Source organism: Sorex fumeus, unplaced genomic scaffold (assembly GCF_029834395.1).
Source record: "Sorex fumeus unplaced genomic scaffold, SorFum_2.1 ptg000063l, whole genome shotgun sequence".
In the NCBI taxonomy this organism is placed as follows: domain Eukaryota; kingdom Metazoa; phylum Chordata; class Mammalia; order Eulipotyphla; family Soricidae; genus Sorex; species Sorex fumeus.
In genome coordinates this window covers 64,048,187-64,120,275 of record NW_026606120.1, presented here as the reverse complement: position 1 = coordinate 64,120,275, position 72,089 = coordinate 64,048,187, and the positions used below count along the sequence as shown (strand labels likewise).

At 40.7% G+C, this 72,089-nt stretch overlaps 1 pseudogene; it reads right to left on the bottom strand.

The window, feature by feature from the left end:
* Positions 1-34,022: 34,022 nt before the first annotated feature.
* Positions 34,023-38,361, bottom strand: LOC130035054 (probable ribosome biogenesis protein RLP24; annotated as a pseudogene).
* Positions 38,362-72,089: the final 33,728 nt, after the last annotated feature.

The window sequence follows — 72,089 nt, the reverse complement described above, 5'->3', positions numbered from 1 at the left end:
GGCGTTCGCCTTACAAGCGGCCAACATGGCCAACCCGAGTTCGATTCCTCAGCCCCTCTCGGAGAGCCCGGCAAGCTACCGAGAGTATTCGATATGCCAAACACAGTAACAACAAAGTCTCCAATGGAGACGTTACTGGGCCCGCTCGAGCAAATCGATGATCAACGGAGGGCCTTTACCTTTACCTTTACCTTTACCTTTACCTTTACCAAACTGACCATCTTAACCAAAGTACTATATAGATTCTGTGCAATCCCTATCCAAATTCAGACAACACTCTTCAAGGACTTAGAATGACTTAGAACAGTCAATTTTTAAGTTTGTATGGAACCGTAAAAGAGCCTACGTAGTCAAAACCATACTGAAAAACTAACACTCTCTGCTGGAGTTGAGTATCACCTTACAGTTCTTTGTTTTGAGGATGGGGCCAGATGAATCACCCTTGTAGGAATTTTCTAACTTCTTGTGTCTATCTTGACAGGGTTCAAATTGTTGACCAACTAACTTCTTGGGACTTCCCTTTACCTTCATTCTGGAAACTTTCCCAGAGGAGGGGCTCTGTCTGAGATTTTGTTTTCTGGATCATTTTTCTTGGGTACTTTCTCATATTGTTGAGCATATTTGCCAGTAATTTTTTAAGCAAAGGTGCTTGACAGATTTCTTGAGTAAGTATTTCATATGAAATTAAAATGGAAAAATCTTGATTCTATACTCTTATACGATCAGTAGTGTGAATATCAAATTCTAGGTGAAATTTAACTACTTTTTTTGTTGTTGCTGTTGTTGTTCTTTGGATAACACCTTGGGGTGTTCAAGGCTTACTCCTGTCTTTGTGCTATGGGATCACTCCTGGTGGGGCTCAGAAGAACTATATGTGGTGCCAGGGTGAGACACCTGCAAGTCGAGTGCCTTAACCTCTGTGTTATCTCTGTTGCACTCATCTGCATTCTAAAGCTACCTCACCTGCATTTTGAAGAAACTAGTCTTCATTTTTGTTTCTGGAAAAAAGTCTAACATTAACATAATACACTATGATTTACTTATATTCTATTATTTAAGACCTGTATTTGGGAAGGAAAAAGATGAGAAAGGGAAGTAATGAGGGAACAGGGGTCAGGACTTCAATTATATTGGTGATGCAGGAGAGACTACTATATATATTACTACTTCTACTAGCTATATGTGACAAACACAAAGTCAACAATACTGAAAACACTAGATCTAAGCTGGCAGGGGTGGAGGTGGATGGGAATGTGAACAATGGAGTATGGGAGTAGGAATTGATACTGGTGGTGGGATTGATGTTGAAATATTATGTCTAAAATTCAACTACCACTAACTTTGTAAATCACAGTTCTTTAATTAAATAAAATATTTTAAAAACAAAACCAATATTTGGATTTTGACAAAAATTTATGTTAGTGTGAAATATTTTTAAAAAACCAGTTCATGTGTTAAACATTCAATGGGATACTTCAATCTAGAAATTTATATCTTTCAGTATTAGGGCATGTTTCCCCCTTTAATTATTTCTCTCCTAAGCTTTTGTCTACAAGGTGATTGATCTAAGTAAAAGGGAGGAGGGCTTATTGGATTCATTTTAGGGAGAATGGGCATGTACCTGGACACTACTGAAACAATCCCCCTAAATCCTGAGCCTCCGTTTCTTTACAGAGGGATTCTCCAGTTCCTCAGGGCAGTATAGGGCCAACAAGTAATGTTGGAAAGTTTGATGTCATGGTTTGTTTCATTTTTCTTTTGTACTTGGATGGTTTTGGCCATATCTGGCAGTACTCAGGGGATATTCTAACTACTTGTGTCTATCTTGAAAAGATTCAGGGACTGTTTATTCCTGGTTCTGTGCTCAAAAGTCACTCCTGGTGGTATTCAGGAAGTGCTGGGATCAAACCTGAGTCAGCCATATGCAAGACAAGTAAATGCCTTATTCCTGTATTTCTCTATGGCTCTGAAATAGTGATAAAGAAATAATATATTTTAGGGTATAGCAGGTGTTTGCCTTGTACAAAGCCCACTGGAGTTTGATCCTAGGCATTGTATATGGTCCCCAGAGCACCGCCAGGAGTGATCCTTGAGCACAGAGCCAGGAGTAAGCTCTGAGTTGGTCCTCCCTCCACACTCCTTCACCCTGCCCCCCCAAAAGCATTTTGTCTTAAACCACTAACCACTATCCCTTCACATAGCTCCTAAAGCTTTTGGAATCACCTAAGCCAGGAGACTGTTAAAGGTGTCTTTTGTTATGTTAATGCTGTGATCTTTGCATACCTCAAAGGATGAATGCCAGTTGTTAGTGGAACCAGACTGTGATTGCAAATTTAAGTCTTAGCTTCAGACCTCTGGAGTGGAAGAAGGTTCAGTCACCAATAGCCAATGATCTAATCAATCATGTCTCTTTAACAAATTTATTTATTTATTTATTCATTTTTTAAATTAATTTACTGGTTTGGGGTTCACCTCCAGAGGTGTTCAGGGCTTACTGTTGAGTCTGTACTCAGGGATCACTCCTGGTGGTTGAGTCTATGTTCAGGGATCATTCAAGGGACCCTATGCAGTGCTAAGGATCAAATTGAAGTTGGCCAGGTGCAAGACAAGCGCCTTGCTTCCTGTACTATTCCTTCAGCCCTGTCGTTCTGTTTCTATAATAGTTTCTTTTGCTGTGCAGAACCTTTACGTTTCATATAATATAATTTGTTTATTTTGCTTTTGTTTCCCTTTTTGTTGGAATCAAAGCAATGTAATGGAGAGTTTGTCTATGTGTCTTAAAGGTATTTGTGGATTCAGGACTGACATCCCCGTTTTTTGAGCTAACTTTGTGCTGATACAATGATAGTGACTGAGTTTCATTCTTTGGGTGATTGTACAATTTTTCAAATCTCAATTATTAGAGACTGTTCTTTCTCCATTTTATGTGCTTGGCTACTTTGTCATAAATTAACTGTCTCTATGTGTGAAGATTTAATTCTGGACCCAATTCAAATTGTATTGATTCTCAACACAAATCATCAAGGTGTTTCTGTTTTTCGAGAGAAAAAAATAAATAAGGAAACATATCCAACACTGTCACTCCCAGTGCAAATGTTGGCAATTTGTGAAACCAATCACAGTTTGAAAAGTCCCGTCCAATGTTATATGAGACTGTGTGTAGGCAAGAACTCCTGGAAGCAATATTAGGAAAAGGAGAAGAAATAGTGTGACCAGTTTTTGATGAAAAAGTAATGAATAATTTATACACAGTCTTTGTCATCAGGGACTGGAACTGGCAGCTAACTATTCAGTAAGATGTTTCCCAAAGACCAGCACAAATTGCTTTAGTTTCAGCTATCCAGTTATGAAGGTTTCCAAGTATTTCATTAGTTTCTCTCTTCACTGATGACGCACCACTTCTGATTGCATAGGAAAAAAAGCCTTTGAACCTTGCTTTTTCTTCCCTTTCTTTTTTCTTTACCTCCTTCTCTTATTCCAGTTTTCCTTTCTTCCTAACTGACATATTCAACAATTAGCTCCTAAGTATTGGACCTGTTCTATATTTTACTATTACTGGGACTAAGTAATGGTGGTTTGAGCAGAGATTCATGCTCTCAAGCCAGTCCCATATTCATCTTTTCCACATTGTATTCATCTTTTCTTCATTGTATCCAATCATCTCTCATTAAGTTTCACATTGTCTGAGTACAACCTCATTCTCCTTTGAGGCTGTCCCTAATGTTCATGGAAAACAACTTCATCTGGTAAGAATTAATGAGGATGTATCCAGGGAAAATTGTTGAGACATTATTTTATCCAATTAAATAGAAATAAACAATCTTTATGTTTATATGCAATAATACTAATACACTCTCTTGAGTGCCTACTATGTGCCTAGCTTGTAATTATAGCGAGAGAAACAGAAATACACCTACGGACATGTATAATAATAGAAAATAACATAAATAGAGAATAGCAAGGATAAAAGAAAGAAGCATGATTCTGGAAGCATCTTTTAATTTGAAGGATAAGGCATATTATTCAGGCAAAGAGCAGAGGGACCTGTTCTCAAGACAAGGAAATAGCATAAGTAAAGCTCCTTCGATAGAAAAGAACTTTCTTTGAAAGGAACAGAGACACCAGTGTGTCTTGGCAACAACTCACTTTTGAAGGGCTCCCTGGAGGGTGGAGAAGTTTAGATTGGTCCATGGAAAAGGGTAAGATGTACTGAAACTAAGCTAAGAGGACACAGATAAAAAGGAAATATTCTAGGTGGCAGGCAGAATATATGTATGAAAGTAGAGAGATGATATTAGAAAAAAATCTAGTGACTACTTAAATAATATTTAATATAGGAAATGATTATATCTAAAACTTGGTATGCTGTCCATGGGACTTTTAAGTTCATTACCTCATAAAAACATATTGTTGATATGTGGCATTGAGTTTATTCCTCCATTCCATTTTACAGATAGATAAACTGAGGTTTAGAGAACTAATTTACCTACAGTTACATGGGGAATAGTAATGAAGTTGAGGCTCGATTTCAATTTTTTTTTTTGATAATAGAATAAAAAAAAAATTTTGATAATTGGGGCTGGAGCGATAGCACAGCGGTAGGGCGTTTGCCTTACACGCGGCCAACATGGCCGACCCGAGTTCGATTCCTCCGCCCCTCTCGGAGAGCCCGGCAAGCTACCGAGAGTATTCGATATGCCAGACACAGTAACAACAAAGTCTCCAATGGAGACGTTACTGGGCCCGCTCGAGCAAATCGACGATCAACGGGAGGGCCTTTACCTTTACCAATAGAATCCATTCCTCCGGCCCTCTCGGAGAGCCTGGCAAGCTGCTGAGAGTATCTCGCCTGCATGGCCAAGCCTGGCAAGCTACTGATATGCCAAACACAGTAACAACAAGTCTCACAATGTTACTGGGCCCACTCAAGCAAATTAATGAACAACGAGAGGACAGTAACAGTGACAGTAGAATCCATGTTCTTATTCGTGGAATTACATGGTCATCAACAAAAACTAACAATGATGCCAAATGGACTTTGCTTAGAGCCTAGTTTCAAACCACTGGTAAAATTTTCCCTTTGCCTCTGATTTCTATTGTTCTGACATACATTGTCATTTGCCTAAAAATGTTCAATAGGATATGGGAAAGAATTTGCCTAATATTATCCCAATAGAGAAAGAAGACAGAAATGGAAAGTGAATCAAGTTACTTTCTATTGAATTGTTGCCTCTTCTTCCCAGATTACACAATCAGAAGGTTACTGGTCTTACTGTAAGAGAATAGATTAATCTATCCTTAGTGTTACATAAGAAGTCAGACAGGAACAAATCATTTCTTGACGCTCTGGAAAATATATCACCCATGAAATCTTACAAGAAGAGATTACATGCTTGTCTTTTAAACAGGGTTACTGATTTAGGGTGATATACATTTATTTTTGGCCAAGAATAGTTCTTACTCTATGTTCGATAACCTGGAATAATTATTAATAGTGTTACCTTTGATTCTCAAGCTGTAAAAGTATTGAAAGAACTATATAATCGCTATAGTGAAGTTCAGGGTACCACAGAGGTTGAAATAAATACTATAGCCATCATTTTGGATAAGGTCTCCTCTTCCTTCCTTCCTTCCTTCCTTCCTTCCTTCCTTCCTTCCTTCCTTCCTTCCTTCCTCCTGACTCTGTTTTCAGGGCTCATTCCTGGTGGTGCAGGGAATCAAACTCAGATTGGCAACATGCAAGGCAAACATTCATCTGACTGTAGTATCTTTCTGGACCCTAGGTGAGGTTTCTTCTTTGTGAAGAGCTGTATCTGGGAATCCAGATCATTAGTTTTCTCCAATACTGCTCTTTCACTACCTAGAAGAATAAATAATAGCTATGGGATGTGTATTCCACCCATTAAAGTGAATAACAGCTGATGACTTTGACTACCTTTGAGACAGTGGGGTCAAACACCCTTGCCTATTGAGGAGATGAATTCAGGATGTAATAAGAGAAGGGGATGCACTTACCTATGAAGTCAGTAGTTTGGGGAGTGGGGGAAAATTGGATAAGAACTTCAGTCTCCAGAGAGTCCGCCGAAATTAGAGTGTGGTGAGTGACTTAAAAGTTGTGGTGAAATTGCGCCCTGGATCTGGAAAGCTTGAAGAGGAATTTACAAAGGAATTTTCAAAGAACTCCTTTTTCTGTGAAAGATACTTGTGTTGGAAGATTTATTCATAGGCATGTTAAGTACTAAATATTATGAAGTACATAAAGTTCCACCTATCTTTGTTATTTCTTTAATGTGCATATTTGATTACAGAAGAGGAAATTAGAATAGGATAGTGTTTTTGTTCATAAAGTTTGTTTTCATCATCTAGTACAATACTCCACCCAAATATATATATATATACATATATGTATATATATATTATTAGTGGATCACCGTGAGGTACAATTACAGAGTTATAAACTTTTGTGCTTGCGTTTCAATCACACAATGATCAAGTACCCATCCCTCCACTAGTTCCCATTCTCCACCACCAATAATCCCAGTATCCCTCTCACCATTCCCACCCTATCTTCTCCCCACCACCCATCCTGCCTTTGTGGCAGGGCATTCCCTTTTGTTCTCTCTCTTCTTTTGGGTGTGGTCTGCAATAGAGATATTGTCCACTCAAATGTTTTTTAAACATCACAAACAACACTGCAATGTTTGTGGAAATGTTCATATATAATAAATGGAATGCTTGGAATGATGAAATAATTCTTGGATATGGGTTAGTTGAAGGAGTGAGGGAAGAAAGGGATAGTCAGGGCTTTAGCTGTCTTTGAAACCTTTTATTTAAGAGAGAAAGACAGAAACAGAGAGAGAGAGAGAGAGAGACAGAGAGGAGATAGACATGAAACAAAAATGCCAAACTGTCAACATCTGAACCTTAAAATATTATTTATCATTGACATTTTCTGTAGTTTCTAAATGTTTGAAAATTTCATAAATATTTTAAAAAGTCCTAGACCTTCTTTCTCAGGAAGGTAGGTCTATCAAAATAGATGATTCTTTTTCAAATAATAAACCAATCTGACAAAGTGAATAGGGGAGGTGGAAGAAGGAAAAGCAGACAATAAAATGGGGTGAGCTGGGGTTTTGTGAGTCTATGGAAATCTCCCAGTCTGGCTTAGATATTTCACAAAAATGGATGCTCACAAGAAATTGCTGTTGTGTGTGTTGTTACAACATAAAACTTTCCGTCTACTTACACATATGCACCTAGTAAGAGCTAATATTTTAATAATTTAAATTGGGAAGATGCCTGGTTCTTATCTTGGTGAGTCTGACATAGAAATAGCAGAGCAGGGCAGCACCAGCAACCCACACAATTAGGGAGTTCAGTGGAAAAAGGAGTCAAGATTCGGAAATAGTGGATGTAACTCCTGAGTAATTCCCAGAAAATTTGAAATTCTGCAGGGAGGGGTGACCATTTCTAACTTTAAGGGAAGGCTGACCTCAAAGGACTTTGAGTCAGGTGGGGATTCAGTGAGGTGGGGATTAAGAAGCTTTTCAGTCAGTCCCCAAGAGTGAGACTCTTGAAAAAGATGGGGCGGGGGAAGGGGTTTGGAAAAATGAGAGGGGGGGCGCGTGAGAAGAATATGCAGGAAATAAAAAGAAGTAAAAGGATAAGAAAACAAATGTGATAAGGAACTTAGAAAGACTTGTGTGACTCCCAGAAATCTCACTGTGACATCAAGGAGAGAAGCATGCCACCCAATGGCTACGAACACCCTGAGGTCTTCCTGGAAGTTATAGAAGAATAGGAAAGACTCAGTGCTCCTAAACAGGCTGGAGTTCAGAGGGAGATGCATTTGCATGGTGGCAATTGTGCTCAAAGACTCTGGCTTGATTCTACTGATCAAATGCCCAGATAGCTACGAGCAAATCTACTGGGCACTCACCCAGATTGCTGATTTATGACCACAGAATGAAGAGGCCACCATCACTGTGATGGCATAGGGGAGAAGACTGTAGCTTGGGGGAAAGGCTAAGAAAGGGGAGTGTTATTTTTCATGGACCAAACTTTAATCTTTTTCTTTTCTCAGTCTGGTCTTAGGTCAAATCATGTATTAGCTTATTTCCCACATGAGGAGTAAGCTGTTGCAGCAGATGGAGATGGGTGAGGTAGTGAGGGGCTGGAAAGGTGGGAGTTGGGGGTGGAAAGGAGAAGGCAAGGGTCCGGAAGACTGCAAGGGAAGAGAAGCAAAACAGGTTTCTTGGCAATAAAACTGCTCCTAATAAACAACAGTCTGATGTGATAAGAGCAAGTAATGAAAAACAGACAGCTCACATTTCCCTGAGAGTAAAAAGCCAAATAGAAACTGGATCTTGCTGTTTCCAGATCAGTCTATCTGCCTAAGTCAATCCCAAAGCCCTGGGTGGGGAAGGGGCTGGGGAATTTTTCTCTGCTATTTTTTCACTGATGCTTTAGTTTTTTGACCTCCTCCAATCTCAATCTCCCAACCAATACTGTGACAATCAGGCCTAGAAAAACTGAGGTGGAAAGTTCTTTATGCTTAAAGCAGTCCATTCCTTCTCCTACAGCCCCCACTTACACCCGCTCTAGCTACTTCATTGAATAATCCAGCTCACAATGAACATCCACAGGCTTACCCCTGATTCTTTGCTGTGTGGGTTGGTTAATTCTAAGAGGCAGCAGGTAAGTGGAATTCCAGTTCCACATAGCTCGCTCAGGAAAGGTTTCATCTATTAGCCTCGGTCAAAAGAGCTCATGGTGGGATTTGACGGTGGATCTATTAGCATCTCCCTCCCATTCTTTCTTAAAACTACAGAGTTTTGGCTGGTCTCAGAAGCAGGATCCCAAGAGCTTCCTGAAACTTGCGCAAAAACACTGTCTGACTTCTTGCATCATCAAAAGACAGTCGTTTCTGAAAACTGCCAGGAGCAGTCTGTTTTTGGCTAGAAAAGGGAAGAGGCAGAGAAGAAAGTAGGACCTTGACTCCAAGGTGAAGGATCAGGTCATTGGACTCAGGAGAATAATCCCAGTGAGAACCCAAGAGCCTTCATTGGCTCTTGACAGTAGCAGCAGCAATTTCAAAGAGGAGAAAGCAATGCAAAGGCAGAGGGGAATGAACCCCTGACACCAGCTAAAGCTGTTGTGGGGGATAAAAAGGAAGAGGGCAGTTATGTAACTTCCCCATGTAGCTGCAGACCGAGCCTAGCAGCTGCTCTCTCTGTGGGCTTTCCTTCTCTTTATCCAAATGTGCTCTAGACTTCTTGATCCTGGTTGCAATTTGGTGGAAAACAATCTCTTTTTTTCTTTTAGTTGTCATGTTGCCTAGTACAACACAACCCCGAGTTCAGACTGTTCATGGGAGTGCTGAGAGGACTGAGATCTGTTGTGGCTGTTGGAAGAATTGAGGACATGATGGGCAATCTAACGGGCAAGGAGGGACACATGAAATCACTTACCACTGATTTAGTTGCACATTCTATGGATGACTGCAAGTGAATGGTAAAAACTTGGCAAAAAGTAGCCTCTTTAACATTTAGAGAAATGGCATATGGGATTTTTAGCCACTAGAATTTCAGCTCTGTTAGGTAAGGGGGTTTCATAACGTCTCATTTTCTGCTTTACCCCCAATGTCTAGGCTTACTGCACACAGTAGATACTCAAATAAAAGAGGTCAATGGCTAAAAGACGGTACAAAGGCTAAGGCGCAAGCCTTGCATGTAGTTGATCCCTGTTTGGTTATCACCTGACCATTGAGGGTGCTGACCTGGATGCCCCCAGCACCACTGTGCAATGTCTGAGCAGTACTGCATCTTCAGACCTTCACATTATACTGTTGGCTTAGTTGACTGAGAATTGCTGGAAGGTTCTCTGTCCCTGGCCTTCTGGGCATTACACAGGAGACCCCCTACCTCCACCAAAATAATCTGTGGAAGGGCCAGAGCAATAATACAGAAGGTAGGGTGCTTGACTTGTATGTTTTCAATCCAGGTTTGATTCCCAAATCCTATATGGTCCACCAAGCACTAACAGGAGTGATTCCTCAGTGCAGAGCCAGGAATAAGCTCTGAGCAGCACTGGGTGTGTCTGCCAAGCTCCCCCACCAACAGCCCCACCCCTTCCAAAACCTGTTGAATTAATTTATCTACCTAAGTACCAAACCTTTTTATTTTTTTCGTTTGTGGTTCTGGGAATTGAAACCAGGACCTCATTCAAATCTTATATAAGGTACTTGTTAGAAATCTTTCCAAATTTCTTTATGATCTTTAAAACAAGTATCCTAAAGATAAGAGGCTGTAGCACTGTAGCACTGTCCTCCCATTGTTCATCAATTTGCTTGAGCGGGCCCAGTAACGTCTCCATTGTAAGACTTTGTCATTACTGTGTTTGGCATATTGAATACGTCACAGGTAGTTTGCCAGGCTTTGCCGTGGGGGCGAGATACTCTCGGTAGCTTGCCGGGCTCTCCAAGAGGGCTGGAGAAATCGAACTCGGGTTGGCCAGGTCGGTTGCATGCAAAGCAAATACCCTACCCACTGTGCTATTGCTCCAGCCTGAAGATAAGAGGCTAAATATTTAGTAAAATATTTGGTAACTCAAAGCCTGATTTGAAGAGAATAGCTCTCATAAGATACGATTGAAGTATCTTTGGCCTTAGACTATTTTTGAGCTCTTTTGTGTATTAGTCTTGTTTTCCTTTGGATTAGTTTTGTATCTTTCTTCAAGTTGTGGATATAATTTTTTTATTTGTTTGTTTGTTAATTTATCCTTTGGACATCTATTATAATATGAGTTCTGATTTGCTAGTTTGAAACTGTAGTCTGAAACGACCTAGTTTAGCAGACAAAAGCATAGTTCTTCCTGCCCTGGGTTTGATTTCACCTTGTAACTTTACATATTTATAAATTGGACAAATTGATTAATCCCTTTGAGATTTAGTGTCCTCATCTTTAAAATAGTAACTTAAAAGGGGATGAAGAGATGGTACAGGGGTTAAGGCTCTTGTGTTCCACGTGGCTGACCAAGTTAGAATCTACATAACCACATATGGTTCCAGGAATACCACCAGGAATGACTCCTGAGCACAGAGCCAGAAGCATCGCTGAGTGTCACCTGTCAAATAAATAAAATAAGAGCAAGGGGTTAAAGGATGCTTCAGTGGCTAAAATACTTGCTTTGCAAGTGTGAGTCCATGACTTTGCTCTCTAGGACCCACACATGCATGTGCCAAGCATGATTTTATCAGCTTTGCAGTCTGTGACCCCAGCATTGCAAGCAATTTCCCAATGAACCATAGGCAGGTGTGTGTGAGCTCTGAAATAAAGAGGTTTGACACCCCTTTCCCACCCACACACAGTAGGTCAAACTTGCATGAGCATCATTGCCAAGGAGCTCCACACCAACTATGTGTGAGACCCACCGTCATCACAATAATAACAATGACAGAGAGATGGGAAAATGGAGTTTAAAAATTAAATAGGAATAAAGATATATCACTAGTTTCTGTGGTAGAACAAGAAAATAACATATTTAAGTGAGATGTCAAGGAAGTCACAAGTCCATGAATAAAATGCAACTGGAATTTCTCCCATGTCCCCCGCCCCCCCAAACTCAGCAGATCTTAACTAACTTACTCGTTCTGTCCTTGAGTCCCCAGTGTAGTCACATGTGATACACCTTCTGCTCCCACCTTCTCTTGAGTGTGTGCATGTTGCTCTAAACATGTGATCCCGATGTTTCTGCGGCCCCTTAGGGAGACGCTAGTGTCTATATCAAGCTGCTGTTCCCAGCTGGTTCTGCCTTCCTTGGGGGCTGGCAAACAGTTCTATTCTGGGCAGAAGGAGGAAGGAAGGCCAACAAGGCAGCTTGCTGAAGAACTGGGGTGCAAAGCAGGCCTACTGGGGTTGAGAGTTTCACAGCTGCTTCCCAGACCCATATGGCAAATTCTGCTCATTATTCTGGTCTCAAATCTCACTGATTGTGATAAAAAATAAATAAATAAAGCTCTCTCCATTTCTGGCCATTTCTCCTTCAAACTGTGGGAACAGGCACCATTCTCCCTACTCTGCACATATCTATTCACCCCTAGTCTCCATATGCCCAAAATCAAACTACTTTTTTTGTTGTTGTTAATCTGAGATTGAAAAATATTCAAATTAGGAGACAGTTGAGTTAAACAGTACCAGGAATGAGACAAAAAAATCTCCACCTTTTTTTTTTGGCTTTTTGGGTCACACCTGGCAATGCTCAGGGGTTATTCCTGGCTCGGCACTCAGGAATTACTCCTGGCAGTGCTCAGGGACCATAAGGGGTTCTGGGGATCGAACCTGGGTCATCCATGTGCAAGGCAAACACCTTACCCTCTGTACCATTGCTCTGTCCCCCCAAGAATCTCCACTTTTGATGCAAATAGTATTTGAACTGAAAATAATTCCAGAAGAATAATAAAGGATATCCGAAGAAACTGCACACAGGGTAACTCATCAGACAGGAGCCCAGGTACTCAAGTGTCAGAATTCTAAGCCATGATTCCAACACCTAATTTGTAAGGCCAGACCTCACTGTCTTCAGGTTTATCACAACAAAGGAATTGCTAGTATTTTTTGGCCAATACATCTTGAATTCAAGACCAGTTATATAACATTCATTAAACTCTATTCAAAGTATGAACTGAGCTTTCAGTAAGAGCCTTCCCAGGTACTTTTCTCTTCTAGAAGGATATTAATATTATCATGCCTTCTTCTTGAATGGATATTTTATTTTGGTGGAGGTGAGAGGCTTTAGCTTATTAAACAGGTGTATGATGCCAAATTATGATAATATAAAGATGGTGGTGGTTGTGATAAAATTTATTGAACATATAATATCATAGTCTTAAAAAGTGCAATAAAGGAGGTATTATCATTCCCATTTTATAGATGATAAAGCTGAGATTCAGGGAATTTATATCATTTGCCAGTTTTCACAGCTGCTAAGAGGAAAATTTAGGATGCAACTAGGCAGTACAACACAGCCTACATTTTCAATTTTACTATGGTTATTGCTGTGAAAGGAAATTTTAAGCTGTGCCGCCTGACATTGCACCCTAAGGAAATGAAAAGGAAAGGGAGTAAGAGCAGAACTTCCTGAATAAAATATATTCAAGCTTTTGTGCAGAGGGTAAGAAATGACTTAAGTAAATGGGGTGGGAATTGGAAGAGCTTTGCAGCAAAGAAAACAAGTTGTGGGGTGGGTCAGCTTTGGAAATCAGGCTGATGCACTTGAAGAAGTGAAAGCCCGTTATTCTGGGCTGTTCATTTTAGGGTCACAAGATTGAAACATGATGCTTATATGTGTCATGGGAAGCAGAGTGTTGGATTGAGAAATGAATGGGTTGGGTCAGTGATTTTTTTTTTCTTTCTGATTTTTGGGTCACACCCTGCTGTGCTCAGGGCTTACTTCTGGCTCTGTACTCAGGGATCGCTTCTGGCAGGCTCAGAGAAACTAGACAGGGTGTCAAGGATCAAACCCAGGTCTGCTGCATGTAAAGCAAGTACTTACTTTCTGTACTATCTCTCTAGATCATGGATCAGGGAATATATTTTTTATTTCCTTTTTGGGTCACACCAGGCGATGCACAGGGGTTACTCCTGGCTTTGCACTCAGGAATTACTCCCGGCGATGCTTAGGGGACCATATGGAACGCTAGGAATCAAACCCTGGTCCACCGCGTGCAATGCAAATACCCTACCTGCTGTACTATTACTCCAGCCTCATGGATCAGGGGATTTCTGCTCTGATTATCTGAGTACCAGCCCATCACTTTAGAACTACTACTACTACTACTACTACTACTACTACTACTACTACTGCTACTACTACTGCTACTGCTACTACTACTACAACTATTTTCTATCATGTTTATTTCCGTTTGAAATCAAGATCCTTGGAATAGTACCTTATTTTATCCTCTGGCTTGAAAATCTTTTGCTATCTTCTCCTGACTGTTTGAGTGAAGACTGAACTCCTGGAACCTCCTCCTGTGAACTAGATGGAATGCAATTTGACTGCTCCTTGCTCCTCAGTTACCCTTTCATGCTGCTCCCTTCCCTTCACTGGACTCCAAATCTCTACCCAACCCCACATTTTTCTACCCAACCCCCCATTTTCCCCCTAACCTTCATGCTCCTTTCATTTTCTTCTGCTTAAATAATTATCAATTTCTTCTTGTTTTGTTCATGCATCGTATGTGCTCTTCACTATGTGTCAAGAACTCTTCAAGCATTAAAGTTACAAAAAAATCATGATGTGTGTAGCAGTTAGGGGTGGAAAGGGAAAGAAGAAAGAGATAATGAAAGAAAGGAAGAAAGAAAGAAAAGAAAGAAAGAAGAAAGAAAAAGAAAGAAAGAAAGAGAAAGAGAGAAAGAAAGAAAGAGAGAAAGAAAATAAGGAAGGAAGGGAGAAAGAGAGAAAGAAAATAAGGAAGGAAGGGATAAAGAGAAAGGAAGGAGGGAGAGAGAGAAAGAAGGAGAGAGGGAAGGAAAGAAGGAAGGAAGGAAGGAAGGAAGGAGAGAGGGAGGGAGGGAGGGAGGGAGGGAGGGAGGGAAGAAGGAGAAAGGGAAGGAAGGAAGGAAGAAAGGAAGGAGGGAAGGAAGGAAGGAAGGAGGGAAGGAAGGAAGGAAGGAAGGAAGGAAGGAAGGAAGGAGGGAGGGAAGGAGGGAGGGAAGGAGGGAGGGAGGGAAGAAGGAGAAAGGGAAAGAAGGAAGGAAGAAAGGAAGGAGGGAAGGAAGGAAGGAAGGAGGGAAGGAAGGAGGGAAGGAAGGAAGGAAGGAAGGAAGGAAGGAAGGAAGGAAGGAAGGAAGGAAGGAAATGTCTGTTTAAGGTAACAGTTATGCAGAGAATTAGAGTCCAGGGTTCTAAAGCAGAGACATCATTGATCAGGTGGTTAGGGAAGATCTTTCTAAATCATGGTACCAAAAAGTGAGAAGGCCATAAATTGGGAAAAGTCAAGGAATGTTGGAATGACTGGAAGGATTGTGTGGCTGGTATAAAGTCAGGGATGGGGTTAATGGTGGGCGTGGATATATTTGAGTTCAGAAAATACCTGCAATACCAGAATCAGGTTTGATGGACTGTTTAAGCCAGAGAGATTATTTGCCAGCCACCAATAGTTAGAACCCCTTTACAACAAGTAATAAGTATGGAACTAGAAAACTGATAGAATGCCAATGATTTCATTCAGATGAGAGGATTATTACCACATAGGTTATGTATTTTATTATACTGAAGGAATTAACTGGCTTTGTATCTAACTCAGTGGTCTTATAGCATTTTTTTCTTAGCTTTTTCCCTTCCTTCCTTCCTTCCTTCCTTCCTTCCTTCCTTCCTTCCTTCCTTCCTTCCTTCCTTCCTGCCTCCATCCCTTCCTCTTTTCCTCCCTCCCTTCCTCCCTCCCTTCATTTTGTTTTTTTTCATTCTTTCTTGCTTTCTCCAGGCAAGTCATGTACTACAAATCAGCGCCACACCCCAGAGTTGAATGGCATTTTATCTCCGCGTGGTGTCTTTTCTATCATCATGGCAATCCAATTCAATATATATGTCTATATCCACATCTATACTCAAATTTAAGGCAAGAAAATGGTAATTACTACTCTTTCAAGCATTGCTAATCTTCGCGGGCCAGAGAGATAGCTTAAGTGATAGAGCACATATCTAACACTCACAAGGTTCTGAGTTCACACTGCTCAGATGAAATCTGCATTGTCAGCCCCACTTTACGGGCTTCCTCTTGCATTCCAGCACTACTGAGATGTAGACCATATAAAGCAAACAAAAAATACTTTTGTCTTATTATTTTATTCCCCAATGATGAGAAATCATGTTAATAAAAGTATACTGAGCAACTCTAATCCACAATGGATACTTTCCTCAGATTCCCAAGTCTAACATTCTATCAGAATATATGACTGCTAAAACACTAATTAGAACTTTGATCTTTTCTTAATTCACCTCTTCATTTTCTTCAATGTGAGAGGAGCAAATAATGGCTGATCCTCTGATGAGGTAAATATTCTCAGATTCTTGGTTTCTCCTTTGGTTTCATGAAACCCTTCCAAGGATAATTAGAATACCCCTCCACCCCCATGTAATAAGATCCATTGCATGATTATCTTTACATTTCATTCTCAGCATGGAACCTTGGGCCTTGCATTTGACAAGCACTCAGTAAATAAGAGCAGAGTGAACATGCATTAAATTTCACTTATGTCTTCAGACATTATTTGCTTTGCTTTACTCCACCAATCACATGGTATTCTTGCGTTTCACAAAATCTGAATGGGCTCGAATTGCCTCCATGAGAATGAAATCTAAATAAACCCCTTCCTATGGCATTTAAGGACATTCACAATCTGTTCCATCTACATGATGATGTAGAAAGCCACACACAGATAAGATGTCAGCCAGGAAGCTTGGCAAGAGAGGAAAACCAGAAAGTATTAGTCCCATTTCCTGCCATACTGCCCCTGTATGACAGCCACATTCAACTACTTATTACTGTTTCGCTGCTCCACCCATAAATTTTGGAAGTTCTACTTGCAAATTTACGACATGTTTTTAAAAATTTGGCATCTCCAATAAATATGGAGAGCTGAATTTTTTCCCATGTATTTTAAGTAAGTGATCTCCTCTCCTTTTATTATGAATACAATATTATTTTCCCTTTTCTCCCACTTTAATTATATGGGTCTTGTGTTTGATTTCCAATATATTATCACCATCAATTCTAGTGAGAATTCTTTCTCAAAATCTTTTACTTCATTTTGCTTTGTTTGTTCTCTTAACCATGTTTCAGATTTTCTTAGTCTTAGATATTTTAGTTTGTTGAATATAAATATTTCCAGGAGTATACAAAAAAATTTATCTTCTCTAAACAACTCCCGAATAAACACTTTGGTAATGTCTGTTCTGTGTAAATTGTTAGTCCTTTCCTCAAAATGTCTGTAACTTCCCTGAGCAGTTTACTAAATTTATATCTTATGGTATTTCTATGCAATTAATAAAATAATTGAAATCATTAAAAATTATAAAATGTGGCATTTCTAATTTCCTTGTTCAGTTTTTTACTTGATCTATTGTTAAACTTAATTCCTTCAGCTCAGGAGAAATCACTGGAAATCACTAGAAATCTTAGGATTTTATTTCCACTTGAAATTTCTGTTGATATTTTCTTTTTTAAAATCTAGTTTTTAAAAGAAATCTAGTTTTTTTGAAATAAAAATATCGAATTGCTGATTTTTTAAATATAAATTTATTTACTGAGTCACCGTGAGAACAGTTAGAAAGCTTTAGGGTTTAAGTCTTGGTCATACAGTGATCCAACACCCATCCCTTCACCAGTGCACATTTTCCACCACTAAAAACCCCAGTGTGCCCCCCTCCCACCCTCCCTTACCTGTGTGGTAGATGATTTCCACATTTCTCTCTCTCTACTTTGATTACATTCAATATTTTGAAACCAGACCCACTGTTATATTTTGGAATTTTTAGACCTGCCGAAAAGGCAACACTAGACAATTTTTTTCCATTCATGATTATGAATAGCATATGATGCCATGTGGTCACTATTGTGGCTGTGTGATTTTGCAATTCTGAAATTTTAATAATTAAGTCTGGAGAGGGGGCTGGAGCGATAGCACAGCGGTAGGGCGTTTGCCTTGCACGCAGCCAATATGGCCGACCCAAGTTCGAATCCTCTGCCCCTCTTGGAGAGCCCGGCAAGCTACTAAGAGTATCTAGCCCGCACAGCAAAACCTGGCAAGCTACCCGTGACATATTCAATATGCCAAACACAGTAACAACAAGTTACTGGACCCGCTCGAGCAAATCGATGAACAATGGGAGGACCGTGACCGTGACCGTAAGTCTGGAGAGATTTCTGCCAAAAGCCGCTAGGTTCCAAGATTCATTTGTGTGTCTCGTCTCTGGGATCATGACCGTTGAGAAGCTTAATAACTAGCCAGAAGGGCCATTCTTGGGTGATGTCTCAGGGTCTCGTGGGGGCGGGGGAGGATAAGGACCAGCTCCGCCCCATCCCGTGAGGCCCTTCATGTTTTGTCACTGCTGGCCTGTACCTGAATGTCCATTGGGCTCTGGAAGATGGCAGCCACTGAGCTGCCAGGAGGAATAGGCAGAGGGAGAACACCTTTTTCTATCTGGGGTGGCCTAATGCAAAGTCCGGACAAATTTCTGCCTGAACCCGCTGGGTTCCGAGATTTGTTTGTGTGTCTCTCTAGTTGCTGATTTTTTTTAATGCCCTGAAATGACATTCAAGTCTTTAAAATTTTAAAGAGCTATAGCACAGGGGTAGGGCGTTTGCCTTACAAGCGGCCAACATGGCCGACCCAGGTTCAATTCCTCCGCCCCTCTCGGAGAGCCCAGCAAGCTACCGAGAGTATTCAATATGCCAAACACAGTTCTAGGCAAGTAAAGTTTTTACTTCACCTCTTGTGAAAGTAATTGCTAAATTTCTATTTAACTTGACAATTCTAGTAATACTTTCAATTTAATCTATGTAAGTTTAAAAGTACTTTCTCTGTACCTGCCTAGATCTTAGGGAAATGAGGTGTCCCATTCCCTCACCCCAACACACACACACACAAACACACTCACACTCACACACACACTTACACCCCAGGAACTTTCTGTTTAGGTGGGGATGTGAGTAAGAGACAGATACACATTAGTCAGTGTTCTTCAGCAAAACAGAACTAGCAGGATGTGTATATATTCTCCGGTTGAGGGTGGGGTGGATATTCTTTCCTGGGAACAAGTCTGAGAGCAAAGGTAGCCAAACAGAAGGAACAGAAGGCCATCTGCCCTCTATTAGGTATGTTCTAAGGAACCTTCCTCAGCTCTGATCCCTTAGCAATCAATAGACTGACTTAGATGAAAACCATTCTTTAGATTATTACTGGATTTTTTTCTTTTTTAAGGGAGAACCAATAGAAACTCATGCAAATACCACTTTGAAGGTCACTATACTTCTCTGAAATGTATTCATGTTGTTTCAGTTCCATATTCAACACCTTAATCCCAATGGGGAAATGATATATGTTTTTGTTTTGTTTCTGGAGTCACATTCCATCTTCATATACACACATTTAACCTTCAAGCCATAGGTTATATTTGGATCCTCTTAGCTCTGGGATTTCATTGCCTTCTAGTGTTGTTTCTGGCATTGCTTTTTTCAACATGGTTTCATTTTTCAAGAATCAGTGAAGCTTGAGATAACATTCAACTGGGAGCCAAATGGTTGACTTTACTTCACTTGGTCCATTAGTAGTGCCACTATCATCTAGTATAAGCCATAGGATCTCTCTGTCTCAGTTATTCATCTGTAATGGGAAAATTAAGTTATTTGCCCAGAACTTGTTGTGAGGGTAAATTAGATGACGCATGAAAAATTATTTTAAAAAATTTCTTTGGGGGGGGGTCACACCTGGCGATGTACAGGGGTTACTCCTGGCTCATTTGCTCAGGAATTAATCCTGGCAGTGCTTGGGGGACCATATGGGATGCTGAGAATTGAACCCCAGTCGGTTCTATGCAAGGCAAATACCCTACCTGCTGTGCTATCACTCCAGCCCCCTTAAAATTTTTTTTTAAAAAATCTAAATTTATTTTAGAAGTTGTTCACAATAATTTATTACATTCAATATTTCAAATCAATCCCACCACCTTTACACCTCCCCACCACCATTATTTTAAATTTTCCCAATCACTACCCAAGCCTGCCCAAATAGCAGACCCTAAATAATTTATTTTGCACTGATTGTTCTGAAAAATCTGCCAAAAATGATCAAAAAAAGTTTCCTTAGAAGAAAGCATGTGAAGATTTCTGTATCTCACCGTGGAGCCATTAAGCCCTTGTATAAGAGATTACTAACATGTTGTTACAGGTTGAGCCTTGTATCCTAATCAAAATCGGTTGCCTTTTACTTTACATCGATCCAATGTGGTGTCCTACTACTAGTACATCTGGTGTGCTATTACTAGTAGTCCTAGTGGTGTAGAGTATGAAAAGTTGTGTGGCTATATGCTCCAGGAAATCAAAAATTTAAATAGGGGGACAAAGCTGGAGTTAAATTTTTAACTGATGGTGACTTTGGGTGCCGGAGGCATCTCTGCAGTTTGTTGAGCTCTTCTGAGAATTTTTTGTGAGTCTCTGGATCATGGCCATTAATGAGCTTATATGATGCCAGAGGCAGTTCGTGGGTGTGACTGCCAAGCTTCGGGAAGAACTGGGAGATGGGGGAAGGTCACCCCTTCCTGACTCCAAGCAAGTCTGGAGATTTCAGTCACAAGTCCTGCATACCTGAGTTTTTCAGAATATTTGCTCTTGTATAAAGCTCGTCCAAGCCTGTGGAGATCATCTGTGAGCATGGCAGTGATTGAGTTCTGGAAGTTTTTGGCTGCTGAGGCTCTATTTGGGTGGGTGGTAGGCTCACCCATCCCACTCCAGGGTTCCTGGATGAGACAATGCATGACAAATTCTTAGGCAATGCTTTAAGAAATTAGTAGTACCCAATAAGCAAAAACTGTTTTTTTATGTGATCTCAATTTATATTTCCCTTTTCTAGGTGGGGGCCACATCTAGCATAGGGCTTACTTCTGGCTTTGTGCTTAGGGGTCACTCCTGGCAGTGCTAAGGGAACATATGCAGTGCAAAGGATAGAACTGGAGTTAGCCATGTGCAAGGCAAGTACCTTAACCCTTGTCCTGTCTCTCCAGCTTTACATTTTTATCTCTGTAGGTCTGATTATTGGAGCCTGTCTTTACCCATTAACATATTTTACCTCTTTGCAACAAGAGGCAACAAAAAAGAGCGTGGCGGTTGAATAACTTAATGTACGATTTTATACAACAAATGAAACTCAGTACCCCAAAGTTTCATTTTTCTTACTTCAAATGAGATCAAAATAAAGCTTGCTCTGAGATGAAAACCAGGTTCCTCTTTGCTCTGATACCACCTAGCTGAGTGCTCTGCCTATAGCAGATGGTCAGTGAACTAGAGTAAGCACAACACTCTGACTCTGTATCTGAATTTATTTAAGTTTTATTTCACAGTGCAGGCCACTCATTGCCTTGATTGAACATTTTTCCTTTCACATATTCCTCAGCAGAAAAGCTTATTCAAGGATCAGTTAAAAGGGTATTTATATCTGATTTTCCCACATGTATACTAGACAACTTTAGGCAAAAGTTAAAGTTTCTTACATTCTATTTTTTTAAAATCAAGATGACAAATACTGAAAAAGGTATTTGTGAGGATCCAGTTAACTACACTTTTTAGGAGCGCCTGCAAAGTGCCAGTCATGGTTCCAGAGACTGAGTATTCAGTAGTGAACAGAAAATGGTACATTTGTAAGATACTTAGCAGTGCCTGGTATTCCGGAAGCTTCAACATGTACTGTCTATTGTCGTGAATATCATCATCCATCTCATCTTTTAGTTATCATCACCATCATAGCTATGTTATGGTACTATGCACAAAATAATTTTACAACAATATTTTAAAATAATTAAAAATATATTTTGAAATTCTTTAGTCTCAATAAAAATTAATAGATCCCAAATCTCCTTGGAAATTTCTGGCAGATATGTTTTCCCACAAAGGTGTCTATGATTCTCAAGAGAATCAGGGAATAAGGCAAAAGGCAAAAAAAAGAGATTCAAACAATTGCAATTCTGGTATAGCTGTCTACTGACCTGTTGTTAGCACTTGAAAGAATGGCTATAATACTCTGGACATCATAAAAATCAACTTATATGAAAAATAATCGAGTGATAATTTGGCATAAATGGATACACTGTGGCATATTTTTATAATGAAATATGACAACATTGAAAAAGAATCAATGCATCTAATTCAATAATTACTAAAAAAACTCACAAAAATTATGTTGAACAAAAGAACTAAAGATACTGTATATTTGGATTTACTGTGATAAAGGCAGACAAAAGTAGTTAATGGTGATAGAAGTCAGAGTAATGGAGGCCCAGATACAGTACAGTGTTAGGGCACAACCATGCATCTTACCTTGGTTTGATTCTCTTCACCACATGATCCCTCCAGCATTGTAGGGTGCAGCTCTAGGGGTACCCAAGCATTGCAGTGTATGGTTAAGAACGTCCCCACACTGCAACACAGGATAATGCTGGGTTTGAGCAATACTGCATTGAATTACCAGCATTGCTGGTCAAGAACCATCAATGCGTCCCCCAGGCCTCCTGATCTCCTGGGAGATCTATCCAAAATAATTCATAATTGTCGTTACTTATGGGGTAAGTACTGGCTGTATGAACACAAAAGAAACTTCTTGGTGATAGAAAATTTCTATATCTTGATCTGGGTGGCGATTGTATAGATGTAAAGATATATAAAGATTATCTCTCTCCCCTCATACTTTTTACATTTTACTATGTAAAAATATGTCATACAGTTTACTCAAGATGTGATATTACCTTTAACAAGGAATATTCTATCAGTACAAAGAAAAGACTTAAAATTAGGTTCTCTCTCCCTCTCTCCTCTCTCTTTGTCCCCCCCCTCCCCCCGCCCGCCACCTCTTCCCCTGCCAATTTACCTCTCAGGTTAAGCATGGTTGAGACTGGTATTAACCTGAGCTTTTGTATTTGTACATATTCTCTTCCTTCCTCAAGATTCTCAGCAGAACTTACTGGGGGAAGGGGTTGATCAGCAGATGATTGGAGTAAATCATTAAATAAACAGAAAAGAAGTTGTGGGCTTAAGAGATGCTGCCAAGAATTCTGAGAGTGAATTCTAACTGATCATTAGATGAAGCTCTTATGACTTACACCCTTGATTTTGACAATGGAGCACAGGGTACCTTGACATGACTCAGAATTAAATAGGATAATGTGAGTCTTCAACTTAGCAAGTCATTGTTTTGAGTCAATGACAATGACCTTGAAAAGATTGAGAATAAGATGAATGCAGAATGGGGTTTGGGGGTATTCCAGGTCTTCAGTTATTTCCAATGTACAGTTTTTGGTGTCTGCTATTTTTTCCTGCAGAGCTGATTTATACCTGAGGGATAAGCAAACAGCTGGTTTGTTTCCAGTCTCTTTTTAACTTGGGTTCGGGGCAGGACACGATGGTGTGTGCAGAGAGCAGTTTGTGCCCTGAAGTGCCACAGAGAAGAAAGTAGGGAATCAAAACATGATGTTAGATGTGCCCATGTGCTGAGAGCTCATTTCCCAGCTGGGCCCACCGCCCAGTCATGGGGGACTGGGAGGTTACAGCAACAGCCTCTATGCAGAGGGATAAACCGACACAGAGAAGGCACAGAAGTAAATATAGTTCTTTTTTATAAGGTGGGAATGGAGGTGGTGGGGGGGTTGAAAAAAGTAAAACTAGGAAATGAGTGGAACTGAAAAAGTGGGAAAAAGACAGAAAAGAACAATTAAAGAATAGTTACTTGACAACCTCCAAATCATAATTAGGAGAAACTTCCTGGCCTCACATTTTCCACATAAACACTCGGGTGCCGGGCAAATTTAATGGCTCTCTGACTACTGCAGTGGGGAGCAGCCTCTGTCCAAACCCAGCAGCAATTGACGTCACAGACTGAGTGTCTCAGAGGACTGTGCTCCGCTCCCCTCGTTTATAGGTTTGACCCTAACCTTTCCCAGATGTGCAACTGTTCTTCCTTCCAAACAGGGAGTTTCAACATTGGGCATTGTGTGTGCTCTAATTCCACTCCTGCAGCAAAAACAAAAATCAAGTTCCTGAGTTTTAGACATGGGCTTGTGCACAGGGCGTTTCTCCAGGCTGTGTCCCACTCAAGGCTGATGCCAGGAGGTTCTGCCTTTACCGTGCTTGTTATATTAGGCTTTGGGATTTTACTCCTGAGCCCCTCTGGCTGCCTCTCTTTGGCTGTGGGAGGTTAATGAGGCAAGGGAGGTTTTTTCAGATCCGACTGCAGCCTCCACCCCTTGTCCTGGCCAAACTCTGGCTTCCTGGTTCCAGACACACACACACACACACACACACACACACACACACACACACACCACACAATATTTGCAGTTGTACTAATACTTCTGGGTGACTCATGGCCTCGTGGCTTCTCCCCTTCTGTTCAGGCTGCTGGAATGGCCTCTCCCCTTGTCCCTTTTGGACTTGGTGGACAGAATCCTTTTTTAATCCAAGGGACTGTGCAAACTTCCTCTGCTCCTGGAAATCTTTACCAACTTCCTCCCCACTGCCCCCAGCTCCAAGGACTGTTTCTCAGTAAGTCCCCTGCTCTGCTTTCTATGTTTAAGCTTATAACTGCTTAATCACATGGGCATGACTGCTTTCCTCTCAGCTGAATGCTTGAGTTGCTTGTTTATCTTTGTTCTCCAACCAGGCTTTAAGTCTTCTTAGAACTGGGGCCTCGCACTTACCCATCACTGAACCTCTCATTTGGTAATTAACCTGATATATAATAGATATTCTGTAACTATTTGTTGAACACATTGGTAAATAAGTTCGTGAAAATGAAGATAATGGTAAAAATGAAGATTATAGAAATCTGGTGTCTTGCTGTTTTTGGAAGTCGGTGATGATAAAATAGAAAGGCCTTACTGTCATGGATAAAGAACACCATTGGAAAATAAACAATAAAAATTTACACAATAGAAACCATTATTTTTGTTCTTGTGGGCCCTTAAACATGTTACTTCCTAAGTACTTCACTGATACTATCTTAATTCTTACCATAACTCTTTTCCAACTGGAAAAGGAATCTATAATCATTGTTTATAATATTTCAAGCTTCTATACAACACGATCCTGTAGCCTGAAGTAGACTAGTTCCAAGACATCTTCACCGTTTAAAAAGCAACAAATCCCAAAGCATCTGAACAAAGGATCATGACTTCAGAATTTCCTCTGTGCTTTTCTGGTTATGGGGTGGAAAGTGGGGGGGGGGGGGCACGCTTGGCAGTGCTCAGGCCTTACTTCTGGCTCTGCACTAAGAGATTACTCCTAAAAGGATTGGGATGCTGGGGATTGAACCTGGGTTGGCTGCAACCCTACCCACTATACTATCTCTCTGGCCCCATAACTTGGCTTCTAAACGGATTGACTTAGTTCCCATTTCCCTTTACATATCCTTACTCTCCTCTTCAGCAAATCAGAGACCAAATATATAGGTGCTCCAAGGAAGTAGAAAATCAGGTCACCACAGTGTTACTTTTCAACAGCTACTATCTCTTTCCAACTGGCTTACAATCATAGGATGATTTCATGACTTCCAGCAGCCAATGGGGATAGAGGATACTTTCTTCTTGTTACCATTTTAATTAGTGGAGTTGGAGGAAGAGTAACTATTTCTTGTCCTTTGAAAGGGAAACTGGCAATTGTGATGCTTTTCCAGGACCTGGAAATCTTTTCTATCTTCTCATTGGAAAAGGAAATGTTCAGAGGGAGTTTCCTGTCTTTCTCTTAGGATATGTAGTTCTCCAATGAAGAAGTTTAGCATTAAGTGGATTATTCCCTCTAAAGTTTCTTAGGATTCATATTTATGAAAGGTAATTTATGAAATATACAATTTAATGATGTACCACAATTATGTCCCTATAATAACATATGTTATATATTAATTTTAATTATGTAAGATAATTTCTAAATTATGTAAATAATGTAAAAGCCAGGTCCTTATTATTCTGTGGTTTCCTGTTTTTTTTTCTTGCAGCTTCATTCAGATCTGTCTTCATTCAAAGAACATAAAGAGGCTTCCCAGAGTTGCAGGAAATTTTCCCAAGGAAACTGAATTTGTGAAGCTGGGAGCACGATGGAAAATGAGAAAAAAGAAATATGTGCTTTTCCTAAATTGTGGTAGGCAGGGATGTTAAGATTACGTTCTTTTTATATTTCAAACTCATGCCCTTTGTCTTTAAATCAAATGTCAATGTTTTATACATAACTGTAGCCTATGGTGGAATAAGTCTTGCAGTCTTTTAAACTTTCATTAACTGAATTCTCTAAGGACAGAAAGTTAAGAGAACAATGGTAAAATGTGAAAATAATTCCCAGCCAAATCAGATAGAAGAACCTGAGGAAGAAGAGAAGGGAATGAACAAAATAACATGTGAATGCACCAAAAAGAGGGAGGAAGCCTGGGAAAGTGAAGCTGTCCTATTACTTCCCCAGTCAGGAAATTATTGCTAAGTTAATTTCACTAGTACAGGGAAAAGTAAAGTCAACACACTATGAGTCTGTTGAGAGATTTAACTCTCATCATCTCAGTGTTTTTAAAAAACATTCCACTCTAATGATGAGAGGATAGGGAAGAATAATAAAGCTTATTAGTTCTGCCTCTGGGACTATAGTTCCCTGAATTATTATCTCTAACAGACACTTATAATAGTCTTATTCTGCAAAGCACAGAGGGCATTGGAGATACAAAGCTGCCACTTGACCTTTCATCAGACTGGTCCTGAGTTCTCTGAGTGTAAACCACAGAGATGAAAAGGAGCATCAGTAAAAGCGAGCTGCATCTTGAATGAGATCTGCCTCTCTCAAGGTTGCCCAACTACTGCATATCTAGCTCTGAGTTATTTTCTACCTTGTAGTAGGCATCCTTCTCTCTACTTCTTGGATCAACCCAGTTGAGCTCTTGACTCTGTGCTCGGGATCATTCCTGGCAGGCTCTGGGGTACAAATATAAGGGATACCTGAATTTGAACCCTGGTCAGCCGCATGTAAGGCAAGCACTATACCCATTGTTCTATCTCTCTGACCTGGTTTAGTAATATTATATTTATAATATTTGCATCTATGTTCAAGTGTAGGGAATTGATTTATCTATGTTATCTTTTAATAAAGACTTGGTGCATTTAAGTCAACATCAAAATTATAAAGATTTCCAAATATATATCTAGAATTGCTTCTTTATTTCTATTTTTCTTTTTTGGAAGTAGAAAGGCTTATTGGATAATAGAAGGGAAAGGGAAAGAAATTCCCCCAACCAATGAGGAACTTAGTACAAGACTAAGTTGCTTCCTTTATTTCCCTCTTCTCTGAGTTTGACTAAAATTAATTTTATTTCTTTCTTAAATGCTTAGATAAAATTTCTCACAAACTTACTAGATATCAAGTTTTTCTCTGTCTGTACATCAAGTAGGACCCAATTTTTGTGAGTATAAGACTATATTTACTACTACTCGGATCGGGGCTGAGCATCCTCCACCCAGATCCTCCGAATTCCAGTAGGCGGGGGTCACACCCACCAACTGGCCCCCTGGTGCCATGTAATCCCATCAACGGCCAAGACTCAGAGACTATAAAAACCAGCTCCCAAAACCGCGCAGCCGTAAATGTGGCCGCGTGACATCTTATTATGACATCTTATTATCTCATTCCTACTTTGGACAAACTGGCAGGCTACCGAATGTAACCTGCCCACATGGCAGAGTCTGGCAAACTCCCCGTGGTATACCCAATATGCCAAATACCAGTAACAATGATGGGTCTCATTCTCCTAAAGAGCCTTGAATATAGCCCTTTCTTAAAAATCTCAGGGCTAGGATGAAGGACTGGGGCCTGCTCGAGGCAATCGGCGAATAACAGGATGGTCATGATTCGTGATTCGTGATTCTTGTTTCAGTTGTATCCAGAAATTCCAAAGCAGAGTGGAAAGGCAGGTTTATCTCCAGTTTTCTTTTATCACAATAGTAACAGTGACAATAGTTATAACAGCAATCATATTTTATTGACTGCTTATTCTATCCAAGTACTAACCAGGCCCGACCCTGCTTAGCTTCCGAGATCAGACGAGATCGGGCGCGTTCAGGGTGGCATACTAACATCAACTTTATGTATAATTTATCTAAGCCACTTTATATAATTTCTAGTATTTACATTGTTCTTTTTTTTAATGAATCACTGTGAGGTACAGTTACAGACTTAGAAACTTTCATGCTTATATTTCAGTCATACAATGATCGAGTACCCATCCCTTCACCAGTGTCCATTCTGCACCACCAATGTTCCCAGTATCTCTCCCCCTTCCATCTCCCTCCCCCATCCCATCTCTGTGGCAGGCGCATTTTCTTTTACTCTCTTTCTCCTTCTGGGTGTTTTGGTTTGCAGTACAGGTAATAAGTGACCTTCATGTTTGGTTTATAATCTACTTTCAGCATACATCTCCCATCCCGAGTGGGCTCTCCAAGAATCCTTTACTTGGTGGTCCTTTCTCTATCTCAGCTGCCTTTTCCCCCAGCATGTGAGCTGGCTCCCAAGCCGTGGAGCAATTCTCTTGGTCCTTGTCTCTACTATCCTTGGGTGTTAATCTCCCATTCAGTTACTTTATATTCCACAGATAAGTGCAGTCCTTCTCTGTCTGTCCATCTCTTTCTCTCTTTCTGACTCATTTTACTTAACATGATACTCTCTATGTAGATCCACTTATATGCAAATTTTGTGACTTCATCTTTTCTAACAGCTGCATAGTATTCCATGGTGTAGATGTACCAAAGTTTCTTTAACCAGTCATCTGTTCTCGGGCACTCGACTTTTTTCCAAATTCTGGCTTTATTTGCATTGTTCTTGATGTTATAGTCTCAATTTAAGGATAATAAAACCACGGAAAAAGAAAATAGTTTGATCAAGATCACATTGTTGGAAAAATTAGAAATATAATTAGAATCAAATTGCTCTACATATATTTTAAAAGTAGTCTGTGTTGTGTTCAGAATCATATCACTGAGATTGTTTTCTTTTCTTTTGGAGTTAGGTACATGAAATTACCTAGAAAATTTAGATATCTTGGGTTCTAATAAAGGAAGATGCAGCCTAGAGAAGTCACTTTAGGACAACTGATTGATTCTGAAACACTCTGAGAAGCAGAAAGTAGGGATGTGGGTACCATTGTGAGCCATGGAAATAGCTACATCCAGAATGCAGCATTTGCTTTTCTTTGTGTATGTTGTAACCCCCTTCACAAAGTGATTTCCATTACAGAGTGGTCTTGCTTGTGCTTGAATATAAAATAGAGGTAGAATGATGCCCATTATTGGGGCAATGAATTTTTAACACACTGATCATGAGATGCTAAGAAGTTTCTTCTACAGAAAGAAGATCTAATCTCAGAGAGTTGACAGAGGTGACATGGGACAAATGGAATAGACCTGAGAGGCATGCTAACCTGCCTTGGGGAGTCTGAGAAATACTGGGTGCAAGGGAACTGGTAAAATCCTGGGTTTACCATAACATCAGGATAGAAGGTAGTCAGATGTCAGATTAGAATTTGACATCAGAGAAAGTGGTGACCAGCTGTGGAATAGAAACAGGACCTTGGCATAGCAGTTTTAGCTCAGAATACTGCTAACATTAATATTCTCCAGCACCCTGTGTAAGCCAGGTGACAGAACAAATGCTTGTTGCCTTCTCTTCTGCTGGAAGGGCTCCAGAAGGCAATTCCCTTAATCTTCAGTCTCTTGATTAGTAGCCCCTTGTTGTGAACACTCTGTCACCCTTGCATCAGCAATACTGACTTCTAACATGAACCTGGAAATATCTTAGGCAGCTATACTGACTCTGAGGCCTCAGCAATGTGGGTCCCGTTTCTCTTGTCTCAGAGGGGGGATGAGGTGGGGAACAGAAAACAAAATAGCCTCTGCAAGGGAAGGGTTGGGATGGGGTGGAATACTGGGGAAATTGGTGGTAGAAAATGTATACAGGTGGAGGGATGACTGTTCGATCATTTTATGACTGAAACTCAATCACGAAAGCTTTATAACTGTATCTCATGGTGACTCAATAAAAAAAATAGCAAGGATCATCTGTTAGGGATGATTTTTGCAATGTTTTTACATGATTCTCTACTGGATTATGTTTATTCTGATTCCACAATTACTATAAAATTATTTGATCCATTTTTTAAAAAGTTAAGTTCTGAATAACACCTGTGTTTTATAAATGCTCGAGCGGGCCCAGTAACGTCTCCATTGGAGACTTTGTTGTTACTGTGTCTGGCATATCGAATACGTCACGGGGAGCTTGCCAGGCTCTGCCGTGCGGGCAAGATACTCTCAGTAGCTTGCCGAGCTCTCCAAGAGGGGCAGAGGAATCGAACTCGGGTCGGCCATGTTGGCCGCTTGTAAGGCGAATGCCCTGCCCGCTGTGCTATCGTTCCAGCCCTGTGTTTTATAAATGTTTACATTTTATTATGGAATTGATTCATAGAAATAAAATTACTGTATTAATGTAATAAATATTTTAGATTAAAAAAAAAGAAAATAGTCTCTGATTTCTTCAACATACACCTACTTATGGTTGAGATAGGACTTTTATTCTCCCACATGAGCCTACTAGAGCTTTCATCATCACACCTGAAAAAATGCTTGCTTCTCATTCTCCTCCAGAACACAGCCTAGTGCTGAAGGGTCAGTGACCTCCCAGAGGGGATAAGGTGGAGACTTGTGCTATTAAAAAATTCCACAAAACCCTCCTTTTGCCTAAATACGGCCCCAGGAGACCTGCGGTCATTAATTATGTCCCCCAAGTTGAGAAAGTACTCAAGCCATGCTTCTTGGAGTGAGAGATACAGCTGATCAGAGTTCTGACTATCTTCCAGGTTACTCCGTAACTGCTTATGAGAACCTCAGACACTCCAACCAGACTAGGGGATACAAGTTCCCCTTCTTTGGGGCCAGACCTCACATCCTTCTTTCCCCAGTGGCTACTCTCTCAGCCTTTGTTCTGCCCTCCTCAGAACATTGTCCATAGCAAGCAGAACATGAAGTGAGCGGGTCTTTTCCCATCAAATATGATGCCATCAAGCTGTTCTTGTCAATTTATTCCCATGAAAATGACAATTTAAGGTCAGTCTTCATTGAGAGAGGCAACCTCTGCCCTTTTGCTGCTCCTCCCGAACAATATTTCTCTCCGCGCCTTGAGAACATGTGCTCAGCAACCCCAAAGATGGTAACTCTGGAAACTCTCCCAGTTGGGAGCCTCCCTGCCAGCTCAGAGTTCCAAACCGGAGGGCACTAGCTTGAGAGGCTCCCAGGGACACAGCTTGAGCCCCTGAAAGTTCTCTGTCCCCACAGCCATGCTCTGTGGCTGAGATCTGCCTTCGAAGTCATCTCTTCCTTCAGAGAAGTCCATCCGGAAGACACCTCCCTCTGGGCCAAGTGCTGGAGAAATGGAAGGGACAGCTGTGTGTGCACAGACTCTCATTTCTGCGAGTGGGCACATGCACCAACGCCTTCTGTGCACACCCCCCGTTGTGTGTAGTGCATCAACAAGCAGAGTGCTTCAGTCCTTTCCCTCTCATTTCCCACCCACTGCCTGCTTTTCCTTATCCCATGCAGTCTCTTATAATTTATTTTATTTGCTTTCTTTTATCTGTCTTTGCAGGCATGCAGGCTACAGTAAAATAACTGACTACAATTTTGGCTAAGAGGATTATTTGCAGATGTGAGCAGTTCTTAGTTTGGAGAAGCCTTCCCACCCCACCTCCGGCCACCCGCTCCACCCCACCCCAGTTTCTGAGACCCACGTGGTAAAAGAACTACAGCCTCTGCTGACATCCTAAATCTTGCCCCTGCACCCCTCCTCTGGTTCCCTCTTGTTTAGAATCCCTCTGTATTCTGGATGAGGAAAAATGACTTAAGGCCACCCACCAACCCCAACTAGAGATTATGGAATAGTAAGTGGGAAGTAAATGGTGTCTGATTGGGTTTTTTGGTTTGTTTGTTTTACAGGAATATAAAAACTTTCTTAAAGGCATATGAACCCCTTTGCTTCAAAATCACTATGAAACTGGAAACATAGCTCTGTTACCGGAAACAATATCAAGTTAGAGTTGTGTATTATCTAAGTTACATAGTATAATGCCAATTCAGGGACACACTCTTCAACTCTTTTTTTTTTTTTCCCCCTTTATTTTATTTTATTTTTTTTAAAGTTGTAGATTTACAATATTTGTGCTTTGGTTTCAATTATACAATGATTAGATACCCATCCCTCCACCAGTGCCCATTTTCCACCACCATGGATAATATCCCTCCCACCCCCATCCCCCCATCCCCCCTGTCTCTGTGGCAGGGCAATCCCCTGTGTTCTCTCTCTCCTTTTGGGTGTTGTGGTCTGCAAAAGAGGCATTGAGTGGCAAACATGTTCAGTCCATAGTCTACTTTCGACATGCATCTCCCCTCCTGGGAGGATCCTCCAAACATCCTTTATTTGGTGCTCCCTTCTCTATCTGAACAGCCCTTTCCTCTAGGATACCCGGCAGGCCTCTAAGTTATGGAGTAATCCTCCTGGTGCTGATCTCAGCTATTCTTGGGTATTAATCTCATACTTTGTTACTTTATATCCCCCAGATGAATGCAATCTTTCTATGTCTATCCCTCTCTTTCTGACTCATTTCGCTTAGCATGATACTTTCCATATTGTACCACTTGTATGTAAATTTCATGACTTCATCTTTTCTAAGAGCTACATAGTACTCCATTGTGTAGATGTACCAAAGTTTCTTTAACCAGTCATCTGTTCTTGGGCATTCAGGTTTCTTCCAGTTTCTGGCTATTGTAAAGAGTGCTGCAATGAACAAACAAGTGCAGATGTCACTTCGACTATACATTTTTGCCTCTCTGGGATATATTCCCAGGACACTCTTCAACTCTTACCCAACCTATCAGACCAACTAAATTGGGTCAAATTTGTTCAATATAATTATGTCTCAATTTATGAGCCTACTATAATTTTCTACACTTGATCTTTGTCAAAAGGCTGAGAGGCTGGAGGGATAGCAAAGCGGTAGGGCATTTGCCTTGCACGTGGCCAACATGGCCAACCTGAGTTCGATTCCTCTGCCCCTCTTGGAGAGCCCAGAAAGCTACCGAGAGTATCTTGCCCTCACGGCAAAAGCCTGGCAAGCTAACTGTGATGTATTCGATATGCCAAACACAGTAACAAAAAGTCTCATAATGAAGATGTTACTGGGCCTGCTAGAGCAAATTGATGAACAACGGGAGGACAGTGCTACAGACAGTGGTACTATAATTTTCTGAGAGCTCAATGAAAGAAAAAGAAATAAAAACTTACATAAGCATCACAGATTATTAGTTCTTGTATTTCCCTTCTACAACATCAATAAAGGAACTATTTTATGGCAAACAAAGTTTTATATACCACTGAGTCATATCAGTTATCAATTATTTGTAAATGCTGCCAATATCCAAACAGTATGACCACTTTATTATCTCAGTGAACTTTTCTATTTACAACAGAATTTTCAAGACTTACATAAGTATATTTGGCAGTGACGGTTTAACACTGAGATACAACCTAACATCTACACTCACTTGTGCTTTGGAGATAGCAATATAGGTGAATTTTCAAACCTTTCATTTGAAGGAACTTCACGATCACGATCACGACCATCCTGTTATTCGCCGATTGCCTTGAGCAGGCCCCAGTAACATCTCCTTTGTCCTACCCCTGAGATTTTTAAAAAAGTGCCATATACAAGGCTCTTTTAGAGTTAGGAGAATGAGACCCTTCACTGTTACTGGTATTTGGCATATTGGGTACGCCACGGGGAGTTTGCCAGACTCTGCCGTGTGGGCAAGTTACATTCGGTAGCTTGCCAGTTTGTCCAAAGTAGGACTGAGATGATAAGATGTCATCATATCATCAGCTTCTGGGAGCTGGGTTTTATAGTCTCTGAATCTTGGCCATTGATGGGCTTACACTGTGCCAGGGGGCCAGTTGGTGGGTGTGACCTCCGCCTATTGGAATTTGGAGGATCTGGGTGGAGGATGCTCAGCCCCGATCTGAGTAGGCTTGGAGATCTCAGCCCTGGGACCCACGTGTCTTTGTTCCCCTTCCGGGAAACAGTTTCTTTGAAGGAACTTACTTAAGACAAAATGAAACAATAATTTTGAAGTTCTAAGTCTCCAAAGGAGATTTTCAAATGGCTGCATAGAAGTGATTATAAGCAGTGGGATTTTTAAGAAAAATTGTCCATGTCCATATCCTGTTGTAATTCCTCTACCATTTTTCCTTCCAACTGCTTCCTTTGCCTGCCTGCAGTAGGGACACGGATGAGATGGATATTTTACTTTGCTTATTTGATGTACTCGACTTTCTGTAGTTCTTTATGTTTCTTCAACCTGTTCATTACAAATTTAGCTTACCATTTCTGCTAGATCTCTTTGACTCTCTTCATTGTGTCGATAGTTTTATTCCATAGCTCTCACTGGTAGTTGATAGGGTTATTACTTCGTTTTTCAAGTTCAAATGCATTATCCACTGCAAGCTCTGTGCCGGCTGCTTTCCTGAAGGATTTCATCCACCAGTCTTTGCAAGGGTTGTGCTACTTCTTAATGTTTTTATAAGACTTGGATTTATAGAATCTGAACATCTTGCAATTATTGAGGATTAACATCATGCCGTGGCTGGGGTAGATATTCCCCAAATAGAAGTAACACTTCTCAATCCTTATGTCACTTCTGCATGGGGCTCTTCCAGCCCCTGGTTGTTGTTTTGTTTTGTTTTGTGGCTGACTATAACTAGCAATCTCAGGGCTTACTGCTGGCTTTATAATCAGGGATCATTTCTGGCAGAACTCAGGGAACCATATGTGGTCTCTGGGATAGAACCTGTGTTAGCAGTCTCTCTAGCCAACAGATTTCTTTTAAAATCAAACCAAAGGGTCCATGTTCATGACAGAACTTTCTTCATTTAATTGCATGTGGTGACTTCTCTTAAATTCAATATCTCATTATTCTTCAAGAACTTAATACAATCATACTACTCTACAGTTTTGTTGAGCTCCTTATGCACCGTGAAAAATTCCATTCTAAATTCATTATCAGAGAGGTTATATAGCTTGCTATATTACTTGTTGGGTCATTGGGCTAGCTCCTTCACTCACTAAGCCTGATGGATTTACCATCATGACTGTTGCAGTTTGGCGTTGATATCTGTGTGTTTTTGTGTGGTTAGAAGCCTAAGTCAGGATGTCTTTGTATGTGTAGAATGAAGCACAGAGTGGTAAAAAAATGTGCAACCAGTTCTGGGCTAGGGAGGTATCTGACAGAGGCAAAGAATTCCCTCAGGACCTGAGCATCTGCACCGATGTCCAAGCACTGTTCCCTTTCACTTCCTGCAGGCTCTTTGCACTATAATCATATTATTCCGCTGTCTGCCTGGTGTATGTCAGGAAACACACAGAATATGAAGCACTGAGCCACACTCAAATCCTTAATTGTGTTACTAGACAGGTAATCTTGGACAAGTTCCATGGAGCCAATCAGGTATCTCAGGCTCCAAGTACCTGCCCTAGTGTGAGGCCCTGAGTTTGATTCGCCAGTGCCACCCATATGTGTCTGTTCTGGTCCTTGTAGATCTGCTGTCTGGATCCCACATCTCAGAAGCAGTGTGAAATCTCAGGTGCACAGACAGGGGTGTGTGCTCCCCAGAGAGCATATGTGTGAGCAACACAGTCACCCTTAGTGAGTTCTATGACCAGAATGCACATGAATACTACAAGTGGATGAATGTGTCTAACATAGCTGATTACATTATTTACATATTACATTACATGATGCATAGTGTATCAACTAACACGTGTGACCCTTAGTACTGTGGCTGAGAGTCAGAGCACCACAAATAAATGTCATCACAACAGCAACAACAGCAACACAAAGGGAAGTAGGAAGAAAAACCTAATGACCACTTAATTCTTCTAGATGAGGGATAATAAAAATACTTATCTAACGAGTTCCGATTAGAAGTCATGGATAAACTTCTCCACTGCCCTTCTGGAAGATGTGATAGATCCATCAGGACGTCATCTTGGTCATATAGTAGGCTAAGGTGGGCGTTGTGTTCCTGGTTTCTGCTGCATTGGCCAGCACTGTTGCTCTTCTCTCTTTGAGGTCTTCCTTTATTGCTTCTCTGCATAGCTTTGCAAGCTTGAATGTTAGCTTGTGATTGCCTGAGGTTTGCGCCAAACCACGTTGGCAAATGAGCTCTAGAGTTTCTGAAGGCAGGCGCCTTTTTGTGACTTTCTCACTCTCGGCATTCCTCACACAGTCATGGAGGTGCTGAACCAGTCCTCTGTCAATGATCAAGGATCAGGCATGCTGCCTCGTTTGCCAAGGTGTCGAAAATCAAATGAGCTGAACACGTAATGTGATTTGGAGACAACTGCTGGACTAGAACCATTACTGATTGGATTCCACAGGATGTCAAAAAAACGCCTAGCTGCCCTCCTACGAGATGGTCAGACTCTTAGTCAAGACCCTGAATGATTGGTTTGTTGCTCTTCATGTTCCTGGAGCGAGAAGATGCCATTGGGCTACACTGGCATGCAACAGGGACGAATGGAGACATTACTGGCACCCACTTGAGCAAATCGATGAGCAATGGGATGACAAGTGATACAAGTGATCTAATGAGTTATATCTTATTAAAAATACCTATTTTGTAATAATATAAAAATCATATTATAATAATATAAAAATACCTATTTATCCATGTATAGATCAAACAAAGATAACATTAAGATCTTCCTAACCTGCTCTATTAGCTTTTTTTCCTTTTTTTTGCTTTTTGGGTCACACCCGGTGATGCACAGGGGTTACTCCTGGCTCTGCACTCAGGAATTACACCTGGCGGTGCTCAGGGGACCATATGTGATGCTGGGAATTGAACCTGGGTCGGCTGCATGCAAGGCAAATGTCCTACCCGCTGTGCTATCTCTCCAGCCCCTCTATTAGCTTTTTATCATCATTATTTTAATTTAAAAAAATATTCTGCTCCCAGGTCTCGCTGGTGTCAATCTTTCCTATCACTCCATTTACTCTCATCGTTGTGTGGTTTGCTTAGGGCTATTGCAGTGTAGTTCTATAGACAAGGCGTCTTAATTCAACAAATTTATTCTCTTAAAATTCTTGAGGCTATAAATTTGAAATCAAGGTGTCAGAAAGGTTGTGCTTCTTCAGAAGTCTCTAGGAAAGAGTCTTTGTAAAATCTTTTTAGAGGCTCTAATATTCTGTTGCTTGTGGTTATAGTAGATTCGCTCTGTTTCTTTGTCCCTCTATGTCTTATTGTCTGGGTCCATGCCTATTCTCATTAGAGTAACTAGTTTCTGGATATAGTAACACCCCCTGCAATCATTAACTGTAATCATTAACTGATGATCCTCAAAGAATCTATTTTTGTTTTTTTAATTTTTTTTTTAATTTAAAATTTTTTAAAATTAGTGAAGCACCATGAAGTACAGTGTACACTTACAAACTTTCGTGTTTGGGTTTCAGTTATACAATGATCAACTATCCATCCCTGCACCAGTGCCCATTCTTCACCACCAATGAACCCAGTAGCCCTCCCACAACCCCATCCCCCACACTCCACCTCACTTCTATGGCAGGGCATTCCCTTTTGCTCTCTCTTTCCTTTAGGGTGTTGTGGTTTGTAATAGAGGTATTGAGTTCCGTCTATAGTCTACTTTCAGCATGCATCTTGCATCCTGAGCGAGTTCTCCAAACACCCTTTACTTGGTGTTCCCTTCTCTATCTGAGCTGAGTTTCCCCCCAACATGTGCTGCTGGCTTCCAAGCTGTGGAGCAGACCTCCTGGTACTTATCTCAAGTATTCTTGGATGTTCATCTCCCGTTCTTTTACTTTATATTCTCCAGATGAGTGCAGTCCTTCTATGTCTGTCCATCTCTTTCTGACTCATTTCACTTAGCAATATACTTTGCATGTAGAACCACTTGTTTGCAAATTTCATGACTTCATCCTTTCTAACTGCTGCATAGTATTCCATTGTGTAGATGTACCAAAGTTTCTTTAATAACCAGTCATCTGTTCTTGGGCACTCAAGTTTTTTCCAGATTTTGGCTATTATAAACAGTGCAGCAATGAGCATACAAGTGCAGATGAAGAACCTATTTTTAAATGAAATCACATTTTGAGGTTCCAAGTAGATATAACTTATAGAGGGGCACGGTACAGCCTACTGCACATATCAACCTAGACATCTCTGTGTATGTGTGTTTTCAAAATCACTTCACAATTTGTAATTGTTGAAATTCTATTTGATCTTTACTCGTATTTCTCCATTCTTACTGCCTCACCCATAGCAACTTTAACTAGTGAGTCTGTCTACCATGCTAACTGATCTTGTTTTGTGTGTGTGTGTGTTTGCTAGTCTTACTTTTATCCATTCTCCAAAGTGATTCCAGGATGACCTTTAAAAATAGAGACGGACACGATCAAGTTCTTTCTTTTCAAACATATTGAAAAACTTTCATTATTCTTTACCGTAAAGTACAACATCGTAGCATTCAAAGTTCTTTACAACTTGGGTCCTAATGACTTTACTAACATCTTATCATTAACTGCACAAATTTGTCCACTCTATCATAAGTCTTTGGAAAATCCTCATATTATTGCAGTCAGGAGAGGCTTGTTTCTGGGTGTGATCTTGGAGACATTTAAGTAGAAGACTTTTTGAGAATTTCTTAGAACAGACAGTAGCCCCAATATGGATGTGAAAAGAGATGGTGGAGGTGAGTTCTAGAAAATTGGAGATGAAGTTCAATGCTTGAGAGATGAATTTGGTTTCATAAACAGATAGTTGGGCATTAGTGCCAAGAAGATCAGAATCAGATTTGGAAACAGAAGACAAATTAGTGAAAGAGTTGACATTCAATGCTTAAGCTGAAGGCATGTGATCCATTCATTTATATATTAGGGGTTGGACTCTGCACCAGGCTGTTTTAACCCAGAGGGGGGTGGGTGAGAGCCCTCCCTTCCCCAAGGGACTCAGCCCCAGCAGCTGACCTCCACTACCCAACTGCTGCCATGCTCCAGGCCACTTTCCGCACACTCAGGCAGAGCCTCATGCATGAGTGAAGTCCCATAGAACCCAGGTAATGCGGAACTTTGTGACCTTGGACTATGGGCTTAAGGAGACCTGGGAACAGAGATCTTCTGCCTGCTTCCCCCAGTGTCCAGCGACCCAGGGGTTCACACCCATAAACCATCTCCTGCTGGCACCAGATAATCTCCTTATCTGTCACCTTCCAGAACTCATGCCTGTTTCTCCCGGAAGGGAGTATAAAATGAGACCCCGTAACCATGCTACTGGACTCTGAGCCAGGCTGTTTTCATTCAGGGCACCCCAGAGTGGGGCGGGTGAGAGCCCTCCTGACCCAAGGGACCCAGCCCTGGCAGCTAACCTCCACTACCCAACCGCTGCTACGCACCAGGCCACTTTCCACATGTTCGGGCCGAGCCTCACATATGAGTGAACAATTCCTGGACACATCATAAGACACTCCCTACCCATTTTCCATGATTGCCACACCATATTTTATGGGGTTCAGATGTAGGTTGATGTAAATATAGAGGGAAGAATATATATATATATATATATATATATATATATATATATATATATATCTCGGAGTGCCTGGCAAGAGACTGCCCTCATGGCAGAACCTGGTAAGCTAACCATGACGTATTCAATATGCCAAAAAAACCACAGTAACAATAATGGGTCTCATTCCCCTGACCCTGAAAGAGCCTCCAATACAGCAGCATTGGGAAAGATGAGTAAGGAGAGGCTGCTAAAATCTTGGGGCTGGGCCCCATATCCACAAGAACAAAAGCAACCGGTGCTGGCGCGGATGTGGCGAGAAAGCGACACTCCTTCACTGTTGGTGGGAATGCCAACAGTGATAATTGTTTGGAAAACAGCCCTTTTGGAAAACAGTATGGACAATTCTCCAAAAATTAGAAATTGAGCTCCCATTTGACCCAGCAATACCACTCCTGGGAATATATCCCAGAGAGGCAGAAAAGTATAGTCGAAGTGACATCTCCAATTGTTTGTTCATTGCAGCACTCTTTACAATAGCCAGAATCTGGATAAAAACTGAATGCCCGAGAACAGATGACTGGTTAAAGAAACTTTGGTACATTTACACAATGGAGTACTATGTAGCTGTTAGAAAAGATGAAGTCATGAAATTTACATACAAGTGGTACTACATGGAAAGTATCATGTTAAGCGAAATGACTCAGAAAGAGAGGGATAGACATAGAAAGATTGCATTCATCTGGGGAACATAAAGTAACAAAATAGGAGATTAACACCCAAGAATGGCCGAGATTAGCACCAGGAATTTTACTCCTTGGCTTGGAGCCCAAGCTAGGGGAAAAGGGAACTCAGATAGCGAAGGGAACACCAAACAAAGGTGTTGGGAGAATCCTCCCAGGATGGGAGAAGCATGCTGAAAGTAGACTATAGACCAAACATGATTGTCACCCATTGCCTCTTTTGCAAACCACAACACCCAATAAGAGAGAGAGAACCAAAGGGAATGCCCTGCCACAGAGGAAAGGTGGGATGGGGGGATGGGGGGTGAGAGGGATACTGGGATCCGTGGTGGTGGGAAATGGGCACTGGTGGAGGGATGGGGACTCGAACATTGTATAATTGAAACCCGAGCACAAAAATTTGTAAGTCTACAACTGTACCTCATGATGTCTCACTAAAAAAAAACAAAATACCGTGTGGCTTCCCACCTACCAGGTGGTCAAACTTCATCAAGATCATGACGCCATTGGGCTACACTAGCAAGTGACAGGGACGAATGGAGACATTACTGGCGCCCACTCGAGCAAATTGATGAGTAATGGGATGTCAAGTGATCAAGTGATCAAGTGATTTAGCATTAGTACTAGAAAAGATAATAGATAATGCTAAATAGTTTAAATTAATGTAGCTTTATACTTTTAAAATAACATAAAAACTAAAGCTTGTTTGCTGTTTCTGTTTCAGAATCTCATAGAATATTTTCACAAAATCTTCTCATAATATTTAATGTTATGAGATAAATCACAATTGTCACATGACTGTGTTATACTGAATTAACAGATTGTTTTAGGGAAATTAGTTGCTTTCAAGATGGGTTTGAGGAACATTGAAGTGTTTTATATCCCTTATATGAACTTTAACATTTTAAAATGAAAAGTCCTAGATATTTCTTATTGTTTATTCCAAAGTATTTTACTCTTTTATTTCATGTAATCTAGGTTGTAAAATTTTCCATTAGACCAAAGTACCACAGTCCCTCTAGAACTGCTCATAATGCTATGGTGCTATGATTGTGTGTGTTTGTGTGTGTGTCTGCATTAGGAAGTATTTCCACAAAGATGTTACACAGAAGTAATATTGACCTCTTATGGGCTTTTTCCCCTTTAGTTAAAAAATTATAATAATTTACTTTTGGGCTGGAGCAATAGCACAGCGGGTAGGGTGTTTGCCTCGCACACGCTGACCCAGGTTTGATTCCTCGGCTCCTTTCGGAGAGCTAGCAAGCTACCGAGAGTATCCCATCCACAGGGCAAAGCCTGGCAAACTACCCGTGACGTATTTCTTATGCTAAAAACAGTAACAACAAGTCTCACAATGGAGACGTTACTGGTGCCCACTCAAATTGAGGAACAATGGGAGGACAGTGCTACAGTGCTACTGTTAAGCAGGTAGCGTAGTTTAAGATGTTGCACTTTCCCACACTAAATAATAATCCATTCTAACTTTTCAGCATCTAATGAAATGAGCACATTATTTTTGTCTCTTATACCCACTAGTGTGCTGACTTACAAATAATATTTTTGGCTTATAAAAACAAGCTTCTTGAACTCATTTGAGGCTTATAAATTTTTATCATCACTTGATATTACCACAATGTTTGAGCATGATTAGTTTTCTAGCAATGATTTGAGAAGCAATAGTCTATTATCTGTGGTCTTCACATCCAGATACTCTCCACAAGGTGGTAAAGATAAACATAGTCCGCAAGCGTTCTTTTCAGGACTCATGATCTCAGATGAAGTGGACAATTTTCTCTTTACTAATGTTCCTATCACTGTGTCCCCCCAGGCCCTGTGCTGGGCCAGCTGGAAGGAGATGATGGCAGTGATCACACGCTTTCATCTGCTTCCAAACCTTCTTCTTTGGGCTCTTATAACTCAGTACTCCAACCCATGTTCCTTCATGTTGCAAAATATGCTATTTTTCCCTTGTGCCTAAATGTTGTTCTCTCATGGGTTCCATTTATTTTTCATTAGCTGCTTCACTTGTTATTTTTAATTTTCATGCTGGTACAGTCTCAGGCTTAATAAGAATATGGTTTTTAAGAGTTTCACATCTCCCCCCACAGCTCTGAAATTCCTCTTCATGTCTCATGCTGATTATTAGACTCCTTTTATAATGCAGACTCTTCATTCATGAAAGACAAATTTACTTTTCACCACAGTTCCCTTCCTCTTAGCACCAGTGTTTTTCATAGAGTCATTTAAAATATCACTTAAAAAAACATATTTTAAAGAAGTTTAAAATAGAATTCAGTGAAATATGGCTTATAACTCTATGACTTTTCTAAGTCTAAATTCTCTACCATATCTCTGGATAGAACATACTTCTCCACATTGAAGTATCTTTGGACGTATTTCTACAATTTCTGAAGGGAGACCACACCTGGCTGTGCTCAGGGTTTGCTCTTGGTTCTGTGTTCAGGGATCACTCCTGAAAGGGCTTAGGGGATCATATGTGGTGCTGGGATTTGAACCAGGGTTGACATCTTATACCCTGTACTATCTCTATGGCCCCCATTATTGGATTTCTTAATGAGATTCAGATGATCTTATATTGTTAGACTGCTAAATTATCTTTGTATTATTTATTTCATTATTTTTACAATGATATATATAGGTAAGTTGGTATCTTAAGCTAACTTTGTCAATTGTTGTGCTGTAATGACCAATCATTAATTATATTCAACGGTATAGGTTATTATAAAAAAATTCTTGTTATATTTCTTAGAATTTTTTTGCTTTTTTTTGTCACAAGGCCATATGATCTGGTACTCATATGGCCCAGGAACAAACCCTATGGTGCCAGAGGGGATGTGCAGTGCTTGAGAGAGAACCCAGGGCCTTGAACATGCCTTGAAAGTACTTGCTACCTGAGGCAAATTCTCCTCCCTCCACCCCTCTCAGAGAGCCCAGCAAGCTACCGAGAGTATCTCACCTGCACGGCAAAGCCTGGCAAGCTACCCTTGATGTATTCTATATGCCAAACACAGTAACAAGTGTCACAATGGAGATGTTACTGGGCCCGCTAGAGCAAATTGATGAACAACGGGAGGACAGTGACAGTGACATATTGGGTTTAAAAAATTTGATTATCCCTTGACAAATTTTATGACTGGTTTCTTTAATGTTTTTTTTCTTCAGTAGATTTTGTTTCTATATTTCATATAGAGTTCATTTCTTCCAGGTTTAAATGTATATTCATACAGAAGTTTGCAAATATTTTATTTTTTAATTAAAAAATTAACGCATTATGATTTATCATGGTCATAATACAGTCATTTCAGGCATTCAGACATTCAATGTTCCAAAGCCAATTCTACCACCAGTGTGATTTTCCCTCCACTAATGTCCCCACTTTCCCACCCAACCCAAACCTGTCCTCCCAGCAGGATAAATTTACTTCATATTGCTTGCTATAACATGAAGCATTATCATAAAACAGATCAATAAAAGTCAATTTGTGATAATTGCTGTATCTTACAATGGTATAACTAAAGTCATTGTTGAGGAATTACTGATCTGGTTGGTGCTGGTTGAGCCTTTTGTCTTCACTCACTGAGCCTGGTGGGCTTTTCTGCAACTTTCCCATAGAGTTTGTTGTGATTCTACTAGTTAAACAGTTTTTTCTTTGGTATTTGGGCCAGCCACATGTAGTAGTGCTCAGGGATAACTCATGGTAGAGTTTGGAGGACCATATGAGGTGGCTGGAATTCCAACTGGGATCAGCTAATGCAAGGTAAGTATTTTAACTGCTGTATTATCTCTCCATCCCTCCAAAAATCTTATCATTCTTTTCATTTCTTTTTTGGTTTTGGCTCAGTTATTTCTATTTTTCTCCTACTCTTTGTGGGAGTTTGTGGTAATTTACTTACTTTAGTGCTAATTTTAGATATTGTTCTTTTTCAAAAACCCAAATAATATATGCATATTTTTTCTTTTCTGTTTATAATAGATTTCTGCTTTAATTTTTGTTGACTCGTGTTTTATTTTGATGAGAACATATATTTTTCTATTTATTTTATCAAATGATTAATCAATTAGAATACTTGTATATACACAGTTACTGATTTTGATTTAATGTTCCTTCAGGTACAGCATATTTTTTCATATTTGTGGGGTTTTGGTGAAAGTTAAACATTTATACTATAAGATTAGTAGTAGTATAAGGCTTTGAGACTGACTTCTTGTTGGCAGGGACTTCTTGTTGTCAATTAAAATTGGAGAAAGATAATGGAATATAAAAATAAGATCAATATTAAACTTATAATGTACCTTGTAAGTATACCTATTTTGTAAGTATACCAAGTTTGTCTATTTCATCTGTCATATGTCATGGTGATGTCTCTGGGAACATCAGCGCAGACTCAGTGAACCTGTTTTTTGTTGTTGTTGTTGTGAAAGGGGTTCTATTCTTGCCTCAACCAAGATAGTTTTTGTTTTTTCTTTAGTTTATAGTGCTTCATTTGAAGATTTCATAAGAATGTTACTTCCAACAGCTAACACCATTAAAACCCATTACACTTACACTGAGGTACAGTGCTTATGTAGAAACTTCGAAACTCAGCAGAAAAAGCTCAGCACATGAAATTTGACTCTAGCAAGTCATAGCAAAACACACTGTTATTTAATACAATGCTAAGAAAAATTAAACCATGACCCAAAATTAGTTGATGGCACATTATGAATTTTCAGACACCAAGATCAGAGCTATAAAAAGGTAAAAAATAAATATCTTGAAGTAGAATAAATATGAGTACTACTTGTAAAATGTGAATAAAAATTAAAATGTAAAGTTTACTGAACAAATCTGTGCCTCTAACCAAAGGCTGTGACTGGTGGAATAATAAATGGAGGTGGAACTTCAGTAGTAAATCATTTCTAACTGAATTTCTGAGATGAGCTTGAAAAGCAATATTTCAATTGTTTTCCTCTAGGTTCTTGTTCCAGAAAATCCAGACACTACAGGCTTTTCTCGGTCTCCTTGGCTCTACTGGCCATCTCTGAGTCAGAATGAGCTGTTCATTTGGGAAGGGGTGGGGTCCTGGGCTCGGGGTTTGGAAATATCTTGGACCAGTCTAAGCTTTTGAGCGTGCAGATGGGCTCCTGCTGTTTGCTTCTGCGTCCCTGGACCGTGTGTGTCACAGCTGGAGTCTGAATAGGCAGAAGTCCTGCATCTTCAGGCCCCATGTCCCTCTTGGTTTGCTTTTATTTATTTTTGGCATGCCAAACAGTGCTCAGGACTTACTCCTGACTCTGTATTTAGGGATCACTCTTGGTGGGCTCAAGGAACCATATAGGGATCACTCCTGGTGGGCTCAGGGGACCATGCAGGGTACTGAGAATTGAACCATCTTGGCCCCATTTCCTGCTATCTCTATTGGTCCTACCTGCTACTTTCTTGATAACAGTCTAAATCTTCTCAAACTTTCTTTATATTGACTCTAATGGACCAACAACATGGAAGTGCAGAACCTAGAAGTTTGGATGTCCAACCCAAAGCAACCAGTTCTGAATCTGGAAATATTTTATGTCCCTCTTTATCCTAAACATAAATACAAATAAGTATCTAATTTTGTGCTTTCTGAATACAAGTGTAGCCACCCCTGCCACACACACACTAAATCATATGAAGTGACTTGAGAAAGATAAGCTCTATGTATTTCTTCTTGTTCTGTGCAAGCTACACACCTCTTCAGTGTGACACTATTTATTCTCCACTTGGAGTAACATGGGTAAAGGAACCAGGGAGAATCTGGATTCAAATCCTAGCTTTGTCGTTTATGAATTAAGTGATCTTGGAAAGCTAAATTCTCCAGTGATCAGTTTTTTTTTATCCATGAAACAGTATTTAAGACTGTATTACAATATTATGAACACAAATAGAATGTTTTTTATTTATTTATTTATTTATTGAATCACTGTGGGAAAGGTTACAAAGCTTTCAGGTTTAGGTCTCAGTCATGCAAATATCAAACACATTTCCCTTTACCAATACTTATTTTTTACCATGAAGAACCCCAATAAAACCCCACCCCCCACCCCGCCCAGTCCCTGTGAGGCAGATGAATTCTAGTTAACACTCTATCTGCTTTGATTAGATTCATTGTTTCAATAAAAGATTCACCACTATTATTTAGAGTTTACCCCCCCCCCCAAATCAGACATGCTGAAAAAGCATTGTGAAGTGATTTGCTTTCTACAGCTGGGTTCAAGAATTAAATGTTGGTTTTGGATTTCTGCTATTTTACTTATTGACCCTGGAAGTATTTCTACTGAAAGTCAGATAGTTAAGAAATTGGTTTCTGTGCTCTGGAGTCGTGGCCGTGCCGGAGAGCCGCTCGTGGGGGGCAACTGGTGGCCTCGGTAGGGCGTGAAGGGCAGACCGAAACGCCCCCCCTTCCCATGAGGTTTTAGTCGCTCCCACACCCCTGGCTCATACCTGCTGTCCACAAGGCTCCCATGCGGCCGCCATCCTTCTTTCCAGAGAAGAGAGGGTGAATGGGGCAACACCCTTTCCCCTCCGGCAGACTTGATGGCCTGGATTAACGCATAGTCTGTTCACTTTTCTGCTCCAAGCTTCTGAGTTCTGCATTAAGTCCTTGTGCTTCTGGGGCTGTGGACGTGCTGGAGAGCTGCTCGTGGGGGGCAACTGGTGACCTCGGTAGGGCGTGAAGGACAGACCGGAACGCCCCCCTTCCCATGAGGTTTTAGTCCCCCCCCACACACCCCCGGCTCATACCTGCTGTCCACGAGGCTCCCATGCGGCCGCCATCCTTCTTTCCAGAGAAGAGAGGGCGAATGGGGCAACACCCTTTCCCCTCCGGCAGACTTGATGGCCTGGATTAACGCATAGTCCGTTCACTTTTCTGCTCCAAGCTGCTGGGTTCTGCATTAAGTCCTTGTGCTTCTGGGGCTGTGGACGTGCTGGAGAGCTGCTCGTGGGGGGCAACTGGTGACCTCGGTAGGACGTGAAGGACAGACTGGAATGCCCCCCTTCCCATGAGGTTTTAGTCGCCCCCACATCCCCGGCTCATACCTGCTGTCCACAAGGCTCCCATGCGGCCGCCATCCTTCTTTCCAGAGAAGAGAGGGCGAATGGGGCAACACCCTTTCCCCTCCGGGCAGACATGATGGCCTGGATTAACGCATAGTCCGTTCGCTTTTCTGCTCCAAGCTGCTGGGTTCTGCATTAAGTCCTTGTGTTTCTGGGGCTGTGGCCGTGCTCCAAACTTAACTCTGATTTTCAGGGAGAAACGTTGGGTTGTTTACTTCCCATTGATCATTTTGTATATAGAGAGATGTCGCGCGGCCGCTTACAGAAAAGTCCTAGTTCCCGCATACTTGAGCTGTGCTTGTAGAGGTTTCTGGTCACCGGGGTTCCATCTGGGGGAGGCGGGATGCGGTACCTACCCCATCTGGGACTTCCCGATGATCTCGGCTCTTTTTGGAACCTGTTTTTTTTTTTTCCTCCGGGAGCTGTGGATCCCGCCCTCCATGTGGCCCTTCTCTTCGACTGTATGCCAAATAGAATGTTTTTTGTTTATTAAAGCACTATACCTATGAGTGCTCAGGGATCATTCCTGGCTTTCTGCTCAGGGAACATTCCTAGGGGATGTTCTGGGAAACTTTTGTGGTGATGTGGATTGAACCCTGAGTCTGGTGTATGGAGGGCAAGGGCCTTACTTTCCATACTATCTCTCTGGCCCATAAACTATATTTAGTTTGCCCGTTAGAGTGAGAATGTGGTAGTGCTCAAGAACAGTTACTTTCATTTTTCACTCTGCTTCTCTCTTTCTTATTTTTTTAACCTGTGATGGTTAATTTTTTCACTGTAAAATCACAAAGTTATTCATGATTGGGTTTTAGACCTATAATGTTTCAACACCAATCCCTTCAACCATGTCCATTTCCTTCCACTAATTTTCTCTCTTCTAGCTCTCCCAACACCCTTAACCTCCCATCTACCAGCCTGCCTCTACAAGGAGTGTGTTTTTTAAAAAAATTTTTATTAGTGAGACATCATGAGGTACAGTTGTAGACTTACAAATTTTTGTGCTTGGGTTTCAATTATACAATGATCAAATACCCATCCCTCCACCAGTGCCCATTTCCCACCACCACGGAGGAGTGTGTTTTTAATAGAAGTTTTTATTGCTTCTCTCTTTCTGAAAGATTTACCTCTACCTGCCTTGAAATTTCAACTTGAGAGAAAGAGCTGGCATGCAGGTACAATCTTGTACATCAGCCTGCCTTTGCTAAGTCTGCGATTTCAAAGCACCCTTAAAGGAAAATTGTCCTACTGTTTCTTAAAAATTTCCCAGGCAACCAAACTGCTACCATTTGGCAACTCATATAAACCTTCAGAATATTTTTATACTTTTATTTATCTATTTATTGATTTTTGCTTTTGGAGTCACACCCAGCGATGCTCAGGGGTTACTCCTGGCTTTGCAATCAGGAATCACTCCTGGTGGTGCTTGGGGGACCATATGCCAGGGATTGAGCCCGGGTCGGTCACGTGCAAAAATCTTCCCTGCTGTGCTATTGCTCTGGCCCCTGTTTTTTTTTTTTACCCATTTGTCTCTTCACATTAAGCATATATCGGATCTGTATGTACCAGACACTGTTGCCACAAAAAAGGAAATAAAAAAAATATTTGGCATAATGATATTCTTTAAGGTGGCATAAAGAGATTGGGGGTGGAGGGAATCTGAAATAAAAATCAGTCACGGTCCTCCTGTTGTTCATAGATTTGCTCGAGCGGGCCCAGTAACGTCTCCATTGGAGACTTTATCTTTACTATGTTTGACATATCGAATACATCACGGGTAACTTGCCAGGCTCTGCCGTGTGGGCGAGATACTCTCAGTAGCTTGCTGGGCTCTCCGAGAGGGGTGGAGGAATCGAAATCGGGTCGGCCATGTTGGCTGCGTGCAAGGCAAACGCCCTACCGCTGTGCTATCGCTCCAGCCCGAAATAAAAATCAAATCATTTAAAATGCCACTTGCTGATATGATAAAATATAGTCGTGGACTCTTAGAGATCATAGAGGATAGGCAAATATCAGGAGTTGGAAGCAGTTGGCTGACACTGGAGTATGCAAAAGTGATAAGGGGCTTAAAGATTCATGTCAGAAAAATCTCAGAGGTAGATAGCCATGATTTTGAAAAGAAATATTTGTTAAATAAGGCTCAGTTTAGTATGATGACAAGTGGTGAAGAGAATGAGGCAGTTTAAAATAAACCTATTATCTAAATTTCTCTTTGTGTAAATAAAATATGCATATCTGAAGATAGAGAAAATAGGGAGAAAGTTTACTTGTAGTAACCTAGGCAATCAGTATTGAAAGCCCAGGGTAATGATGGGGCTGGTGGTAAGTCATACCTGGGCGGTATGAGAAATTAGTTTTTAGAGGCATATAGGAAGAATATCTATCAAGAGAGCAATGCATAACTTACCAGATAACATAGAACCTGCCCGTCCCATTCTTTCTTTGGGGGTGGGTACCACACTGAGCTTTACTCTTAGCTCTGGGATCATTCCTTGAAAGCTTGGGGAACCATATTAGGGGCTGGGGATGAATCCTGATATTCATGAATCCTGGTATTTAGGGATAACAAAGGCAAACACTGCTGTATTATCTCTTCAACCTTGTCTTACTCTCTTTCAATTCCTATTTCCCATATGATATGGTGTTCAGAGCACTTACTATTGTATCACTGTAGAGCAACTTCTAAAATCAGAGGCAAGGAAAACATTCCTTATGAAAGTTGATATCTTAAACAGGACAGTGATAAAGTAAGTAAGTAAAAAGTAAAGGCCCTCCCGTTGATCATTGATTTGCTTGAGCGGGCTCAGTAACGTCTCCATTGGAGACTTTGTTGTTACTGTGTTTGGCATATCGAATATGTCACGGGGAGCTTGCCAGGCTCTGCCGTGCGGGCGAGATACTCTCGGGAGCTTGCCGGGCTCTCCGAGAGGGGCGGAGGAATCGAATTCGGCTGGAGCAATAGCACAGCAGGTAGGGCGTTTGCCTTGCACGCAGCTGACATAGGACAGTGATAAGAATAATAATAATGAGGGGCCATATATGTTGTACAGGGGTTCAGACATTTGTCTGCAAGCAACCAACCTCAGATCAATTCTTAGCACCCAATATGGTCCCCTGAGCATTATCAGAATGTTATCCTTGATCAAGGAGTAAGTCCTGAGCACTATCACGTGTGGCTTCCAAAAATCAAGAAAAAATAATAACAATAACAGCTGATTTATGTATATAAAGAGTACACTACTTATTGCTAGTTGGAAGAAGTTGTATTTCCAATCACTTTTACCATTCTATGGCATCAATAAGATAATTTCAGGTTGATGTGAGGAAGATGCTTAATAATAAGATGTGCTGAATTCCACCATCGACAATTGGGGGTGCATTTACATAGTTATGTTTATTTAATCTTTTTTCATGATCCTGTAAGGAAACCAATGACCCTTACTGACAGACAAGGGGACTGAAGTTACACATATAATTAAGCTGGGAACAGATATCAGGGGGGTATGATTCAATGCCACATTATCTCCTTATGTAATGCATGGACTCATATACGGTTCATATAGTAAAATTACAAAACTGTCAGGCACTCTGAGTAATAGTTGGAAACCTCAGGAGGAAAATGTCTTGAACCATATAACTCCCTGACCTCTTTCAGATAGATCATTTAGCATGCTCTTGGAGGGGTAAGAGGTGGGGTTTATTTAGTTTTCCTGGATGTTTCTTTAAGGATGTTAAGAGGAACCGGCCAATACTAATCTCAAACAGGATATCCTTTAAGGGAAAACACTCCATACTAAATACAAACAGGAGATTTCAGACTGAAGAATCACAGACATTGAAGAATTCCTTTTGCTTAGTTCTGATGTGCGTGTGGTGTGTGTGTGAGTGCATATGTGTGTGTGTGCGCATATGTGCCTTGGCATGCTAGAGATATGTGTGAATCCTTTTGAAACTCTGCTTATATCATAGTGATTTTCCCTTGGGATTTTACCTTTTTCATATGCTTCTTTGAACATACAAGTGCTTATATTTTTTTCTCTGTATCTCTGGTCTGTCTCTATGTTCTCTCTCTCTCTCTCTCTCACTCTTTCTTTTTATCTTTTTTTGGGGGGGGGGCAACAACATTGTTCCTGAAATAGTCAAGTCCACTAGGCCATTGAAAAATCAGAAGGATCAATAAGCTTATTCTCCCTGAATTCTAGAACTAGATAGATGTACCCACATCGAATCACAGAAACCAGCACTAAATTTTCACTGGGAACCAGTCTCTGGCAGAGCTTAGTATCCTCTGGTTATAGTATACCATCAAGGGCAGGAAAAGTAGAGGAATCAGCATCTGCAGTCTCATGTAGGTTCAATGTCCTTGGGAGAAGAGGGAGTGACACTTCAGTCCCCTTAGCTTCGTTGGATTTGTGTTTGAACATCCCTTTCCTGCCTGCCAAGTGTTCTTCTGAATACCCCATTGTTACATGCTACTCACCACCCTTTCGAGGGATTTAATAGCTAAATCAGATCTTTTTTTTCATGGCACGTCTCAAGGCGGACCCTGACCCTTATCTCAGCAGCTGATCTTTCCCACTGCACACTTGGTGCCAGCGAGTCCCAGAACCTTCTCAGCTCCTGAGAGAGCACTTCAGAGTAAACAAATCAAAATACCAAGAGGATATTTACAACCACTGACCAAGTTCCCAATTTCCTTGGCTGGCCCTTTAGACAATGTACTCCTGCATCAGCCTTCAATTGTACTGTCAGAAATTGATATGGGACCAAGATTGAGAAAATGTTATGTTAAGCCAGTCAATAGGCAAACAAAACATTGCCTACATTTCTTTAGAGGATCTTGAACTAAATGTTTGTTTGTTTTCACAACGATATCTCACTCATCACAAATTCTGCTTAAATTCCTGATCTGTTTCCCAGGGACTCAGGGAAACTTGTTTTGGAGCAGGGAGAGTCCCGTGGCACCTAACAGCTTGTACTTTCTTCTTATCAGGGGACAAAGCTCTCCTCAGCAGGTTTCCGTCCACTCAGTTCCACTGTGAAAACTCATTAAATTCATATTAAAATTAATCCTAAGAGGAAGCATCTCCCAGGCCCTTATGCCAAATATCTAACCACCTTCTCTCATAGCCCTCCACTCCCTGACCACCTCGCCTGGACCTATATTGTCAACCAATTATATGGACAAATTAGAACCTTTAGATTTTGACCTGAGGATGTGGAGAAAAAAGACAAGAACTCCATCATGTTCTTAAAATATTTTCTCTTGCTTTTAGTTAGAAGCTATTCCTTTAAGAAACCAGTCTATTGTTTTAGAATCTATGATCCACAAAACTGTCCCACTAAATTCTGCTCCTTTCTCCATCTTACACTTTTGATCTTTTCCTCCAGTTCATATCTCTATCTTTATTCTTTTGCATTTGTTTTATGAACCTAGAATGCCTCTCTGTTTTCCACCTGTCTAAAGTCTGTTCATCTGTTGAATTTGATTTGAAAGTTCCCTATTAAATCTATTCATTAAGATGTGATCTGCGTGTCCCTTCCTCTGCCTTTCTTTATGCATTTCTTTTGTGACTCCCACTAACACAAGCTTTAAGGTATCCATCCAGTGTTCTTCACCAGGCCTGGACAAGGATGAGTCAGCAGTTCAGGGTGCAGAATAGAAGATGTTCATTCTCAGGGTAGTGCATTTTCATTTTGAGACAGGCACTTCATTTGTCTCACACTAGTCCTGGCCCTGTTCTTCCCAAACAAATGTCCTCTCAAGAAAGATTAGAACAATTCATGTAGACCTTAACATAAATTTACTGTCATATATTCAAATAATAGACTGCTTTCCTTTGATTTCACTTTAATTTATTAGCTAAGCAAAATTCAGGTCTTTTAAACTACCCAGAACTCTTGGCACTCACTCCTTTCTTCCCACCTTCTTATAATATAATCAGACCATGCTTTCTCACTGTTAGATTCAATAATTTAAATTTACATAATTGTGATCATAGGAGCATCTTAACTGAATCTACAAAATACAGAATTTAGATTTCCTTATTGTCTAATTCTTTGCAGATTGTAGAATGGATCATATCTTTGGACTTTTATTTTTGCTCTGTCTTCTCTCCCCTCCTCTCTCCTCCCCTCCCCTTCTCTCCCCTCCTCTTTTTTCTTTTTTCTACTGATGAGGGATTTGATCTTTTGGATTTGGGGTTGTTGTTGTTGTTTTGCTTTTAGGGGTCATGCCTGGCGATGCATGGGGGTTACTCCTGGCTCTGCACGCAGGAATTACCCCTGGCGGTGTTCAGGGGACCATATGGGATGCTGGGAATTGAACCCACGTCAGCCACGTGCAAGGCAAAGTCCCTACCCTCTGTGCTATCACTCCAGCCCCATAGATTTGGTCTTTTATGTCTGCCATTTCATTTTATTTTCTTTCTTTTTATTTTCCCAATGCTGAGGACTCAAAACTAGGCCTCATGTATACAAGGTATACACCTCACCATTGAGCAACATCCCTAACTACATTTTATTTGTGCTTAGCACTGTTCTCCCATTGTTCTTCAATTTGCTTGAGCAGGCCCAGTAGCGTCTCCATTGTGTGACTTGTTGTTACTGTGTAGCTTGCCGGGCTCTCGAGAGGGTTGGAGGAATCGAACTCGGGTCCACTGGGTTGGCCTCGTGCAAGGCAAATGTCCTATCCGCTGGGCTATTGCTCCAGCCCGGGGCTATCACTCCAGCGATTTAATAATTAATTTTTGCTTAATTATTCATTTACTCATTACAAACTGAAGCCTAAATAATTTCCAGAATGGCAAAAATTACTTTCTATATGTTCAAACTAATGAATTATTGTGAACAACTCTATAAAAATTAAATTAAATTAAATATGTTCAAACTACCAGAGAACTTAACAGATTCTATTCCTCTCCACCTCCATTATCCTACAGGTCTTACTGCTCAGCTAGTCCCTTAGGAGTTTCTTCATCTGCCTCAGTAATTTCTTCATCTCTCTGATGTGGCATCCTAGAGCCCAGAGTTTCTTTATTTTTGGCTTACCCTCTTTGTGAAGAACAAATATTTGATATTTTGCGTGCAAAATATTTTTCAAAAGTTTTTCTCCATACAGTTTATAAACAGTTTTATTGAAAAAAAATTCTGTCATTGGACGTTTGGATTGTTCTCATATACTGTAATGAGTGCTGCAATGAACATAGTTGTGCATAACTCTTTTAAAATTAATGGTGTTTTGTGTTAGGGGGATATATTCCAAGTTAAATTATTGGGTCATGTGAGAACTATATTTTTATTTTGAAAAATCTCCATTCTATTTTCCACAAAAGCCACACCAGTGTTATATAGTTATATATACAGAATGGAATACTACTCTGTTATAAGAAGAAATGTAATCATGAAGTATCCTGAAACATGGATGAAACTGGAAAGTGAAATAAGCAGAGGAAGAATGACAAATGCCATACGATCTCACTCATTTGTGGAACGTATACAGAGAGAAAGAGAGAGAGAGAGAGAGAGAGAGAGGGAGAGAGAGAGAGAGAGAGAGAGAGAATGAGGGATTAAACAGCATCAAATGATGACAAATCCTTGACCTTAGATTTCAAACCTCAGATAACCAAATTGTGGAGGGATGTGTAGGAGAAACGAATATCCGATCAGAGGTGACATAGGGCAGGGTGGAGAATCTTAGACACTTTGGTGGGGAAGGGGGGCAGTAACTTTGTGCATCAATAAACAAAAGTTAACGCTATTATGAACATTTAAATTAATAAAAATATTACAAAATGAGAATAAAATTAGACTCTGGACTTGAAAGAGATATTTTTCCTAAGTAGCTCTGAACCTACTCATTATCTTTAAGCTCCAGCATTGTTGTTAAGAATGGTCTGAATCTTCATATTTGCCTGTGACTCCATTCCCACCCTCTTTTCCTGCTCTTTGGAAGTTTGGATGGTTTTCTCTTTATCCCTGACATAGATTCTAAAACCATATGATTAGATACCTGAGAATAGGGTATCTTTAATGCTCTATTTGGGCAATAAGGTATTTTTTTCTTTTGGTTTAAATCTGGAAGTTCAGTTCTGGGAATTTTTCTTGAATTATTATGTTGAGAGTTTCCTTCCTTCTATTGTTTCCCTTTTTCCCCCTTCATTTCTCTTTTGAAAGTTCTTATCTGTCAAATGTTGACCCCTTTTCTAGTTGTCTATCTGTTGCTATATAATGAACCATCTCAAAATGAAACCATTTAAAATAAGAGCTCTCATCTTGGGGCCTCACAAATATGAAAGTAGAACAGAGAACTGGTGGGGATAGTTTCAACTTGGCTTTATGTTAGAGTCACAAGAGTGTCTTGGGTGGAACTAGAGGACCCACTTCCAAAACTTTCAGTCTTAGGACGGGCAAGTTGGTGGCAGAAGTTTATGGAGTCCTTCAGTAGCTTTCTATCTTAGATCTTTCTATAGGCTTGCTTGAAAATTCCTCAGAGCATGAAGACAGGAAAGTATAGTGTTTTTATTGAAAACTTGGATAAAAGTTGTTGCAAGGCTTCTTCTGACTTAAACATGGAAGTCCCAGAACATTGTGCAACTGCAATATATTGGTCACGGTCAATTCTTTTTAAAGAATAAATGACTTAGATTTTACATGTTTGTAAAGTCTAATCTAGGAAGAATAGTACAGATTTTTTTGTCCTCTTGAATCTGCCTTAACAATCACACTCTAACTTGCACTTATTTCCATTTTACTTTTCTACTTCTGAATTTCCCCCTAAATTTCAGACTATTTTCTTAATTTAATTGTTCTGGATCTTCAATTGACTTTTCATCACAAACATTATTTTTTAAATTTTTACAAGGTATTGGTCTATATCTAAAAATCCTTCTTCAAAGTCAGCAATTTTTGCTCCCAGGGTACAATATATTTTCTGATCTTCAAAGGACAAGAATGTTATGGCTTGTTAGTTTGTTTTCCTCTGCTACATGTAAGTTCCCCTATTCTCTATCTTTTTCCTTCTCAGTGTATTTGTTTGATTTCTCTTTCATGTTAGGGTCTTAGCACCAACATCTGGCTCTCTTCAGCTAATTAAAGTATTTAGGAGCAGATAGGAAACTTTGGGTTCAGAGAGAGTATGTATGATGGTAGACATCATTTTAGAGTGTCCAGGCCTGCCTGAGTATAATACACACACACACACACACACACACACACACACACACACATACACACACACACGCTTTTTTTTCTGGCACTCAATCACTCCTTGGAAGAAGAAACATCCAAATTCTGCCCAGGGATAATAAGACTGTGTGACAGAGGTTAAAGTCATAGAGTAAGGCGTACTGAGCTAAGGACCTGTTGATCCAGAATTTAAATGCTCATTTTTCATAGTCTATTTTTGGTATTATACCTCCCCCTAAACCTTGTGCCCCCAGGTGACAGATCCTCTCTTTCACCTTTCAGAAACAAGATTCTGACATTTCGTCTGGATTGAGGAAAAGCTCTCCTGGTTTCTCAGGAGGGGAGAACTGTCTGTTACATCTACACCATCAGACCAGCCTGTTTTCAGTTTTACCCTTTTACTACTCTCAGAGGTATTTGGGATTAAATTCCTGACCCTTTTGGAACTCCATGACCTCATATCAGCTGACTTTATTATAATTTCCCTTGGTAGTCTTCGGTTTCATCATTTCTTCCCTATTAAATCCACTACCATATAATTATTATTTTTTGTCTTCAAATATTCAAAGATATTAATACTTTAAATATATAATGTCCCTTTAAATATTCTCTTTATGAATTTATTTTACGAGTACTTTATTGGGATTTTGAGAGAAAACAGAAATATTTGTTGATTTTTCCATATTTAGCCAGAAATCCATTTGTATTTTATTTTCTCCCACTGGGAAACATTTAAGAATTTCTTTTGAAGGAACCAGTAAGACAATGATAATTGGAAATGATCACTTTGGACAAGAACTGAGTGCTGAAAGTTGATAAAGGGATATAAATCATAACTCCCTAGTACCTATATTTCATACCATAATTTCCAGGAGAGAGAGAGAGAGAGAGAGAGAGAAAGAGAGAGGTCAAGGGATGGTTATTGGAATATTGTATGACTGAAATCCAATCATGAAGAAACTTGTAACAGTGTATCTCAGGATGATTTTATTAAAAATAAATAAATAATCACAATCACAATCACGATCATCCTGCTGTTCATCGATTTCCTCGAGTAGGCACTGGTAACGTCTCCTTCTTCCTAGCCCTGAGATTTTAAAAGAGCCATTTCAATTCTCTTTCAGGATTAGGAGAATGAGACCCATCATTGTTACTGGTATTTGGCATATTGAGTACGACACGGAAAGTTTGCCAGACTCTGTCGTGTGGGCAGGATATTTTTGGTATCCTGCCAGGTTCTCCAAAGGAAAAATAAGATAATAATATGTCCAGCTTCTGTGAGCTGGGTTTTTATAGTCTCTGCGTCTTGGCCATTGATGGGACCAACCTGGCGCTGGCAGCAGCTGGTGGGTGTGATGCCTACCTACTGGAAGATGGGGGGGTCTGGTTGGAGAAGGCCCAGTCCCAATCCGAGTAAATATTAAAAATCATATAAATTATTATATAATTTATATATATAATTTATATATATAATTATTATATAATAAAAATAATATATTATTTATTATAAATAACAAAAATGAAAAATAAATTAATGCTAAAATAATCCTGGAGGCAAAAAAAAGAATTCTTTTGAGGATCAGGGAAAGAGTTCAAAGGGGGTGGGATTGTTTTACATGTACAAGGCCTCAGTTTATATCCCAAGCACTGCTTGGACCCTGTGAGCACGTGGAGAGGCTCTATAACAAACAAATAAGGGCTGGGAGACACTACAGCACCTATATTTCAAACCATAATGCCCAGAAGGAAATTACAGCAATTAGGACATGTGCCTAGCATCTACCAATCACTGATTTGATTCTTGGCACCACATGATCCCCTGAGTACTGTAGAATGCCACTCTGGAGGTCATCAGCTCCTCCAGTATGGCTCTGGTAATCCCTGACACCCACAGCATGAGCACTCTTGCATCCTTGGGCCCGTATATTGAACCACAGTCCTGGTTGGCCAAGAACCACCAATGCACACCCCTCAGTCCTGGGCCCATCCCTTCACCCCGCCTCCTGAGCACCTCTTGCAACTCCCCACCGTTTCCCACACATTGTCCTCCAAACAAAAAGAAAGAAACATTTCGTTTGATATAAGAACAACTGACTTCCAGATGATGCTCCGAAGATCCAAGGGATAGACAGAGGACCCTCATGTATGTCCCACAGGATAAAAGCAGGCTTTGGAGGGGGTGGTCAGCCAGTGAGGGAGCACCTATGAGCCCAAACTGCTGCCACACCTCTGCAAAATCACCTTCTACACCAAGACAGATAGAGCCAGATCCTGTCAGTCTCCCAACTGCTTCCACATTCTGAGACCAAAGAGAAATCACGTTTGCTGGCTTTGTCGGTCTCTAGGAGACATTCTTAAGTATGAAACTTTTTAAATTTTAATTCTTATAACTCTTAAAATTATAAATCATTACTCTGTCTAGAGGAAAAACAACTGAACCAGAGTTTTAACACCTTTCCAATGTCCCACACACTTTTCTAAGGTGGGTGGTGATCTAACTCTGAGGCCTACTTTTGAGAGTGTCCTCTTCATTTTGCCTCTTTTGGACCAGTCATCTGGAAAATGTGGGGTTCACCCGTCTTAACTGGAGAGCATGTATCTGGCACAGTATTTTGTTTTGTTTTGTTTGGGGACCATTCTCAGCAGTGCTTATGGTTTACTCCTGGCTCTGAGCTCAAGGATCATCCCTGGGTCACTCCAAGGTCAGAGATTCTTGTCCATGGCGTATATAATGAGGATAGAAGGAACAAGTCAACTTTTCAAATATGAAACCAGGACATAAGAGAAGATGCTATTTTGGCCCATTATAAACTGGCTGAGAAGAATGAACAATAGAACAAAGGGGTGAATGAACATGGTGATGACTATCCCAATAATGCAACACAATGGAGAATGTTTTATTTTATTTTTTTAATTTTTCTTTGCTTTTTGGATTGCACCTGGTGATGCACAGGGGTTGCTCCTGGCTCGTGCACTCAGGAATTACTTCTGGCAGTGCTCAGGGGACCATATGGGATGCTGGGAATCCAACCTGGGTCGGCCACGTGTAAGGCAAATGCTCTACCTGCAGTGCTACCACTCCAGGTGGCTGTGAAGAATGTTTTAATGAATAATTGCTCCTATATAACAGGCATTATGAAATGCACATGCAGGCTTGCTCCCTTTTATCAAATTTTAAAATATTCAAGAGAAAGTTGGTACTTTCCTACTTTTCAGATGAAATAGCTTGTGATCAGAATGGATAAGTTACATGTCACGGTCACACAAGTATACAGAACCGGTATTCAAAGTTAGACATTTTTTGGGGGTTCTGTTTTGGTTTGGGGTCACACCAGAAGTGCTCAGGGTTTATTCCTGGCTCTGTGCTCAGTGATAACTCCTGGAGGGTTCAAAGGATGATATGGGCTGCAGTACAATTTTATTTTTGCTTTATCAAACACTCAAGAAAAAGGAATTATTTTTAGCATAAAACAAAGATCATTTTCACTAGTTGTTTACCACTTTGCTTCGATACCACTTTGCATACACTTTGCTTAGATTTTTATGTAATTTCATATACATTTCCCCAAAGAACAGGATCCTTCATTGTCCAAGAATAGAACATTTTTATTCAGTATGATTTGTTAAGTTTTTTTCAATCTGGGAACATTAAATTTTTTTCTGTATATATTAATAATTATAAGGTTCCCACTCCAAAAAATGCACTAAATAATATATTCTGCTTTGGGGATAAGGAAGGAATTGTGTGAACTTGGAATTAATTTAGCTGTATCTAGTCTAGAGTCTGCTATAAATTGATTGTATGACCTTATTCAAATAACTTTCACTTTTTGCCCTCAGTTGTCTCATTAGTAAAATGATGGGTTGGCCACATACTGATTTTTATCACTATATCCACACCCTTTATCACTGATGATTAGATTTAGTCATAACTCCTAAAAGACAAGCTGGTGATAAAATTCCTTTGCAAAATCCAATGGCTGCCTATAAGTTAGGGTGCCTGGTGCACCTCTACCACATCAGACCCTCCACCTCACTGCACCATAAGTGATCCTTTGGGAAAAGTAAGTGTTCTTTAAAAATTAAGAAGTGGAAAAGTGTGTTAGCTTTGAAATATGACAGACCAAGTTTTCAACTTAGTTTCAGCTACTTACTGTGTGACAAGAAATCACTTAACTTCTGCAACTTTGGTTTTCTGTCCTGTAAGATGAGAGAATAATACTTCATTTAGATTCACATGAATATTAAATGTTAAGAGATAATAGGGAGAATTCTCAGTAAATTATAAAAATTACCATACTGGGACTGGAATTATAGTACAGTGGGTAGGGTTTTTGCCTCGCACACAGCTGACTTAGATTTGATTCCTGACATTCCATATGGCATTCCTCTAAGCTCTAACAAGGGTGATTTCTGAGTGCAAAGCAAGGAGTAAGCCCTGAGCATCACCAGATGTGGCCCCTAAACCAAAACAAATAAATAAAAATAGATTTTTAAAAATTACCATACTGGTAAGGGATGATTAACATCAAATAAAACAAAGTACAAAATAGAAATTAAAAATAATTCCATTCAAAACTTAGTCATTTGTAGAAAACTCAAGAGGAATATACTATGGATCCAGATGTGTTTGAGGTAAAGGTAAAGGTAAAGGTCCTCCCGTTGTTGGTCAATTTGCTCGAGCGGGCCCAGTAACGTCTCCATTGGAGACTTTGTTGTTACTGTGTTTGGCATATCGAATACGTCATGGGGAGCTTGCCAGGCTCTGCCGTGCGGGCAGATACTCTTGGTAACTTGCCGGGCTCTCCGAGAGAGGCGGAGGAATCGAACTGGGGTTGGCCATGTTGGCTGCATGCAAGGCAAACACCCTACCGCTGTGCTATCGCTCCAGCAAATCTAATTTGCTTGGCCACTAAGATAGCATCAGGAGTAATTGGTAGACTTACAGGAGCACTAATTAAGACTCAACACTACTCTCTCTCGGTTATGGGTCTTCTGAGATACTATGGCCTATATACAGAGGTAGTGAGTTCCGTAATCATTCTGAGGTCAGTACTTCTCAAACGTCAATGTCCATGTGAATCTCTTGTTCTAATGCAATGTATTATTCAGCTGGATGTAGGGAGGGACCTGAAATTCTACATTTCTGAAAAGCATCCAGAGACTTCTGTTGCCACTGCTGCTGGAGCAGACAATGGTGATAGATAATGATCATAATGAGAATAGCAAATCCTTACATCATTCTTTCTCAAGAGTAGCAAATCCTTAAAACATTCATTTTCAAGAAGACTGATATCTTCTCCAAGGAGGTGAAAATTGGTTCGGGAGTATTGGTTAGTCAAAAAGTTCAGTCTTTGTAGAGCGCTGCTACATATCTACTACTTTAAGAGAGAGATCGTATATTTGCTATCTTAGAATTTCAAGGGGGAAGTATTGAGGAAAAGGGTATCCTAAAAGATTCTCTGGGGGCAGCGAAGGCTAACAATAAAAAAGGAGGCTAAGAATTGCTACATTGTACAGTGAATTAGCTGAACCAATTGATCCCTCATCTATGATACAGGCCAGCAGTATTCTTGTCACCTCCACACCAAAATCTTTCCAACTCTAGTAATAATTAATTTCATTAAAAAATCAGTGGTGGGGAGTTGTGGGTACTTTGGAGGTGTAATAACTTTGTACGGCATAACTATAAATGTTAAAGCTATTGTAACCATGTTAATTAAATTAAAATACATTTTTAAACAGGAGAGAATGCTGAGATAAAGGTATCACATGGATTCTATGACTAAAACCTTGATTTAAACCAAGATATATAAAATAATTAATGGGAAGGGGGAAATATCTTAGTGGTAGAGCACCTGCCTTGCATATATGAAGCCCCCAGTGTGATCCTCAGCACCATCCTGAATTTAGAGTGCGATCCTTGGGGTCCTGCCATGTGACATTCCCAGCACCACAACAAAGTGTTCACTCTCCAGTACATCAGAACTAAGTACATGTGAAGACCACAAGTAAAGGGTGCTGCCCCTAGAGAGCACTGTAACAACCTGTGCAACCTTGGCCATAGAAACACCAGTAGAGAGTGGAGCATGCAGTTAAAAGCTAAGTGTAAAGATGGATTTTTTACACCTTTGTCATTTCTCTGCTTTATAAAGAGCCCCAACCAAGAATAAGTGGTCATAGCAACAATTCCACAAGGCTTGGGAGTTGTGTAATTTGTCACTGGCTTTCAAAGTCCACAGTACACTATGTGCCCTTCAGATTCAAAGAAAGAACAAAGAAGAACCGGAACCCCAAGAACAACTATCTCAGCAAACAAAGAGCCATTGAAGGATTTTCACCTTGTACCTTCTGGAACTGATGTTCCCAAATTCTTTTGGCTTAGTAGCCCCTTTTGGGGGGGTGGAGGACACTACTGCTTCTATAGAATCTTTCTCATAGTGAATACACAGAAAACTTCTCTCAAAGCACCCAAGGCTGTTATCATTCAGCCTCCATCATTTCATTGTGCTGTCCTTTCTTTCCAAGGTGAGAGCACCCAATTTCAATAATTTAGTTCTAGAGAGTCGGAAAACCAGTGCCCTGGGGCAGATCTATTATCTGACTCCCACCTGAACATAAGAAACCCTGCACCCTTAACTTCTAAGCATACATCTGTTTCTGAAAATACCTATGCCCAAGGAAAGGGAATTTTCACTTGATAGTTCAAATCCATGTCCATTGACAGTGTAAAGTTAGAGTTTCTTTCTATCATGCCTTATACCATAGATATGGATAGAGTTCTAAGTTGGGATTACCATGTTTCTCAAGAGAATCCAGTTATATACAGATAATAAGTCGTTTTTATAAACAGATGTCTCTCTGGAACTGATGATTGATGGGAATGACCTTACCATGATACTTTCACTTAATATAAAATACAACTTTATGAGTTTTGGCTGAAACTAAGAGAATAATCAAACCCTAAATACTCTTCTCACAGTCTTTTTTTCTCACACAATTTCTCCTCTCAACTTGGTTTGCCTTTTTTGGTTACTTTTACTTTTGAAAAATTAGTTCTTTGGGAAGAATTCAAATTAAATCTCTAGTAATGTTTCCAATAGGAAAAAAAATCAATGGCCCCAAGTCAAGTGCAATGGTAAAATGAGCTTCAATTTGCATTCATCCATTTGTTCCCTGAAGACATCCTAATTTGGAGAGTCTAATACCTATTGAGTTTCTTCTGTGGATGCGTGGGTAGTGGATAAGCCACTCCTCAACACGGCCAGAATTCTAGGACTCAGGAATGGGATATAAGAGGTGAAAAATGAATTTATATGCTATTTTAATATTCAGACCCATCTCTTTCCCCTTTTTGGACCTTATTCCTTCTGTTTTGGTGTCTAGGTTTTGGACTTGAGCTTCATTCCTGACTTGAGTTTCTCTGTAGTGCCTCTGAAAATGACCTTTGAGGGTTCTTATGCCACAACCATGTACAAGAGTGACCATTCCCATTTTCTAGCCCATACTTGAGAGTACCTTCAAAAGGTCACTTATCTGTCTTGAAAAGTTACTTCCTTTATATTTAAGATAAGATCTAAAGCAGTTGGAAGAGAAGATGCATTGCACAAGGGGAAGCTGTCCTCCAATACGTTTCCTTTAATTAATAGTTTTAGACCACGGTACTGCTCACCATCAAAGCAAACTTCTCCTTGCATCCCTCCTGCTTAGCTTTTCGTCCAACCTGAGGCCTGCTAAAACCTTGGGACTTTAGAGTCTGTCATTAAAGTGAAACAGTTTGGGTCGCAGCACAGATCCATGTGTGTGGCATGGAGTTGGAATTGCTTGCATCAGCTACCTTTTTTTTTTTTTTTTTTTGCTCTCCTGCTATTGTTTACTGACAAAATAGCTAAAGGTCATTTTTTGATCCCTTGGGGGCTTTATCAGAATTTATATCAGTAATTAAAAGTGTGCTGCGTAAGGCAGCTGAACACATCCAATGGAATGATTTTAGGCAGGAAACAGTGAGTTACTCCCCTTCACTCCCAAGCCACTATGACACTTATTTGAACACTTTATCTTGGTCCAGCTGTCAGAAAACTTTTTATTCTCTTCCCTTACATGCAGGGAACCGCCTTTCCTTGGATATCTGAACTCGGAAACACTTAACATTCTCCCAGGAAATAACTGCATTCAGAGCTATTGTATTTAAGTGCTGGAGTGACTGACTTGAAAGCAACTTGCGTAAATCAGTGCTGTTGATTACTAAACACAATGGTAAATTACTAAGGAAGATAATGAAAATACAATATAGCCATATGAATGATATGTCATGATTGAGAAAACCTAACATGGACTTTCATTATCATACACTGACCTTAAAGGAAGAGGGTGGGAAAGAGTATGACTTGCATGACTATATTACTCTCCTTATTTCCTCACATGGCAAGTAGTAGTTAGGTGATTTATGTATTTTTCCATTCTGAATTTGAAGGTCTCAGAACCCTTCTCAATAAGTATTTCAGGCACTTGTTATAAACCAAATGAATTTGAACAGAAGGTGAAAATGGTTTGTATGCTTTTGAGAAAGTTTGTCTTTTTGTATAGGAGGAAGGCAAGGCAGAGTGAGTGAGGAATTGGGTATCACGGAAAGGGCTCATGTTTTTTGTTGTTGTTTTAATTTTTTAAGTTTTTTAATGAATCGCCATGAGATCCAGTCACAGACTTACAAACTTTTGTGCTTACGTTTCAGTCATACAATAATTGAGTGCCCATCCCTCCACCAGTGCCCGTTCTGCACCACCAATGTTCCCAGTATCCTTCCCACCCCCACCCCCCAATCCCTCTTCCCTCCCCGCTCCGCCTCTGTGGCAGGCACATTCCTTTTAACTTTCTTTCTCATTTAGGGTGTTGTGGTCTGCAATGGAAGTAGAATGGCCATCATGTTCCGTCTATAGTCTACTTTCAGCATGCATCTCCCATCCTGAGTGGGCCCTCTAAGACACTCTTTACTTGGTAGGGCTGGTGTTTTGACCATGGTCCCCATGTGGTGTAATGGAGAGAGAACAGGCATAAAGACAGGAAGAGCTAGTTTTAAATCCTGACTGCTATGGTCCTTAGGTGTGTTAGTATGAGAACCAAGCCTCTGTTTTGAATCATAAAAATCCTGAATACTATAAATCATACAGTATAGCTCCACGGGAAGACTGGCAAGTTCTCTCTGGTGTGTTTGATATGCCAAAAACAGTAACAAGTCTCACAATGGAGACAATACTGGTGCCCATTCGAGAAATCGATGAACAAAGGGAGAACAGTGCTACAGTACTATAAATCATACAGGTTTCTGAGGAGTAATGAGACAATGTATAAAAGCACTAGAATACCTGGCACAATACCCTCTGATCATATTTTTACCATTAAGAGTGACCAAAAACCAGTCTTTGATGAAGTTAGTGGTATATGGTAAGAATCCTAAGATGTCCCTTGCTGTACAAATCCTTTAAAATTTCCTTCCCTGAGTAAGACTGATGAATAGGATAGTTACTCTTCCAGTTATTTGATTATGTTAAATGACACCATTAATTTTAATAAAAAGATATTGGTGAGAAAGTTATCTGATTCTGCCTCTATTAAAAATGGGATACTAATCTTCCAAGATTTACTACACCATATTTGATGGGGTCTAAATATGGTTTGAACAATGGGAACAACCACAATGGTGATTAGAGGCCACCTTAAAAACCTCTATCCCTCTAGGAGAGCCGGGCAAGCTATTGAGAATATCCTGACGACATGGCAGTGCCTGGCAAGCTATTCACGGCATATTCAGTATGCCAAAACCAGTGAATATAATGGGTCTCATTCCCCTGACCCTGAAAGAACCATCAATATGGCAGCATTAAGAAGGATGAGGAGAATGAGACCCATCATTGTTACTGGTATTTGGCATATTGGGTGCGCCACGGGGAGTTTGCCAGACTCTGCCGTGTGGGCAGGCTACATTCAGTAGCCTGCCAGTTTGTTAAAGTAGGAATGAGATGTCATAATAAGATGTCGCGCAGCTGCAAATGCGGCCGCGCAGTTCCGGGAGCTGGTTTTTATAGTCTCAGAGTCTTGGCCGCTGATGGGATTACATGGCGCCAGGGGGCCAGTTGGTGGGTGTGACCCCTGCCTACTGGAATTTGGAGGATCTGGGTGGAGGATGCTCGACTCCAATTCGAGTAGGCTTGGAGATCTCGGCCCCGGAACCCACGTGGCTTTGTCCCTCTGCCGGCACCTTCAGGTGTGCGGAGAGTGGTCTCAGCATGGTGGTGGCTGGTCCTGGAGGTCTTCGGCTGCCGGGGCCCTGGCCAGGGCGGGGAGGAAAGCTCAACCCGCTCCCCTCCAAGGGGCTCCGGCGAGGAATAGCCAGGCGCAGAGCCTTGAATATAACCTCAGGGCCAGGATGAAGGAGATGTTACTGGGGCCTGCTTGAGGCAATCGACGAATAACAGGATGATCTGTGATCTGTGATCTGTGAAGAAGGATGAGGAAGGAGAGGCTAATAAAATCTCAAGGCCAAACTAAGCTGCCAAAATGAAGAATGACAAAAATGACTATCTGTACTCTCAATGCACGTATGCTGGCATTGGAGGCATCCATCGAGGACCTGATGGTACAAGTGCGAAAGATCAAGTATGATATCATTGGTCTGACCGAGACGAGAAGGCATCAATCACATCACACCATTTTCGACACTGGAGAAGAAATGTTCCTCGGAAGATGCAACAAAAGAAGTGTCGGTGCTATTGGCGTCCTTGTCAACATGAACTCGGCCATGAGCATTGATTCATTCAAATGCCTGACAACCTGAATGAGATGATTACACTTGAATAGATGGGGCTCACTACCGGCAGTTTTTATCTTTGTTGTCTACGCACCAACATCCAATTATGATGAAGGAGAAATTGAGAAGTTCTACATGGAGCTGGAGACGTTCTATCAAGAAGACCACACCTTCTACAATATCATTGTTGATGATTTTAATGCCAAGATAGGACTGAGAAGATCAGCCGAAGAACTCCACACCGGAACACATGGCCTAGAATGGAACAAACAGGGTGAGAGAATGTCTGAATTCATCATGTCAACCAGGACCATGCATGGTAACTCACAGTTCCAAAAGGCCAAATCTAAACGTTGGACATGGGAGTCTCCCAGTGGACGATTCCACAAGGAAATTGACCACATCACATTCAATCGATGGTTTTGCCTGACTGATGTTGCTGTTGTCCCAAAATTCCAAACGAGATCGGACCACTGTCTCTTTCATGCAAAATTCTACTTCACAGTGCAGGGAGAAAGGGCTGCAAAGTTTAAGAAGAGAACTCCCAGAACGGTCACCAACTGGGAGCTCTTTGACACTATTGAGGCAACATGGAAAGATGCCGTTCTTGATAACATTGACGAAGAATACGATTGACTTGTTCAGCACCTCCATGATTGTGCAAGGAACGCCGAGAGACTGATAGCCACAAAAAGACACCTGTCTTTGAAAACTCTTGAGCTAATTCACCAACATGGCTTGGTACAAGCCTCACGCAACCGCAAGTTAACATCTGAGCTTGCAAAGCAATGCAGAGAAGCGATAAAGGAAGACCTCAAAGAGAGAAGAGCAGCAGTGCTGGTAGATGCAGCAGAAGCTGGGAAAAGCATTCGCAAAACCCGTCTGTCCTTTGCCAACTACAAGACCAAGATGACTGCCCTCTAATGTCCTGATGAACCTATCACATCTTCCAGAAGGGCAATGGAGAAGATTATCCATGACTTCAAATTGGATCTCTTTGATAGCCACGTCCACCTGCCCACAACTAAATCCCAAAGGATGGATATGTCGTTCCCAATGTTCTCCCTTCTGAAATCTGACATGCCATTTCATCGGTAAAGAACCAAACAGCATCTGCCCTGACAATGTCATACCTGAACACCTGAAGAGTCTGCCATCGGTACTCATCAATACACTGACTCGGCTCTTCACATGCTACCTGTCTGAATGCAAGGTTCCGTCCCAATGGAAAACCAGCAGGACTGTACTACTGTACAAGAAGGGAGACATCCACAACATTGACAACTATTGTCCCATCTGTCTGTTGTTTGTCATCTACAAGCGCTGTTCACTTGAGTCATCCTGAATAGGATTGGCAGAACACTAGATGAAGGACAACCATGCGAGCAAGCTGGTTTCCAAAAAGGATTCAGCGCGATTGACCATATCCACATGATAACCAAGCTCATTGAGGTTTCTCAGGAGTTCAAGATGCCACTCTGTCTAATGTTCATTGATTTAAAGAAGGCCTTTGATTCTGTTGAGACAGAAGCGGTCATCGAAGCCCTAGACAAACAGGGCGTTCAAACTCAATACATCAGGATCCTCCGTGAGCTGTATTATGAATTCATTACCAGGATCTAACCATTCTACAAGGAAGTGATCATCCATGTCAAGAGAGGGGTTCAGCAGGGCGACACTATTTCACCAAAACTCTTCAGTGTCACCCTCGAGAATGTCATGTGACAACTGGATGAAGGATGTTACTGGGGCCTGCTTGAGGCAAGCAGGGAAGGAATGGGAGTGAAGGACAGAATGGGAGTGAAGATAGACGGTTGGTAGCCACACCACCTCCGCTTCGTTGATTTCATCATTCTAGTAACACCAAACATTAGCCAAGCGGCACAAATGCTGGCCGATTTTGACCATGAGTGTGGAAAGGTCGAACTCCAGCTGAATCTCATGAAGACAATGCTTATGAGAAATGGTCTCATTCCTGGCGTTCCATTCGCTCTCAACGGAATGAACATCTCTGAATGCAACAGTTATGTGTACCTAGGTCGAGATGTCAACATGATGAACGACCTGGCACCTGAGTAGAGCAGCAGGAAGAGAGTAGCTGGGAATGCCTTCAAAGGCTTTGAAGAAATAGCTAAGAGGATGAAGAACCTCTGCAAGAACCTCTGCTCCAGGCACAACTCTTCCATTTCACTGTTCTTTCTGCATCAGCGTACACCTCAGAGACCTGGTGGAAACAGTATGAGAATGCTATTCGGGTCTCCCAAAGAGAATCGAAAGAGCTATGCTTGGAGTATCATGCATCACTCAAATGAGAGAAGGAATCCAGAGTTGCGACCTCCGTTGACAATAAAGAATCAGGGATGTTGTCTGTTTGCCAAGGCGTCGAAAATCAGATGGCCTGGACACGTAATGAGATTTGGAGATGACTGCTGGACTAGAGCCATTACTAACTGGATTCCACAGGACGTCAAAAGATCGTGTGGCTGCCCACCTACGAGATGATCAGACTTATTCCTCCAGACCCTGAGCGATTGGTTTGAGGCTCGTTGTGTTCCTAGAACGAGCAGATGCCATTGGGTTACACTAGCATGCGACAAGCACAAATGAAGATGTTACTGGCGCCCACTTGAGCAAATTTATGAGTTACAGGATGTCAAGTGATCAAGTGACTTCTCAAAAATCAAGCTTTAAAAAGACCCAGCAATTCCACTTCGTGGTATCTACCCCAATGGCCCCAGAACACAATTTTAAAAAGAAGTTTGCTCTCTGATGTTTATTGTGGTGCTATACAAAATAACTAAGAGAGAAAAATAACTCAAGTGTCCAAAAACATATGAGTGGATAATACAACGTTGCAAATATACACAATGATAATACCATTCAATTACAACTAAAGCCAGCAGTCAACGCTACATGGATAGAATTGAGGTTATCATACTGACTGGAGTCAGTTAGAGGCTTAGGGACAAATACAGAACTATCTCTTTGTGGAATATAAAGAAACATAGTAAGGGAATAACAAAAGGCCAATAGTAACAGAATCTGAGAGTCCATCTACAGAGATGTCCTAGCTGAGAGAGTAGGTGAGGCTTTGAAAGGAGACCTTGAAACTTTGGTGGAGGGACACTGACTCTCTGGTGATACATGGCCTTTTAGAACACTGCAAGCCTGAAACACTGCTAAAGTGTTGTAAGTCATCATGACTAAATAATAATTGAAGAAAAAATATTGAAAGTGGAGAATGCTCAAAGGGTTAGAGCACATGCTTGTATGTAGGATCCCCAGGCTCTGTTTTGGTTGCTTCATACTCCCCTCACCATTCCATTGAGTGGATCCCAAGAACTGTTGGATGTGAAGAAAGGAGGGAAGAAAGGAAAGAAGGAGAGAGGGAAGGGAGGAAGGAAGAAAGAAAAGAAAGAGGGAGGAAGGGAAGGAAGGAAGGAGGAAAGGAAAGAGTGGAAGAGAAAGGAAGGAGGGAAGGAAAGAGTGAAGGAGAAAGGAAGGAGAGAAGGAAGGAAGGAGAGAAGGAAGGAAGAAAGGAAGAAAGGAGGGAAGGAAGGAAGGAAGGAAGGAAAGAAGGAAGAAAGAAAGGAAGAAAGGAGGGAAGAAAGAAGAAAAGGAAGGAGGGAAGGAAGAAGGAAAGGAAGGAGGGAAGGAAGAAAGGAGAGAGGGAAGAAAGAATGAATGGAAAGAAGGAAGGAGTAAAGGAAGGAGGGAAGGAGTTAGGGAAGGAAGGAAGAAAAGAAAGAATGAAGGAGAGAAGGGTTGAAGAAAGGAAGGTAGGAAGGAGCTAAAGAAAGAAGGGAGGGAAGGAAGGAAAGAAGGAAGGAGAGAAGGAGAAAGAAAGGAGGGAAGGAAAGAAGTAAAGAAGGAAGACAGGAGGGAAGGAAGGAAATAAAGAAGGAAAAAGGAAAGAAGGAAGGAAGGATGGAGGGAAGGAAGGAGAGAAGAAAGGATGGAAAGAAGGAAGGAAGAAATAAAGGAGGGAAGGAAGAAAGGAGAGAGGGAAGAAAGAAAGAATGGAAAGAAGGAAGGAGTAAAGGAAGGAGGGAAGGAGTTAGGGAAGGAAGGAAGAAAAGAATGAAGGAGAGAAGGGTTGAAGAAAGGAAAGAAGGAAGGACAGAAGGAAGTAAAGAAGGAAAGAAGAAAGAAAGGAGGGAAGGAAAGAGGGGAAAAAGAGAGGATGGAAAGAAGGAAGGAAGGAATAAAGGAAGGAAGGAATAAAGGAAGGAAGGAATAAAGGAAGGAAGGAAGGAGGGAGAGAAGGAAGGAAGGAAGGAAGGAAGGAAGGAAGGAAGGAAGGAAGGAAGGAAAGAAGAAAGAAGAGATCGAAGGAAGAAGGGAAGAAAGAAAAGATGGAAAGAATGAGGGAAGGAAGGGGGAAAGAAGGAAGGAGGGAAGAAAGTAGAGAGAGAGTGAGTAAGAGAGAGAGAAGAGAGAGAGAGCACAGACTATTCTTAGTAGAGGTGACTGAAACACCTAAGCCCTTAGATGAAGATTGGGCTCTTTCTGAAGAAAGGAATCCAAATCAAAGAGGGTGTTTTGCTTGCTTCTGGCTTTGAAAGTGGAGAGGACTAGTTGTCAAGGACATGAGCATGATTTCTATGATCCAGAGAAAGTCTTTAAAGGTTAAGAGAGAAACTTTGACAGTGAGCAAGAAGCAAGGAACAGATTTCTGCTAGTGGCCACATGAGTGAGAGAACCCTGAGCTCCAAGATAAAAACCCAGCCCAATCAACACCTGCTTTTCTTTCTGTAAGATGCTAAGTGGAGAAACTACCTATGTTGTACCTGTACTCTGACTGACAGAAATTTTGAAATAGAGTGGCTGTAGATATAAGTAATTACATTCGTGGTA